The sequence below is a fragment of the Sorex fumeus genome, unplaced genomic scaffold, assembly GCF_029834395.1.
Source record: "Sorex fumeus unplaced genomic scaffold, SorFum_2.1 ptg000019l, whole genome shotgun sequence".
Classification (NCBI taxonomy): domain Eukaryota; kingdom Metazoa; phylum Chordata; class Mammalia; order Eulipotyphla; family Soricidae; genus Sorex; species Sorex fumeus.
The window spans coordinates 3,452,495-3,524,583 of NW_026606076.1; positions in this window are offsets into that span (position 1 = coordinate 3,452,495).

Below are 72,089 nucleotides of genomic sequence, written 5' to 3' on the forward strand. Positions count from 1 at the left end.
GTTTTTTTCCATATATAGTATTTCTACTTTCTGCGTGTATGCTACCACCAGCAGGTCAATCTATGCTGTAAGGCGAGTGCATCAGCTTCCTGATGGCACCATCAGACTTCCAGATACTCCGAAATTGATGCTGTGCCTTTGGCCAGACAACAAAAACTTTGGGCAAAGTCTTCCAAGAAAGTAAACGGCCAAAAGTTAGGTATGTGCGTGACACAGCAACAAACCATTTCCGGCTCAGCTATATAATTGGAGGCAAGGTCTCTGGTTCCTGATCAAACTGCTTAAAGGCTATGATCCCAGAGACTCAGAGACAAATCTCGGAACCCAGAAGCTTTTTGCAGAGATGCTCCCAGTTCACGCAATGAGCTACCAGTGACAGACCACCACAAGGGGGAAAGGGTGTGTATCTCCGCCTGATCCCACTTGGTGGCTCGGTGGCCACCATCTTCCAGAGGACATTGGACAGACAGGTTTGGGCCTGCAGTTACAAGACATGCAGGGCCTCATGGGATTGGGGTGGACTCTGCCCTTTCCTCCCCACCTCAATGTGACAGACCCCGAGTTGCTGCCCATGTACAAACTCTCTGGCTCTTGGTCACTCGGCCATGATCCCAGAGTCTCAGTAACAAATCTCGGAACCCAACGGCTTGCAGCAGAAATGTGTCTGGTTCCCACAGGAGGTTACTGAGGCTGGGTATTTCAGGTGGCAATAGGTTTCATGACTTACGGCTCAGTGGCCGCCATCTCTTATGGCTTCTGGACGATTAGGTTTGGGACTGCTTTGAGTAGACTTGCAGGGCCTAACTGCATGGTGGTGGAGCCGGCCCTTTTCTCCCCACCCCAACAAAACCCCGAGTTGTCTGGCACCTATGATTGACCTCTGTGGCTCATGATCAAGGTGCCTAATGGCTATTATCCCAGAGATTCAGAGAAAAATCTCAAAACCCAGCGCTTTTTAGCAGAAATGTGTCTGAACCCTGCAGTAGGTTACTGTCCCCGGTCCACCCCAGGAGGAATTGGTCCTATCCCAACAAATGCTCCCAATTGGCGACTCGGTGGCCTCCATCCTCCAAAGGCCTTTGGAAAGTCAGGTTTGGGCCCACACTCAGGAAGATACGTGGGGCCTCTCAGGATGGGGTGGAGCTGGCCAGTTCCTCCCCACCCCAACATGGGCGTATGTCATTCCCACGAACCGCCTCTCTGGCTCGTGGTAAAGCTGTTTAATGGCCATATTCCCAGAGACTCAGGAACAAATCTTGGAACCCAGCAGGTTTTGGCATAAATCCCTGCAGATTTAGTTATTAAAATTTCAGAATTCCAAAATCATATGTTATTTATAACCAGCAATCGAAAAAGAATTATCTGCTGTTGCGTTTTCGCCAGATCTGAGTGCTGGGGTAAAATCCCAAATAATAATGGTGGGTCTCGTGTCAAAATATTGAATGTAATCAAAGTAGAGAGAAGAATGTGGAAATTATCTGCCCCAAAGGTAGGGGGAGGCTGTGGAATGGCGGTATATTTGGGTTTTTAGTGGTGGGAAATGGGCACGGTTAAGGGACGGGTGTTTCATTGTATGACCGAGAATTAAACGTGGAAGCTTCGTAATTGCTCTCCCATTTTTTCCCATTTTCTCCCATTTATTTAGAAATGGCCAGAGCAATATTAGGGCAAGTAGGATGCTTGCCTTGCATGTGGCCAACCCAGGAGTCCTCCAATCCACAACCTCTTTGAGTTGCTCATTGGACATTGAGTATCCCCTTCTCATCCCTAGAACATGTGATGTGGAGGTGTGGCATGGGGTAGGGGTGTCTTCTCCCCGGAGCTGTTCGTTTCGGATAGATCCTGTGCTTTGCTTTCTTCATGTTGTTGTCATTCTTCCTTATCTCTCAGGTATTTCAAGTAGTCCTTGTGTTCCCGGCTGTATAACTAGCTTGACTGTACACCTAAAGGGTTGGGTGCCCTTTCTGGACTCAGCTCAGTCAATCTGACACCATGCATATCTTTGCCTTTGGATCATTGCCATGGTTTTATGAACATGGGAAGAAATTTAGTTTTGTTTTGGGGCCTGGGGATGCTCAGCAGTTATTCCTGGTTGTTCTCGTAAGGTGACTTTGACAGTGTTCAAGGATCAACCCCTGTCAGCCTCATGCAAGGCAAATGCCTACCTGCTGTACGCTTGTACCCACCAAAAATTGTTTTATTGTGTGTATGTTAAATTGTGACTGTGAGCCCATAATGAAACTAATTAGGACCAGAACAGCAATGCATCACGGAGGGTGCTCGCCTTACAGATGCCGCGTACCTTCGATGTCCACCATCCCCTATGGTATTACCAGCATCGCTGGATCTGATTAAAAACAAAACCCAAAAGGTTTTTGGGGGATTGCCAAGCTCCTCCCAGCAGCACTTCCTGTAAATTTTCCCTTTCTGTAGGCTTGCTTGGACTGTGAGGACTATGGAGATGTCCTCCACCTGTTTGGTCATTCGACTGCATTCCATTTAACATTGGACTAATTCTCATTGTACATTTTGTTTGATTTCAGAACTCAAATCACAGGTTCAGGTTGTGGCATTACAGCAATTTCTTTAGAGAACAGGGGTATTGCATACAAGTGTGCTGTAAGATTCTCTTTTTGAAACTATTATGCCATTGCAGTGCTCAGTGGACCGAGCATGCGACTTGAAAGGTGGGGTCCGGCTCCATCCTCACAACCACATCTATGGTCTCAGCATGACAGGAAAAATATCAGAGCCTAATACTGGGACTAGAGGGTCTTTAACCTCAGTGGGTGCTGAAATCTGGAAATGTATTTTATTGTATTGTTTTTTAAAAGTTTTCATTAAAGTGCCAGTATTTTTGAAGTTATTGATAGTTGTTTTAGGCGTACAATAACCGAACACCAGTCCCTGCATCAGCTTCCCCTCACCCGTGTTCCCGTATTCCCTCCCCACCCCAGTCCCCACTCTACCCCCGCCTGTCTTCTGGACAAGCACATGACTGGGTTTCATGATTACAGCTTAGATCTCTTGTTTTCAGTTCTGTTGCATCTGTGTTTTGGGTAAATGGCTACACCCCTCGCTCATGTCACTGGCATAAATGAATCCCTGATCCCTGTAAATGTCTGGTTCTCTTCCACCCCAAATTTCTTTCCTTCTTTGTTCATTTTCTCTCTAAACACTGGAATCAGGGATGATTGAAGCAGCCCCTTTACAGTACATTTCCTCATCCAGTGTTCGGTATTCCACAGATGAGTGAACATCATCCTGTTTTTGTTATTTTTCTGGCTAACTTCACTCAAGACGGTATCTTCAAGTTCTAACCGTGTTGCAGCATAAAAGCAGTAATTCTAAAACCTAAAAAAAATATATTCCTTGATCCCCCTTTATTCATCAATTTATTGGAGTGGGTGCCAGTAACATCTCCATGCATGCCTGCTGCGTGCTAGTGTAGCCCAATGGCATCTGTTCATTCTAGGAACATGCAGAGCCTCAAACCGATTATTCAGGGTCTTGACGAAGAAGTCTGACCATCTTGTAGGTGGGTGTCCACGCGATCTTTTGACGTCCCGTGGAATCCAGTCAGTAATGGGTCTAGGCCAGTGGTTGTCTGTAAACCTCATTACGTGTCCAGTCCATCTGATTTTTGATGCCTTGGCAGATGAGAGAGCGTCCCTGATTCTTGACCGTTGGCGGAGATCAGAACTCCGGATTCTATCTCTCATTTGAGTGATGCGTGATATTCCAAGCATAGCTCTTTTGATTCCTCTTTGAGAAACCCGAGTAGCATTCTCATCCTGTTTTTGTTCTGAGTCATATGTTAATGCAGGAAGAACAGTGGAATTGAAATAATGTGCTCATACCCGGAGGTTCTTTGTCCTCTTAGTTATTTCTTCAACACTCTTGAAGGCATTCCAAGCCGCTTTCTTCCTCCTGCACAACTCAGGTGCCAGGAAAGTCATCATGTTGATTTCACGAACTCGGTATATATAACTGTTGCATTTGGAGATGGTGGTTCCATTGAAAGCGAATGGAGCATCAGGAACGAGGCTGTTTCTCATAAACATTGTCTTCATAAGATTCAGCTGTAGTCCGACCTTTCTACTCTCACGGTCGAAGTAGGTCAGCATTTGTGTTTCTTGGCTGATGTTTGGTGTTATTAGAACGATGTCATCGGCAAAGTGGAGGTCGTGTAGTTGCCGACCATCTATCTTCCCTGCCATTCCTTCCCATCCATCAGGATGTCAGAGGGCAGTCATCTTGGTCTTGTAGTTGGTGAAGGACAGCCGGGCATTACGAATGCTTTTCCCGGCTTCTGCCACATCTACAATCATTGCTGTTCTCCTGTCTTTGAGGTCATCCTTGATGTCTTCTCTGCATTGCTTTGCCAGCTCGGACGTTCACTTGTGGTTGCCTGAAGCATGTACCAAGCCACGTTGGCGAATAATTGCAACATTGTTCGAAAAAACACTGTTTTTTTCGTAGTTATCTCTCTCAGCACCAAGAGTTCCAGCAGCAGGAATCCCTGAGCAATGCTGGTGTGACCCTCTCCCCACCTAAGTAAATAGAACAAGATAACAGAAAACTTCATTGATCCTCGCGAGCAATTTGCTTCATGTGAGATATTTTCAAAGGTCTGTCTCGGCTACGTGGGGATGCGTCATTGCCTTCGCACGTGTATCCCACTAAGCTATCCCACTAAGCTCCACACTAAGGTAGTACAAAACCCAGTCTCATTCCCCTTTTATTTTCCCTCTAAACTGGTGTTTCAATTTTCTGCAGAGGGAGTTATTTCCACTTACTGTGTCTGTTCTTTGAGTTGGAAAACAATTACTCAGCTGTGTGACCTGCTGTTGGTCAATTTTGCTTGTCCATCTTCCTGAAACGTCAGGTCGTTGCCTGGAAAATCCATCCACGTGTCAGAATTGCAACCGAGTCAGGTAAATGTTAGAAACCAACCTGCAGGTCTAGAATTTTTTTGACGAGAAGACTATCAGGCACAGCACAGTAATTGGAATCCTTCTCTGCTTTTCTTCGGGGAGCAACCGCCCAGGTGGAATTCTTCTGGTCATGCACACTGTGACAACATCTCGAGCGAGCAGTTATGCCTTCAGCCCCATGAGGATGCCAAGACAGGTGGGATGTCTTCTGTTGGGTACCAGTAGGAAGTGAGCATCTATGCTGCAAAGGAGCGCTCCCCTGGGACAAGCTACTCAGAGACTGTTCTGCTCAGTCCATGGACATAAACTGCCCCAGGGGAGAAGCCTCTGAACTGTGAGCGAGGAGCACTGTTTATAGTGAGTCCAGTTATGTACCAGTTATGTACTCCACAAATTATGAAGACTGGAATAGAACCCAGGTTACCCAAGTGAAAGAAAGCTCTCACACTCTTTGGCTCTCCATACAGCCTACGATCATGCTTGAGTGCTTCCTGAGTGCAGAGCCAGGAGAACCTCTGCGCCTTGCTGGATTTGTGGCCCCCAAACCATGAACAAACCAAATAAAACCAAAACAGCCTCAGTCCCTTATTGAAGGATTAGCTCACCCCAACGTGGGTGTTTCTGAGCTGTATCTTGCTGTATCCATGCTGCGTATTCCTTGTAGAAGAGTGTTGGGTACCCTCAGAATGAAGGGTGATTAGGTGTGGGTTGCCCATAGCAGGAAATATTTCTAAATGGTTTTGTCACAGACATAACAAAGTGGCTTCAGATGTTTTTTAGCTCGGAGTGTCACAGTCAGTGTCCACCCATTGTTCATCGATTTGCTCAAGTGGGTCCAATAACATTGTGAGACTTGTTACTGTGTTTGGCATATCGAATGCATCACGGGTAGCTTGCCAGGCTCTGCCGTGTGGGCAAGATACTCTTGTTAATTTGCCAAGAGGGTGGAGGAATTGAACGCAGGTGGACATGTCGGCCGCATGCAAGGCAAACGCCCTACCCGCTGTGCTATGGCTCCAGCCTTCCAGGTTTGCCTTGCTCTGTCCACGTCAGGGTTAATCCTCTGCACCCCTCTTGGTCGAGAGGCAAAGATGGAGCAGCCCACTCAACCCCCCAGGTGATTCAGCCATGTATCCCACAAGATCTGAAGGCGAGAATAGAATGCTGGTCACCCACGTGAGAGACTCGCACGCTCAAGGCTCTACGACCACTGCCCCTTTGAAGATCCATGCTTGATCTTTAATTACACCATACTTAACACAAAAACAAACCTAAAGGTGGAAAATTCTCAGAGAAATGGTCCTGGAGAGGGACGGAATCGCTCACAGATCCATCTCATGGCGTTTCAGCATAACTTCCGTGGTCCAAATTTTTCCACGTTTAAGATTTTCAGCCCTTCTCTTTGCTTAAATGTTAAGTATGGGGTCATTAAGGATCGAGAACGCACCTAGGGCCGCTGCAACGGGAGCAGAGCAGATAGGGCTTTTGCCTTGCATCCATAGGACCCGCGTATAGTCATAGATTCCTCCTATGGTTCTTTGGTCATTTCCATAGTGATTACTGAGTGCAGATGCAGGAGAAGGCCCTGAGTATATCCGGGTGTGTCCACAACCATAAAGGAACAAACAAGGAAGAAAAGTAAAACACAGAGCTTAAGTTCCTTGATGGTGAATTCCATCACCCCGACTTGAGGGTGTCAGAACTGTATATTCTTCATTTCCCCACAATGGTGTAGAAGACAGAGTACCCTCATAATGTGGGGTGATGGGATGTAGGTTGCCCATAACAGGAAACATTCAAAGGACTCGGTCACAGGCATCACAAGGTGCATTCAGAACCTTTCTTGTACAGAGAGAAAAGAACAATTAATGTGAGAAAATAACCTTGCCTTGCTCATTAAAGGCTCAGTTCAATCCTCTGTACCCCTCCAGGTTTAGAGACAAAGCTAGGGCTACCCACTCGACCCCCAAGGCGATTTAGCTATCCACCCCAAAAAGATCTGAAGGCTGGAATCAAGCCCAGACTACTCAAGTGAAAGACAAGCCACCACAGGCTTTCCTTCCTCCTGCTGCACCTGTGAAAGAGGCTTGCTTGATCCTTTATTACCCCATACTGAACACTGAAGCAAAGCCAAGGGTGGAAAGTTCTTAGAGAAACGAGCACGTTTCGTTACTTTATGTTCCACAGACGAAAGCGATCTTTCTATGTCTGTCCCTTTCTTTCAGAGTAACACCCAAGAATAGCCGAAACAAGTGCCAGGAGGTTTACTCCATCACATCGAGGCCAGCCGCACACGCTATGGAAAAAGGCAGCTTAGATAGAGAAGGGAGCACCAAATAAAGGGTGCTGGGAGGATTCTCCCAGGATGGGAGATGCATGCTGAAAGTTAACTATAGACCGAACATGATTGCCACTCAATGCTTAATTTGCAAACCACAGCCCCCCAAAGTAGAGAGAGAACAAAAAGGAATGCACTGCCACAGAGGCAGGGTGGGATGGGGAGGATGGGAAGGGGAGGGACTAACTGGGATCAGTGGTGGTGGAGAATGGGCACTGGTGGAGGGATGGGTACTCGATAATTGTATAACTGAAACCCAAGCACAAAAAATTGTAAGTCTACATCTGTACCTCATGGTGATTCACTAATAAAAAATAAAATAAATAAATATATAAATAAAAAAAGAAACGATCCCAGAGAGGGACAGAAACGCCCACAGCGCCATCCCGTGGTGTATCGCCAGAACTGCCGTGGCCCACCTTTCCCACACTTTAGATTTCCAGCCCTTTTCTTTGCTTCAATGTTAGGAATACGGTCATTAAGGATCAAGCAAGCCACTTGGGTCGCTGCAGCGGGAGAAGAGCGGTTAGTGCTCTTGACTTGCAGTCACCGGCCCTGGATCTTTCTCTGGCTCTCCATACAGCCCCACCATCATGCCGGATTCCTGAATGCAACATCAGGAGAACCTCTTCTGTTGCTGAATTTGTGTCCTCCAAACCATGAACAAACCTAATACAACCAAAACAGACCCAGTCCCTTATTGGGGGATTCCCTCACCCCATCGTGGGGGTTTCTGAGCTGTATCTTGCTGTATCCATGCTGTCTCTTCCTTGTAGTATAGGTTTGGGCTCCCTCAGAATGTGGGGTGCTGGGGTGTGGGTTGCCCATAACAGGAAATATTTCTCAATCGCTTGGTCACAGACATAACAAAGTGGCTTCAGAAGGTTTCTAGATCAGTGAAGAGAACAAAAATGAAAATAAATGACTTTGCCTTGGACTTTCCACGTCAGTTCAATACTCTGCAACCTTCATGGTCCAGAGACAAAGCGGGAGCAACGCACTCGACCCCCAAGAAGATTCTTTCTTTAGCTCTCCATACAGCCCCACCATCATGCCAGAGTGATTCCTGAGTGCAGAGCCAGGAGAACCTCTGAGCATTGCTGGTGTTGGGCCCCCAAACCATGAACAAACCCAATCAAACCAAAAAGCCTCAGTCCCGTGATGGCAGATTCCCCCACCCTAACTTGGTGGGTTTTGAGCTGTATCTTGCTGTATCCTTGATCCCTTTTTTTTGTAGAAGAGGGTTGGGGCATCCTCAGAAAGTGGGTTGATGGCACGTGTGGTTGACTATAACTGGAGACCTTTCCAAAGAGCTGGGCCACTGACAGAGCGAAGAGGGCTCATAACTTTTCTTGTTCAAAGTGAACAGAACAACAACAAAATAATATCACCCTGCTTGTAACCGACCAGGTTCAATACCAGGTACTCAATTTTTCCCAGAACCCTGTGGGCACACACCAAAACAGTCCCTCCCCCCGCCCCAAAAAAACCCTCGTAGCCAGAGCTACAGTGTTGCTGGTAGGATGTTTGCGTTGCATACAGCCAACCCATGTCCAATCTCGGGCATCCCATATGGTCCCCCAAGTACCACCAGGAGTGATTTCTGAGTGCAGATCCTGGAGTAACGCATGACCATTGCTGGGTATTACCCAAAAAGCAAAAAAAAATTCCTTGGAAGAAGTGATGTATTTAGAATTTCCAGGGAAGGAGATTGCCCATTCTTAGGCTCATTATTCCTGTGTAATTAAATATTTTCTTAACACACCCTAGCTCCTCTAATGACTGTTACCTTCACCCCAGATTTCTGGAGATGCTGGAGTTGAATCTGGCCTCTGCCACCCTCCTCCACGGAGAACAGAAGGCATGGGAATTCTCATGTGTGTAGGAACCTCAAAACTCAGGACGGAATATGGCACCCTCAGCAATGTGGGGTGCTGTGATATGTGGACGTGGGGTCTGGATAACTTTAGAACTGAGTTGGTTCAACATGTCGTACTGCGGGAAGGCAAGCCTCTCCTGTGTCACCCTATTCGCTCTCGGGTAGCTGGCTCTGGACCACTGCCCACTGGGTGTGCCTCCACACATAGAGTGAGTGGGCCGAGCCCCAGGAAGTAGGAACACCCGGACACAGATCCCCATTTATTCTCTGACCCAAGGCCCTGTCAGACACGGGCAGGGCCTGAAGATGCTGGACTCTCTCTTCCCCTCCAGCCCTTTGCGGTTGTAAGAGAGTCGAATCCACCAGAGGCGACCTTCTCTTGGCACACGGACCCCTTGAGAATGAAGCAGCAACATTGGGTTGCTACCCCATTGATGTCTTGGGTCATCCCCCAACCCCCACCCCACCCCACCTGGTCCACACCTCCTGATCTGACTATATAATTTGGGGGAGGCTTTCGGAAGCAGTGCTAGGGGGCCCCACATCCCTCTGGAGTCCGACTTTGGTTCCCACATTCGGGGACCCCCCCCACTTGCCCTGCTCCCGCAAATGTCTGGGAAAGCCAATGAGTGGTCTCCCTCCAACAGAAGGGAATCCAATCTAGGCTTTTACCTAGGTCAAAGTCCCGTTGCTAAGGAGGTTGCCTAGGCAGGTTGGGAGTGGTGATGATCTTTGAAATTCCTTTCCTGGCCTTTTTTTTCTGCAGGAGCTTCTCTGGTTCTGTTGCTGGCAATTTGTGAGGGCGTGATCAGGCCTTAATTCCTGTTGTTTGCAATGTTGACCTTCACAACTTCAAAGCTATTCCCAGGAAATTTACTGCCTTTGCCTTGGGAGGGTGTACCTTCTCTATCTGACTGCATGCCTACATCAATTCACTCCAAACCATTAGGTGGTGCTGGACGTTAGGACTTTAGGAGCCCTCAACCCTGGCCCCAGAGGAGTGACTCCTGAGTGCTATGGCTGGAATAAATAAGCCCTGAGCACTGCCGACTGTGTTTCCCTCCCCAAAGATGCAAATCCTAAGGCTCCCAGTGCTGCCCAGGTAGTTAATTACTCCCTGTGGTACCAGGGGACCATGTAATACTGGAGGTGAGCCCAGAAAAACCACCTACAGTCACAGAAAGTCTTGATCACAGGGATCACTGAAATTGCTCACATCTGTCATTCATAAACCTGATCCCCCTGACATAGCGCTTTCTGTTCAATACACAAAACAAGTACTTTTTTGTAGGGGTGGGGGTAAGGCACAACCAGAAATGCCCAGGAGTTACTTCTGGCTCCACAAGCAGGATCACTCCAGGTAGGCCTGGGAGGGAAAGGGATCATATCCCGTCATCCCCTGCAGGACAAACGCCCAGCAGTCCCTAAAATCTGAATTTCAATTTACCTTGAATGCATCATTCAATCACCCCCAGGCCTTGGGTGGGATACACAAGGCCTCCATTATCTCCAGGTTCCTCACGGCTTGCCCTTTGACCATTTTTTTAAATATTTGTGTCCCACCTGGGTGATGCTCAGGGGTTTCTCCTGAATATGTACTCAGGAATTACTCTGGGAGAGTCGTGCTTGGGGGATCCTACGGCAAACACTCGGCTTCAACCGTTTGATGTCTGAAATGTACACTCCTATTTCATTCTTTATGTTACAGTTCTCACGTTCAATTTAAACTGATAAATTCAGTACTATGAGAGAAAGGGAATTGCTGATGATTGCAATTCAGGAAAACACAAAGATCTTCCCATTCTGTACACCCTTAAGAGTCCTTGCCACTGTGTATTTTCATACGCCTACTAAGGCCTGAGTTCCTTATGAACCTGAATTAACCTCCTAAGTTACCTTTTATAGCAAACCATAATAATAATAGTAATGATTACTATTTCCTCTGCCAGTGTCCCAGCACTTGAACTTGATGTGTATGTTAACCTGTAAATAATGGGTTCTATTTTTCCTATTTTTTTCTTTTTCGGTCACACCTGGAGATGCACAGGGGTTACTCCTGGCTTTGCACTCAGGAATCACTCCTGGCTGTACTTGGTGTGTTAGGGTCCTAGCACAGGACTGACACACCTGTCAAGGAAAACTCTGAGAGACCAAATCCATGAAAAAGCAAGAGGTTTATTCGAGCATGCTCGGGCTCACAGCATGACTGCAAACCGTCAGTGACTGAGAGCCCTGAGCCTCTTCAAAGGGGGCTTTTTATAGGGCATCTTCCAGCGCATTTCAGAAAGCCCATGCACAAATCACCCAATACATTTGAATTATCACATTAGATGCTGCATGCAGGCAGCCAATCATTTTGCAACAAGCCATCAGCACCAGCCTCTCTCTTGTGTACCTGTTACCAGACCCTTCCAACGGGCAGTCAATTAGGCCTTTTTATTAGGCCTTCTCCGACCTTGTGGCCTTATCTGGTGAATTCCAGGTGCAAGGCGGAGATGGGGGTACTTGGTGCTGGGCCTTGTTAGGCAGATTCCAGGACAAGGAGATGCCTCATTAGGCCTTTTCCGGCCTTGTGGCCTTCTCTGATGAATTCCAGGTGCAGGGAGGAGATGGGTTTACTTGATGTTGGGCCTTGTTAGGCGGATTCCAGGACAAGGAGATGCCTCATTAGGCCTTCTCCGACCTTGTGGCCTTATCTGGTGAATTCCAGGTGCAGGGAGGAGATGGGTTTACTTGGTGTTGGGCCTTGTTAGGCGGATTCCAGGCCAAGGAGATGTCTCATTAGGCCTTCGCCGGCCTTGTGGCCTTATCTGGCGAATTCCAGGTGCAGGGAGGGGATGGGGTTACTTGGTGTTGCTAGCCTGCCGCAGCTGCAGGACGGGATATGGGCTGGGACTTGCTTTGCTAGGGCCCAATTGTCATGGGGCTATCTTTCTGGTGGACCATATGGGATGCTGGGAATCGAACCTGGGTCGGCCGCTTGCAAGGAAAATTCCCTACCCGCTGTTCTATTGCTCTAGCCCCTGTAAATAATGGGTTTTGATGATGGAATCCAGGTGAAAACATTAAATAGGAACTAAGGAAATGGTCACAAAAACCACCCCTTGATAAAAATCATCAGTGTCACTCTTTTGGTTTTCTTGTGTTTTTTGGTCAAACCCAGAGATGCACAGGGGTTACTCCTGGCTCTGCACTCAGGGATTACTCCTGGCTGATCCTGGGGGACCCTGTGGAATGCTGGAAATTGAACCCGGGTTGGCTGAATGCAATGAAAAACGCCTTACCCGCTGTGCTATCACTCCAGCCCAGTGTCTCATTTTTGCTTGGACTCTGGTTTGAGGCAGAGACCCCGGTTGGCGGGGTTTATGATAGAGATCAACCAGGATGTTGCAGTGAATCCTTTGGAATGGAAAAAGAGGCAAACCTCCACACTTCAGGCCTTCCTCTGTTATGTTTTGAAGCGTCAGAACTGTTTGCTCAGGCCATACTCTTTGCTCTGAGTTCATCCATTACTGAGAGGGAGGACATAGATATCCTTATGCGGATCTGGACTTTGAATCCCAATCAGTCTTGTGCAATCAAGTACCTTCCCACTGTATCAGCTCTACACTCCTTGTATTCAGATTTTCATTAGATTTCCCTAAGCATTGAGGATAAATATTTCTGAAAAGTTTAGGATAATGGCCCTGTCATTATTCTGTAATAGGGTGGATTAGAGATAGTTGAAATGGACTTGACTGTGCACAGAAAGATTTCTGATGGTTCTATGAAAGGATGGAACAGGCCCCTTGATCAAAATATTTTACAAATGGTGGGAACCTGACAGAATGCCCAAACTGCCATCTCAGCAGGCAATAATATCACCTGTGATGACTAACTATAAAGGGTGGTCACATTCCTGGATTTTACTCTTCTAATTTCAGTTATATTAGGAGAAAAGACGACAAAATGTTGCGTTTGCAAGTGGTAAAATCTCAACCCTACTAGCCACCAGAATGATTCTGACCGTTTTTGGTCTGTCCAAAAGACGAAGTCTACAAAATGATCTAGTATACTTTGGTGTCCATTAGTTCCTGTGTGCCTCCGTTCTTAGGGTAGGTCCATACATGGATTTATTTATTGAAATATGTTTTATGTAATTTATGCCATACTTGGAAGTTCTTAGGAGTCTGTGTTGTTTTGGATGCCAGGAATGGAACTCAGAAAAACCATGTTTAACATAAGCATTAAGCCACAGTACTAACCTCTTTCCCCATACTCTTGGTTGAAAATGTGTTTCTAGAGCTGCGTCCTGGGGTTTCCTTGTATATTCTTATATAGCATGTGTTCAAGGGGTAGAGTGTTCACTGTATAGTGCTCTCTGATGTTCTCCCCAGCCTTTGCTCCTGTCCAGTGCCACTCCAGATCTCTGGGTTGCTGCTAGGCCAGTTCCTCAGCATCTTCAGGGCTGGCTTCAGAGTCACTTCACCCATCTTGATTAATGACTTCCCCGAGAAAGTCACTGTCCCATGACGCATTCACAACTTACTTGAGTATTTTACTTTGAGTCAATCTGCCTTTGTTTTTATGATGGACATGTGTGTGGGAGCATTGGTTCCATGATTAACAAGTACAGGACCAAGGGACGCTGCCTTAATTCACTGCCCTTAACTCTATGAGCTGCCCCTCCAGCACTTACCTTTCCTCTCCTTTATCTGAGCTCATTTCTCTTGCACTGAATCACCTGGTCTGGCACTTGTCTGTCTGCACTTGGAACCTGGCACTTTAAGGCTCCTTGGTGAAATGGATGATGTCACAGATGGGAGTCTTCCATGTGCATCTTTGCTTCCTAATGATGTCCAGTGCATCAGGCCTCCTCCGGGCACACGTTTAAAGGACAAAGTGATACTTCAGTCGAAGGGTGGCACTGAAGGCCAATTAGTGGCGCGACATGTGTATCTCTCACCTCCAGTGCCTGTAATGTGACCAACGGGACCATGCCAGCTTTTGGGGCACTTTTCTGGTTGTCTTTAATACCCCCTCATCCATATCCAGTGGGGTCCTGGGGTCTGCCTTGCTCCAGAGGCTTTTGGAGGATATAGTGCTTTGCTAGGTGCTCTGAGGGATTTTAGCACGGCACAGGGGTCTCGGGTGTGAGTGCATTATCCTTGGGGGCATCTTTACTTCCAGCTCTGCGATGGGGCAGCATGGCCAGGATGCAGAGCTGAGCATGGGGGCTGTGGTTCTTGAGGATGCTGGGCCTGCCGATGGCAGAAGTCTTGACCATCTCAACCTTCTCAACCAGGGCTTGTACCAGGCCGTGTCCCGCAACTTTCGGTGTAGACATGTGTATGTAAAATTGCCAGATCACTTTGAGGGGCAGCTCCTCAGCCCCCAATGGTGAGAGACCTTGGTGAAGTCCGTCTTTTTCATTTGCACCTGCCAGAAAGAATCCTGGGGACCTATTTCTAGCATGTGGCTGAGGGTTGTAAATGAATAAATAAATGAACGTCGGGACTCAGAGAGATGGTCTTGGCGGCTGTTTGCAAAGTATTTTTGTGAATTTTATTTCCTTCGTAAATACGAAGGCTCTCTGCTCGACATGTTATTTGTTCAGCTCATCTCTCTCCCATCTATCCCAAACCTGGCGACCCCCTGATGTCTGGATCACCTGATCCTATCCCGGAAACGAGGAAAAATGAACCTTCCTGACCAGGCAAGTACCTGGTCAGGAATATTTGAAGCCTGGCCCTTTAAGGCTCTGGGGAAACGTGCTGGTGACGTCACAAAATCCCGACCTTTATCCGCCGGCCTTGGTGTTCAGGGCGGAAGTGCCAGCGGGTCTGCGGCTGTGGAAGGTGAGGAGCGGGTGAGGGGGCACCCAGAGGAGGCAGGGTGGTCTGGGAACGTCTGTTTCCCCGCTGGCCGCCGGATTGGTGAGTCTGAGCGTCCTGAACGTCCGCGGTCTCCGCCCTGTGGGCGGCGGGGTCGCTCCGTGGCGGTGGCCCGGGATGGCGGCCCCTCACCCAGGACGCACCGCGCGCTCCTGCCGAAAGCTTTATCTTGTTTATAAACCGATTTTGAGGGAAACAAGGTCGTTTTTACTGAGTAGAACTTATTTAGGAAGATGCATGAGGGGGGAACGCGGCCGCCCGGGTTCGATCCCGGCCCCCCACAGCGTCAGATCAGGGCCTGGAGTGAGCCCAGAGCCCGGAGTAACCCCTGGGCAAAGCCCCCCAGCCCCCCAAAAAAGTGGTGGGCAGAGGAAGCACGTGGTCAGGGAGAAAAACAAATTTGAAGCGCTAAGGTCGTTCCGAAAGTTCCAGAAACAAGGACAATAACCAAAGAACAAGAGAAAAATATTTTTTTTAATTTTTTATGTGTTTTAGACCCTTTCCCGGTGGCGCTCAGAACCCCCTCCCTGGGGATCCGAGGACCCTTTGGGGTGTCGGGATGCGGGGCGAGCGCCCTCCCTGCTGACCCATGGCTCGGGCCCCTCACAAAGCAGGAAGTGTCAGAACTAGAGGGAGCCTCAGTCTCCCCCAGATCTGATGTGGCGTGTGAGGGCAGCTCAGCGTTATCTTAGTTTTGGGGGGGCGACCAGCACCTGGTCAGTCACAGGGGTGGTGGGTGATCCCAGCAGTGTCCCCAGGACATCCCGTTCCTCGCCCCCTTTCGTTCCTTAGGTTGCTTGTGGAGAAGGGCTAAAGCATGGGATTCCCTCATCATAGGGACCTGGGGTCACATACTTTTTCCTCGTGGGGGGATGTTGAGCCCCACCTGGCAGTGTTCAGGGGTCACGCCTGGGGTTGCTCAGGGTACCCCATATCTGGGTCAGCAGCATGAAGGAAAAAACACCCTCCCCTCTGTCCTGTCATTCTTGGGGGGTGGCCGGGCTAGATGGGGGGAGGGGCTGGGAATATTCTTCATGTGCTTGGGGGTCAAAAGCATTTGGCAGAGCCTTTGATTTTCACTGGTTCTTGTGCATTCAGTGCGTTCTGGGAGTTCAGGGAGGTGGGGAGCTTCTCTTTCCTTTTGATTTATTTATTTTGCATTTTGGGTCACACCCAGCGAGGCATTATGGTTACTCCTGTCTCTAAATCCAGCAAGCACTCCTAGTGGTGCTTGGAACCATAGGGATGCCCAGAATTAAACCCAGGTTGGCCACCTTCAAAAGAAATGCTCATTTATCTATGCTGTCACTCGGGCCCCAAGGTGTGGAGCTTTAAGCCAATCAGGTTGCGGACTGGAGGGGTGGTGCTACAGTGGGCCTTGCAACCAGATATACAATCTTAGCAGAAATTAGCTTGGGCACTTCCAGAGTGTGCCCTAAACCCTATAATAATGCAATTGAGGATCACTATTGGCCACCACACCTTTATTAATTTAAATTAATTAATTATTCAGTCTGTAGGAAGTACAACTGCGAGACTCAGTTACTTCTCCTGCCTTTGCTCTCAGGGATCACTCCTGACTGGGCTCAGGGCACCGTATGGGATGCCAGGATTCAAACTTGGTTTGGCCGAGTGCAAGACAAGCACCTCACCTGCTATACTGTGTCTCCAATCTCTTTAGACATAAATTTCTTTTTTTCTTGGCTTTTTAGGGTCACATCCAGCGATGCTCAGGGTTTACTCAGGCTTGGCATTCAGGAATCACTCCTTGCAGTGCTGGGGCACCATATCGAATTTCAGGAATCGAACCCGGGTTGGCCTCATGGAAGGCAAACTTCCTACCGGCTGTACCATCATCCCGGCCCCAGAAATGTCTTCATTACTTAATTTATTTTGCCTTTTTTGGCCACAGCAGCACTCAGTGCTCAGGGGTTACTCTTGGTTCTGAGTTCATGTATTTTTAGAAATGCTGGATTGGGTGAGCCTATGTCCTGTTGCATATTGACCCTGGCTTAGCTGCTTGAAAGAAAAGCACCCTATCAACTTATTAGCTTTTCTAAGCCTATATGATTATATTTTCTCAGAAAAAAAGTATTTCTGCCTCACCTGTCCCGATTCCAAGCATCTCCACTGTCCATCTCTCCAAGACCAGGGGTGTGCCCTGCTTTTGAAGTGAGTACTTGCAGAAAGGGGTGTTCCAGGGACCAGCTGCAATAGATTCTAAATGCCTCACTCTTAGGGGCTGGTGCAGTAGTGCAGCCAGGGGGGTGTTTGTCTTTCTTGCGGTGACCAGAGTTATCCCTGCCACAACATCACTAAGTGATATTGTCCCCTGAGCATCACTAGGTATGACTCCAACCTCCCACTTCAGATTTTGTCTTGACACATGAGCATTCTTTGAGCATCTTTTTGGGGTTGGAGTGTTTCTCCTGTCTTTCCCTCCCCCCAATACATTTGCTACAAGCTTGGAGATAGTCAGAGACTCTCCCCCTCTTGTGTCTGTGTGTCTGAGATGCAGTGGGAGCCATGCCAAGTCCCCCAACGTTAAATCAGGTGCTCAACCCTCTGAGCTCCTCTCCTTGTGTGTATCTCAGTATTTGGGGAGCAGAGGAGATGAGATTTAGGGCCACACCTGGTAGTACTTGAGGTCTGTGCCCTGCTCTGTGCTCAGGGGACTAGTGGACAGTGGATACCAGGAAAGGCCCTCTGGACTTCCAGGTGGCTGGCATCTGCTTCAGTCTGGTGTTCTCTCTTCTGTTTATACCTTCATTGAACCCATACACGTGAAATTTTTTGAGCCCTTTCAACAGATGGCTGTTAGGGGAAAATGATGGAATTGGAGGCTCTGAGCAAAATTATGGACTTTAAAATCTCGTTTGGGCTAAATTTAATTTTTCTTGTCTTTTTTTTTCTTTTTTGTTTTTTGGAGAGGGCGGTAATGCTCAGGTGTTCTTTCTGGTTTGGCACTCAGGAATCACTCCTGGCAGTGCTTGGGGGACTATATGTGATGCCAGGGACCAAACATATGCCCTGACAACTGTACTATTACTCTGGCTCTAAGTATAATTTTTCATCCTCTTTTTCTTTTATAAAAATCACGTACCCATAGGAATAAAATCATTGTCTGAAAACCTGGCCTGTAAGCTCTGAGCACTTCTGGATGTGGTCCCAAAACAAAACAACAAACCCAGAGGTCTGACAATTCAGAATACATTACTAGATTTCACACCTCTTCTGTTGGCAGTTAACTCCTCATTGCCTTTATTTGGGCAGGAAGCGGATTGGCTATGCGGGATTTTGCCAAACCCAGCAGTGCTCCGGGATCACTCCTTGGCAATTCAGGTTGTGAAGTCCTTTGCATTCATGACAAGTGCCCTCCCACTCACTGTCAGCTCATATGGTCATACCTGTGGTTGCTGCCAAAAGGTACCAAACAGTACTCAGTATGGTGCCGGCGTATACAGGTCAGCCGTGTACAAGGCCAGTACCCTACCAGACTATAGTTCTGGCACCTAAATTTATGGATTTATTTTTGGTTGGCTTCACCCAATGGAGATTAGAGTTTACCCCGGCTCTGTTCTCATTGATAATGCTAGGTTTGGAGACCCTGTGAAGTGATAGGGATTGAACCCTGCTCAGCTACCTGCCAGAAAAGCAACTCTTGGTCTGTGCTGTCTCTGTAGCCATCATAAAAATGCTTCTGTGCTAAGTCGAGAAAGTTGTGTTCTTTTTTTCTGATTAACTACGCAATTCACTTTTTTTTTTTTGCTTTTTGGGTCACCCCGAGTGATGCACACGGGTTATTCTTGGCTCATGCATTCAGGAATTACTCCTGGCGGTTCTTGGGGGACCATTTGGGATGCTGGGAATAAAACCTGTGTTGGTCGTGTCCAAGGTAAACACCCTACCCGCTGTGCTATCACTCCAGCCCCCCAAAGTTCACTTTTTGTGTTTTTGTGTTCGGATCACAGCCAGAAGTGTTCTGAACTTACTCCTGACTCTGCACTCAGGAGTCAATCCAGGGGGGCTTGGGGCACCCTATGAGAAGTGGGGGTTTGAACCAGATTTACACGTTAACAGATGTTCCTGGTCTCTCCTGGCGGCTCTCTCCCACTGTCCACATTTGGTGCTCTCTAGTCACTTCTCCACCCTCGACAGCTGTTGCTTTGGACAGATGAAAGTAGAATGAGGACCAGACTGGTTGCTGATTAGTTGCCCTTTATTCAATCTCTTGTCTCTCCCAGCTCTATACAACCCTCTCTCTAACTCGCTTTCCAATGCTCTCTGTGACTCCTCTCCAATCTCCCCAGCCATTCTTACTCTCAGCTCTCAGCTCTCAGCCTTCTCTCTAAGTCGCAGCCGTGTCCTCTAACTCTGTGTCTCTTCTTCTCGCACTGTATAATTGTCATCCTGTTGTGCATCGATTGACTCAAGTAGGCCCCAGTAATGTCTCTTTCGTCCTGTCCCTGAGAGTTTAAGAAGTGCCACATTTGAGGCTCTTTCAGGTTCAGGAGAATGAGAATCATCATTTTTACTGGTTTTGGGCATAATTAATACACCATGGGGAGTTTGCCAGACTCTGTGGTGTGGGCAGGATTTCGTGTGGCTGCGCACTCCCCAGAGCACGGTGTTATAGTGTTTGGGTCTTCGCCATTGATGGGATTACATGGCACCAGGGACAGTTGGTGGGTGTAACGCCTACATACTGGAAGATGGGAGATCTGGGTGGAGGAGGCCCAGTCCTAATATGAGTAGCTTGAAGATCTTAGCCCCAGGTCCTGCACACCTGGGTTTCTCTGCCGGTTCCTTCATGCGTGAGGCTCGTGCAAGTTGTGGGGCTGTGGCTCAAACCAGAGGTCTTCAGCTACCGGGGCTCTACTCGGGGTGAGGAGAGAAACTCAACACACCCTCCTCCAAAGCGCCCCAGTAAGACAGCCAGACGCGGAGGCAGGAGACTGCGTGTTTTTGTTTCAGGAGCAGGGTTTTATAGTCTCTGGGTCTTGTCCATTGATGGGATTACACAGCACCGGGGGCAGCTGGTGGGTGTAATGCCTACATATTAGAAGATAGGGGATCTTGGTGGAGGAGGACCATCCCTTTTCTCATTGACCTTCATTCGCCATGTCTCCCTGAATGTGCTCTTTTTCTTCTTTCACCACGACCCCAATCCACGCCTTCCCTCGCGAAGCACAATGAAGAATGGTTTTCCAGACTTCCCAATCACCTGCAGCCCGCGAAGGAAAAGCAACCCTTAAGGTGTGTTACTCCTCTCCTTAGACCAGTAACTTAATTGACATGTTTAGTTTTATTTCCTAATGATTACCATTCTGTATGGACACAGTAATAGACACTTTTAGGCTTGCTGGTGACTCTCCTGGGGACTTCCCACCACATATTAGACTACAATGCTCAGGCCGGATCAATCACTCCTAATCCCAGGAACGTCCAAGTCTATTTATTTTTGACTCATGACAGAATTTGTCCATAACCAGGTTCTTATAGATAAGCATTATGGTACTTTGTCCAGGCCCATTTCGATGCCAGGGTAGCTAGCTCACCACTTGCCCTGGGTCCATCTAGTCCCTCATCGGACTCTTCTTTTGGGGATCGAGGAAGTAAGGGCAACTGAGGCTTCAGTCAAGAGAGCAGATGTCCAGGAGGTAATATTATCTGGAGACCATCAACTTTCAAGCTCAGGCTTGTCTTTGTAACTGTCCTCCTGTATCCATACAAAAAGCAATTGCTCTGAAATAGCTAACCATGCAAAAGACATTAAGGAGAATAGAAAGACAATATTTACAAGTCAAAGTGTGATCAGGAGACAAAGGTAATTGAAAGGTTATGGGCAATCAACAAACATAAGCTCGCACTGGCCAGGGAACAAGGGCAGACGATAATTATCCTACAATACCTGGTGATCCTCAGTGGTTTCTCCTGGATCTGCACTCAGGTATTATTTCTGATGGTGATCCGGGAGACTCTACAGGAACCTGTGGATCGAACCTAGGTTGGCCATGTGCAAGCAACACCCTACCCAGATCTACAGTTGCTCTAGTCTCAATTGGAGAGTTTACATGTAGGTAACTTTGCACAGAATGTCGTTTGAAAGGATGGAAGGGGCGCCTTGATGAAATCTTTTATAAGTGGGAATATGGGTCAGGTCCCAAGTTCCCCACATGCCAGCAGACCATTCCGTTTACCTGTGATTACTCACAAGGTTGGTCACATTCCTGGATCCCACCCATGTCACTTTACTAATATTAGAGGTAAAAAAGGAAACATTTATGATTGGATAGACCAAAATTCAATCCATTTATTAGTCAGTCGGTTCTCAAGGTCCATTTGTAATTCTGGACATTGTACCTAGATTGACTGCATACAACATACTGTACTAGCCTGATACTCTCAGTTTGAAATCATGTTTCTGAAACTGCCTCCTGGGGTTTTCTTTGTAGCTGAGAGTCCACTGCTCACCTGTTGTCAAGGGGTAGAGCAGTGGCCGGACCTTGTTCTCTGGAGTTCTTACCATCCATTACTCCTGTCTCATGTCTCCAGCTCTCTGGGTTTGTACTAGGCCAGTTCCTCTCTTAATCCCCAGGGTTGGCTTCAGAGTCATTGCTTTCATCCCCATCTGGATTTATTACTTCCCCAAGAATCTCATTGTTCCGTACCTTACCAGCTACCTACCTGCAGAGCTTGATTTTTTTCGACATGATAACTCTCATGGCATAGACTAATAATTGGAATCCTCTGTTCTACATGGATGTAGCCAGCCTTGGTGGAATGTCTCTTCCTGCACACTTTGATAAAGGCTTAAGTGAGCAATTTGGCCCTCATCCCCCCAGGCATGCCGAGACAGGTGGGATATCTTCTGAGGGTCATCAGAGGATCATTCTTCCCAGCATCACCCCGGTGGGACTATCTGAACATCCACAAAGGCGAGAAACCGTTTAAGTGTAAGGACTGGGGGAAGGGCTTCAATGGATCCTCATACCTTATAAACAGGAAATTTCATACTGGAGAGTATTTATGCATGTAAGCAATGTGTCGAAACCTTTCTCTGACTCATACATCTTAGCAACAAAGTAAAAGTAAAGGCCCTCCTGTTGAACATCAATTTGCTCGAGCGGGCCCAGTAACATCTCCATTGGAGACTTTGTTGTTACTGTGTTTGGCATATCGAATACGTCATGGAGAGCTTGCCAGGCTCTGCCATGCAGGCGAGATACTCTCGGTAGCTTGCTGGGCTCTCCAAGGGGGTCGGAGGAATCGAACTCGGGTCAGAGGAATCGATCTCGGGTCGGCCATGTTGGCTGCGTGCAAGGCAAACGCCCTACCGCTGTGCTATCGTTCAGCACATCTTAGTATGCACAGAAAAATTCACACGGGAAAGAAACCACATGCGTATATGGAGTGGAAAGTCTTTGCTTATTCCACAAGCCTTAGTACACAGAAAAACTCACACTGAAGAGATAATTTATACTTGTGAGCAATGTAGGAAGGCCTTTGCTTATTCCTGAAGTCTTAGTTTCATAATTTCTGTTTCGTAGAAAACCCTTATATATGTGAGGTAGGTGGAAAGGCCTTTCATTTCCTCTCAGGACTTTTTGAGCATGGGAAAGTTCATACAGGGGAATGAAACACTGTTCTTGTCACTACTGTGGGAGCGCCTTCACTTACTATTCAAACTTTTCTGTCCATAAGAAAACGTACATTGCAGTCAATCTCTCTCCCTCTCTCTAAATATATATATATGTGTAAACTCACACAAGAGGGGGCACGGCACCCACAGCGGCGGTGGCTCTATCTCTCCCGCCGCCCGCGTTCGGTAGTCTCACCCTTCTCCCACCCTGGAGAGGTCGATGGCGATGGTCAGGCGGAGGAAGGAACGAGGGTCAGGCTGGTAGGTATTAGTCGTAGTTTATTCTGATCCTCTCCTCATCTCTCCTTCTGTCTCTGCCCCCATTCTTCCTCCCCCAGCTACTTCATTCTCCTTCTCCATTCCCCTTCATCCTCCTTCTCTGGAGTCTGGGTTCTGATCCTCTCTGAACTCTCTTCTTCCTTCTGCCCCTCGCCCCACTCCTACAGTACAGTTAAATCCTCTCTCCATGAGGAATTGGGGGAACAAATACACATAGGTGCAGTCACAATCAATAGGGGTAGAGATCAACAGGGGTAGAAATCTTAGCCTCAGGGAAGACCGCTCCTAGGACAGATCCTTCCTCAGCAGGAGGACCCACCCTAGAGCATGATCCCATGGGCGTGCCTCTCCTCTCCTTGTCAGACAAGCATACAAGAATATAAATCATTTTGTATGGATACAGTAAGAGATATCTTAAACTTATAGAATTGCTCTCCTAGGGCCATCTCGATCTCAGACTACGGTGCTCGGGCCAGATAGTCTTTCCCACCCCTAGCAGGATCCTAGTCTTGTCGTCACCTTGGATCATGACAGCATTTGTCCATGATCAAACTCTTAGTTAAGAATCGTGGCACTTTGGCCTGGCCCATTTCGCTGCCAGGGTAGCTCACCGCTTGCCCTGGGTCCATTCAGTCCCTCGTCGGGACCCTGCTTTGGGGTGTTAGGAACTAAGGGCAACTGAGGCTAAGTCGAGAAAGCAGATGCCCGGGAGTGAATAATATTCAAGGCCAATCAAATCCTAAGTTACAAAGCATAATGTTAACGGTCTTCCTGTATCTATACAAAAAGGATATTGCCTTAAGGTAAACTATTCATAAGGCATAAGGAGAGGAGAAAGGCAATATTTCACTCATACATATAAAGTCATAGATTTCTGGGAAACTGATCTTACAAATTAACAAAGTCTGATTAAGGAGAAAGCTGATTAACTGGGTGGGAAGGGGAGAGCATAGGGAAGACTGTTTACATGTAAACACAATGGAAGTGGAAGTGCGTCTGGAGCACTGTGGTGGGTGTAACCAGATTGATGGGTGTAACCAGATGAATGGGTGTAACCAGATAAAACCTAAGCTTCTTGAAGGACAGAGCAATGTTACCCAACATATATATATATATATATATATATATATATATATATATATATATATGTTGGGAGTGTGGCAAGGCATTTGCGTATTTTGCAATCATTTTGAGGCACTGAAGTTTTCATACTGGAGACAAACCTTATGTTTGTAAAGACTTTGGCAAAGCCTTCACTTTCTCCTAACTCCTTATTAAACATAGGAAAATTCATACTTGAAGAAAACATATGTAGTGGTGTGGGAAGATTTTTACTCAATCCTCAAGCTTTGCTGTGTGAGAGAAATTTATCCTGGATTGAGGCTTTATATATGAAAGGACTGCAGGAAAATTTGATGCAATTGGCATAGCTTTCTAAACAGGAAAATTCACAATGGAGAGAAACCTCATAAGTGTAAGGAATGTGGAAAGTTGTTCAGTTTGTCTTCAGCCCTTAATGCACATGTGAATAGTCATTTTGCAGTGAAATATTATGTCTGTCAGGAGTGTGGGAAGGACTTTCCTGGATCCTTGGGCCTTATGCATAGGAGAATTAACAATGGAGAGAGCTATATATAAATATACATTTTATATATATGTAAGAATATAATTATTTATGTCAGAACATGGAAAGCACATTATTCGCACCTGCGACTTTAAAGAGAATCCTGGAGAAAATCCTGTCGGCAAGGAATATAGGAAGGCCTTCATGTTCCCTCAAGCTTTAGTAAATATAAAAGTTATGCTGGATCAATCACTTCCATAATAACAATGGCCGGCGTCAGAACAGGGCCCTGAGGTAAAACAATTTTAGTTTCAACAAGTGGGTGGGGGATTGATACAAAAGGACAGTAAGGAAGGAGATAATCCTGTTATGTGTGAAAGCTTCCTGTGATACTAGTACCATAAGTGAAAGGTACTTGCTGATTATCACCTGCACCATGGTTATGTCAATGTCCTGGCATGTGGACTTCCCAGGATGTTAACTGGTAAATAATGGTTCGTAGTGATAAAGCAAGGTGGAAGGAATTAAATAAGAAGTAAATAGGTACAGACATTGCATTTTTCTGGGTACTGTCAAGAGTCACCATGGTTTCATTCTTTGCTGTGACTCTGACTTGGCTCAGAGGCACTGCTTTGCAGAGGATCATGGCAGAGATCAACCAGGATGCTGTGGTGAGCCCTTTTGACGTTGGATAGACAGCCACACCTCCATTCTTCAGGCCCTTCTGTGTTATGTTCTGGGAGTCACATCCCGCTGTGCTGTCCGTAATTTGTGTCCAGGTCAGCCACATGCCAGGAAGCACTTCACTCGCTGTAGCATATCTGCACTCAATTGTATTCAGTTTTCCATTTGATTTACACAAACATTGAGGGTAAATGTTTTAAGACTTACACTTTGGAAGCCAGACACAGTAACAACAAAGTCTCTAATGGAGACGTTACTGGGCCCACTCGAGCAAATCGACGATCAATGGGAGGGCCTTACTTACTTACTTACTTTGGAAGCATTAAAATCCTAACAATCTCTTATACACCAAAATGGGACCATATAGAATCCAGATGATTGAACCTGAGTCAGCTGCGTACAAGGCAAACACCCTATCCACTGTGCTTTCGATGTAGCCAAGGAGCCTTACACATTTACCTGCATTTTCCTAGTTGTTCTCTGCGCAGCTGGTTTCTGGCCCCTTAAGGCTGCTTGCAGACATGGAAGTGATGTCACAGCAGGGCATTTAGGTGTTTGTGTGCAAGAGTCTGGATCAGGCCTTCATTTGTTACGCATGTGAAGGGAGAAGAGGCTGTCATGCGTGGAATGGGTCTATGAAGGCCATTTTCGTGGCAGGACACTAGCGGCCTTCAGTGAGTGCCCGGCCCCGCGCCTCCCAGTCTCATCACTGTGAGGGGCGGGGCCAAGCCAGCTCTAAGGACACTTTTTAAGCTCCTTTTCCTGAGGCGCGTCAGGATTTTTTTGGGGACTCAGAGCTTTGGTGAGTGCAGTGGGGGCTGTACCATGGCGCAGGGGTCGCTGTGTGAGTGCGTGGTTCTGGGGATCCCCTACTGCGACAGTCGCCTTCAGCTCCACCATGGGGCAGTGGTGGTTGTGTGCAGGGTGAGCACAGGGGCTGCAGAGCGTCGGGGCTGGGCCGTTCTGACACCCCCAGCATGGGATTGCTCTGGGCCTTGTCCTGGACGCTTTGGCCCGGACCTCACAGCTGTAGAACCTGCAGATTCTCTTAGAGCACCGGAGAGATAGCACAGTGGTTATGGGCGTTTGCTTTGCACCTGGCCCACCCAAGATCGACCTCCAAGCTCGACCAGGACAGGTGCCTGAGCGCAGAGTCAGAAGTTTCTCGTCCATATCGCCGGTGGTGCCTCCAAAACTATAAAAGGACTGTTCATTTTTGAGGGGCAGGGGGGAAACTCCCCAATGGCTAATGACACTGTAGCCCTCGGTCACTATTCATTAGTAGCCCTGATGTCCAGGGCCATCCCTTGGGCGTGGTTCTTGGGGTGGTTGCGGTTTGCAAATGAAAATTTACTTTGGGGCCATTTTTGGTTGTATTTTGGGCACATATGTGGAATCTCAGGGCTTATTTCAGGAGCAGCACTCTGGAATTTTTTTTAAGTTCTTTCTGGGTCATGTGAATGCCGAATATCGATCTGGATCAGCATGGGAAGCGCCCCTCTGAGGTTATTATCTCTGACTCCACATTGTTGTTTTGTCTAACGTAGAATCTCTTTATCCTAAAATCAACTTGAAAATTGCACCCTGACTCTTCATCACTCCCTGATCAGGCAAAACCCGGCTGTTACACTGAGTACTGAGAGTTGTGTTCAAATAATGTCTGGGCATGCGCTGCGTGCCTTTGGTGGCCATGATTGGTCTCCCCACCCTGGCCGGTGAAGGGTGACAGAGGATTGAAGAAGGAAACAGAGGCCAGGCTGTTGGTGACCCAAAGTGTTTTAGGCTTCATCTATGAATTGCCCCTTTTTCTCCTCCCAGAGAAGCTTATCATGTCCTTGTGAACATCCCTAATTTAAAGTTTATCTTTAACCTTTCCTTTATGTTTTACCTCGTGTTGTCTCAGTTCCCCAGGTCAGTCTTAATTACTTATAAACCATGACTTTCTGGTAATTCTCAACTTTGTATTTGTACTGGTTTTCAGTTGAAGGGCTGTGTATTTGTACCTGCTTTTCTATTTCCCCTATAGTTTATTTATATTTTTATTATACATAATGTTTTTTGGTTAAACAGAGTAAGACTATCAATGCTATGCTCCTAATATTTGGTAGTTGAATGAATCTGAAGTCATCTACCCAAGGGCATAATTGATTGGTGATTATTACTTTGCTCGGGCTTCATTTGCTGTAGTTTCTAACACCCAGGGCTGGAGCGATAGCACAGCGGGTAGGGCGTTCGCCTTACAAGTGGCCAACATGGCCGACCCGAGTTCGATTCCTCCGCCCCTCTCGGAGAGCCCGGCAAGCTACCGAGAGTATTCGATATGCCAGACACAGTAACAACAAAGTCTCCAATGGAGACGTTACTGGGCCCGCTCGAGCAAATCGACGATCAACCGGAGGGCCTTTACCTTTACCTTTACCTAACACCCCAACAGGGAGGTTCTGCCGTGGAACTTGTATGGACCCGGAGCAAATGGCAAAACTACCACAGCTTCGAAATGGCACATTCTAGAAAGCACGTGTTCATGGTCTTGATGCAAACTGTTACAACTCTAGAGACAGATCCCCATGGGGAAGGACAAGGTGAACTGGCCTGAAGACTTATTCTGGGATTTACAGTAAAAGCCTTGCTTGGTCTCAGAACCCAGAGTAGTAAGTGTTAAAAGCCTTATTTGCTCTGGGGGCTGGGGAGATAGCACAGTGGGTAGGGTGTTTGCCTTGCAGGCGGGTTCGATTCCCAGCATCCCATATGGTTCCCTGAGCAACGCCAGATGTAACTCCTGAGTGCAGAGCCAGGAGTAACCCCTTGTATCACCGGGTGTTACCCAAAAAAGCAACAAAAGACCTTATTTGCTGTCAAAGCCCAGAGAACTAAGTTTTGGAATCTTTGTCTCTTACTGTATTTATCCAAACTACAAGTTTTGATAACTTTTACAACTAGAGGAAAAGATAAAAGCAATGTAGAGTGTATCCCTGGGTGAATCTCCCCATGAGAATTTCCTCTCACAAATGTTTATCTGCGTAAATGATCAGTCACTCCTATGTTATGGTGCTTACCTGTCCCTTTTTGATGCCAGAGTATTTCACAGCTATCCTGGGTCCGTCAAGTCTCTTGCTTTTAGGGTGCTAAGAACAAAGGACAGCTGAGGCTTAAGTCTCATAAACATTACAATGCCCAGGAGTATATAGTATCTGCAGTCAATTAACTCTGAAGTTACAAAAGCATAATATTGCCTTCCTTTGTCTATACAAAGCTGAGCGCTGGGGGTATGGCCATCCCTATCCTCTCAGCACAATCCTCCCAACCTGGGACTGCACTGGTCTTTGTCCAGGATCAAAAAAGGATATTTGTCTAAAGTAAACTGTAGAGGATATAAAGGAAAGAGAAAGTCAAAATTTGACTTCCAAATACAAAATCCAGAGATCTCTGAAGAATCTGACTTTACAATTCACAGGTTGTGTTTCTGGGAAATGAGTAACTTATAGTGGAAGCAGAGTACAGGGAAGTTAAAGATGAATACTAAGGAAATGGGAGTGATTCAGGTGTATTGGGATGGGTGTTGCTCAGTAAGCCTAAGCTCCTTGTAGCAGAGGAGAAATGATGAACCAATGTTAAACCTAAATTGTTTAGAAGTAGAATCCAACCAGGGTAAAGGGTTTTGTTTTTTTAAGCAAGACAGTTTTGGTTTTCCAGGAGTCAGGACATTTGCTCAGGAATCCCACTGGGTGGGCTAGAAGCACATTTACTTACGGCCGGAGACATAGTAAAGTGAGTAAGGATGTAACCCTCCAAACAATCGACCCAGATTCTATCCCCTGCATCCCATATGGTCTGTATCAGAGTGATTCCTGCGTGTAGAGCTAGGAGTAAGCCCTGAATCTGCCGGTTGTGGCCCCGAAACAAAAATCACACAAAGCCACACTTATATATACACATATATATGCACAAACAATGCTGAAAGAACAGTAGGGATTCAGGAGAAACTGTGAGTTTCTGTAGCAAGAATAGAGCAAAAATCACGATCACAATCACGACCATCCTGTTTTTCATCGATTGCCTCGAGCAGGCCCCAGTAACATCTTCTTCGTCCTAGCCCTGAGATTTTTTAAAAAGTGCCATATTAAAAGCTCTTCCAGTGTTAGGAGACTGAGACTCATCATTGTTACTAGTATTTGGCATATTGGGTATGCCACGGGAAGTTTGCCAAACTCTGCCATGTGGGCAGGTTACATTCGGTAGCCTACCATTTTGTCCAAAGTAAGAATGAGATAATGAGATGTCGCATGACCGCAAATGCTGCCACGCACTTCTGGGAGCTGGATTTTATAGTAATAAATCATTTCGAACAAACTTAAAAAATAATATTTTTAAGAAATCCAGCATGGGGCCAGAGTGATAGTTCAGCAGGGAGGGCGTTTGCCTTGCATACAGCCGATCCGGGTTTGATCTCTGGGATCCCATAGGGTTCCCCGAGCACCGCCAGGAGTGATTCCTGAGTGCAGACCCAGGAGTAAGTCCTGGGAACCGTCGGGTGTGACTCAAAAACAAAATAAATAGCTGAATCTAAAAGATGGGGATGGAGGAACAGGGGAAGTTTGTTCGATTTTAGAGAACAGATTGCAGGGTAACTAGCGAATGGGAAAGTAAGCATCCCCAAGTCAGGAGAAGCTCTGGGACTTAACTGTAAGCATTAGGAGAGAGTCATCACTTATCTCTGGAATGTGACTGAAGGGTTGCAATTTCCTATCAGCCTGGGAGATTATGAAAACAAACAGCTAAAAACCAATAGGCGCCAGAGAGATAGTACAGTGGTTAAGGCGCTTGTCCTGCATGCGACCAACTGAGGTTTGATCCCCAACATCCCAGGAGGTCCCTGAGCACACCCAGGAGTGACTACTGAGCGCAGAGTTAGGAGTCAGCCCTGAGCACTTCTGGATGTAGCCAAAACAAACAAACCCACAAAAAAAAATGATGGAAGACCAGCAAAGGAATTAATTCACTTTGGGTTGCCCAAAGTCAGTGAACTCCAAGGAAAGATGGCACAACACAGGCTTCTCTTGGGGCTCAAGACCAGGCCACAGTCCAATGACACCAGAAATGAAAACATCACAGTTAATCAACAAGAGGGTTATTCTTCATGCAAACACACAGTGAAGCTAGGGGCCAGAGCGATAGTCCAGCCGGTAAGGGGTTTTCCCTGCACGCGGCCGACCCGGATTCAATCCCTGGCATCCCATAGTGTCTCTGACCACCGCCAGGAGTAATTCCTGAGTGCAGAGCCAGGAGTCAGCCCTGAGCATCGCTGGGTGTGACCTAAAAAAAAAAAGAAGAAACACAACTACAGCAAAAATACAGTGAAACTATTTCAAGTCGAGGAGGGTGCAGGGACTCAGCCAGCATCAGTAAAGCCACTGTCTCTCTGTGTGACACCATTTGCTTCTGATTCATCCCGAAGTAAAGATCATTAAGTCCAAGTACACGTTAGTAATTGGTACCTGAAAGGCACCTGGGCACCTCCTTTGTCAAGAAAAAAATCCCATTATCCACTTCAGCAAAAGGAGCTGAGAGGCCCCCATCTACCTCGATTTGCTGCCATACCTTTAAAAATGAAACAGTGGGACTGGAGCGATAGCACAGCGGGTGGGGCGTTTGCCTTGCACGCGGCCAACCCGGGTTCGATTCCCAGCATCCCATAGGGTCCCCTGAGCGCCGCCAGGAGTAACTCCTGAGTGCAGAGCCAGGAGGAACCCCTGAGCATCGCTGGGTGTGACCTAAAAAGCAAAAATAAATAAAACAAAAAAATAAAAACGAAACAGTCCTGCCATTCGGAAGGCGGCCCAGGAAAGAATGTGGAAGCAGAGATCGTGGTGCTGGAGCGATAGCACAGTGGGGAGGGCGTTTGCCCTACACGCACCCCAGGCCCTACCAGGAGTGATCCCTGAGTGCAGAGTCAGGAATAAATCCTGAACACAGCCAGGTGGGGCTCCCTTCCCCAGGTTTTGTTTGGCCTTTTCTTGGTCACATCCGGTGATGCTCAGGGGTTCCTCCTGGCTCTGCACTCAGGAATTACTCCTGGCAGTGCTCAGGGGTCCATATGGGATGCTCGGGGTCGAACTTGGGTTGATGGTGTGCAAGGCAAATGCCCTCCCTGCGCAGTTTGGCGGCCCCTATCTGCTGAGGTCAGTGCGATCTCTCTCTCTCTCTATGCTTTTTAGGTCACACCCGCGATGCACAGGGGTTACTCCTGGCGCTACACTCAGGAATCACTCCTGGCAGGGCTTGGGGGACCTTATGGGATGCTGGGGATTGGACTCGGGTCGGCCGCGTGCAAGGCAAACACCCTCCCTGCTGTGCTATCACTCCAGCCCTCTCTTTTGGTTTGTTTTTGAGCGATACCCAGCGATGCTCAGGGGTTACTCCTGGCTCTGCACTCAGGAATCACTCCTGATGGTGCTCAGGGGAACGTATGGGATGCTGGGAAATGAACCCAAGATCAAAAATAGGGGATTTTTTTTCTTCTTTGGATCACAGCTGGCGATGCACAGGGATCACTCCTGGCTTTGCACGCAGGAGTTACTCCTGGCAATGCTCAGGGGACCATATGGGATGCTGGGAATCGAACCCGGGTTCGTGGAGTGCAAGGCAAAAGCCCTACCCGCTGTGCTATCTCTCCAGCCCCAAGAATAGGGGATTTTTAAGGACCAGAAATTTGACTGTTTTATTGTTTCACTCTCGAATTTGTCTTTGTACATCATTTTCCCCCCCTTAGATAGACTTTGCTTTTTTTCTTGTTATATTTTTCACCACAGCCTACAGTGCTCAGTGTTTACTCTTGTCTCTGAGCTCAGGGATCATTTGAAAAGAGTCAGGGTAACATGTGTTTAGGTATAATTGGTTCAATTGGTGACAATGCAGGATCAGGATCAGGTTTGATGTTAGTTGACAATAAAGGATCTTCTCCTTACCCCCAGGCCCCCAGTGTGTGACGGACCAGTCCAGCATTTGCCTCTCCACTCCTTTATTCGAGTCCATCCCCCTTGAAGCACAGATTCACCTACGTGGCAGAAAGGTTCTCAGTGCCTAGACTCTGGCTCTTTAAGGCACCTTATGGAAACGGAAGTGATGTCATAAGTGTGTCGTGGTAATTTTTCCATCCCTGACACAGACACTGGGACTTTTGCTCACTTAGCAAAGGACAAGTAAATTTGTATCCCATCCTGTCAAGGGGACTCTGAAGGCGTATTTTGTGGCAGGATACGAGTAGCCTCCTGTGAGCACCCCACTCCTTCCCCTCTCCACACTGTTAGCGGAGGAGCTGAGTCAGATGGGGGGCATTTTTGTGCTGTTTTTTCAGTTGTTCCCTCACATCCAGGTGAATTCTGAGATGCCGTGGAGGCTGTGAAGGAATTCAGAGCTTTGGAGGTGCAGTGGGGGCTGTATCAGGGTGCAGAGGTCACAATTGTGAGTGCGTGATCCTGGGGGGCCTCTTCGCCACGATTGTCTCCAGCTCAGGATGGGGCAACAGTGGGTGAATGTGGGACTCAGCCAGGGGCTTGGCCGTCCCAACCCTCTCTACAGTCCCATGTTTGAACCATCAGCCCTAACCTCGCTTCTGTTGAATCTCCAGATTTGAGGTGCAGAGCTTCAGCCCCTCCACCTAATGGCAAGAGACCTGTTGCTGGTCATTTTCATTGTCTGCCGTGAGAGCCCGGGTCAGGCTGGGGATCGGGAAGCGTACTTGCTGGTGGCTGCGATTTGCCAATGAAAATGTATTTGGGGGGCTATTTTTGATTCTTTAGATTTGGGGGGAGGGCACATACACAGAGATGCTCATGACTTACTCGAGTCTCTAAGCTCAGGTATTATTCCTGGCTCTGCTGGGGTCCATATAGGATGCAGAGGATTGGTGGGTTCATCTAGTCAAGCACCGAACTCACATTATTGCCTTCTAACCACAATACCAGCGTATCTTTTTCTGGTTCATGAATTTCAGCTCCCTAACATCAAGCTGCAAAGCACCCCTGACTCTTCATCTCTCCCTGAGCAGACGACACCTGCATTTGTGGATAATACTGAGGTCCCCAGGACAGAGTGCCCAGGGACATATCCTTGTCCACCCTGCAAGAAAGTGTCGAAGGTTTGTTTACTCTAAATAACATGGTGGAGCCACATTCCAGGCTACGGTTCGCAGGGGGCAGCACTGCTGCCAGCCTATTTGGGAGATCCTGTGCTGAGAGTCGACCCCTGGCAGGGCCTATAGGGACTTTCCTGTGGGAGCCACGAAGGAATCCAGGGATTGGAGAAGGCTGTCTTTTCCTCCCCTGTAGCCTGGGCCCAGGTTCCTCTCCTGAAGTGCAGCACAGATGCCAACAAAATTTGCATCCCCAGTGGAAGCAGGAGCTTCTGCCATTGTCTCCCAGAGGTGGAATTGTGAGGCTGTGTGGGAGGGTGTGGCTGGTCTGAGCTCAGGAGTGGGAGGAGGTGCTCCTCTCTGGTGCTCACTGTTCTGACTTTCCAGGTCTTTGCACGGAGCCTCCTGCTGATCCTCAGAACAACAGTGACAGGAGAAGATGGTGATTCGGCTCCTGATAAACCGTCCCCAGGTAGGAGTAGAAGAATAGAATGACATGAAGTAGTTCCAAGAATGCCCAGGCTTCCTGGGCCACCTGTTTTGAGTTTCTTTTGGACGGATTCCAAGATGAGACTTCCGATCGGACCGTCCCATTCTGATGTTTGAAGCTGCTTTTGTGTATGTTTGTTTTGTTTTATTTGGCTTTGGGGCTGACCCAGTGGTGCATGAGGAGTACTCAAAGCTCAGTGCTCAATGTTCATTCCTGACAGGTCTAGGTGTCCAATGTGATGCTGGAGGTCCAAAGGTTTCATCTTGGGTTTTCTGTTTTATTTGGGGTGGCAGAGCAAGGATTCTTGCAATCATTCCTTGCGCTGCACTCTGGCATTGTCCCTGGCAGTGTTTGTGGGACCATATGGGATGTAGGGGATCGCCAGTCCTACATGCTGTCCCGGGAACAGCTATCCTGTCATGCCAACCTGCTGCTACGGTTTCTTTTGCATTGTTTTTGTCATGAGCTGTACTCTTGACTCTGGGCTCTGGATTCAAAACTTACTGGCCTCAGAGCACCCTGGGGTGTGCTGGCCCCGTTTGCGCCCTGGCAACTACAGTGACTTGGGCCCCCAGACTTGCTTTTCTCCTGTTTTTTTCCTTCCTGCATTGGAAAGACTACCTGCTCAGTTATATAATCTTACGTTCACATAATCTTGTGTTTGGATTTCTGGGCATGTGCCAATCCCAAGGAGAAAGAGCCAAGGATCTCTGAGGCCAGTGGCGATTTTGGGGTCCAGAAACTTCTCTACCTTCTTTGAGCGGGAATTGTGGTGGTCCTGAGCAGTGAGTTCCTACAGGCACATATGCCATGCACTGCTCTGAATAGTTGTCTATATGGACTGCCAAGTTCTCAATCCTACTGGTCATGAGTTCTGGGGGTGCAGCAGTGAGCATACAGTGGTTTTTGCTACACCCAGCGATAGACTTTTGGACCGTACAAGTCTGTGTTCAGGTGATCCTCTCTACAGTGCTCACTGTACCAGTGGTGCTCGAATTAGCCCTGGGGTTACCAGGAAAGTCAGATACATCCAAGAACCGTCTGTATAACGTCCTCCCACTTTAGCAGATTCAGCTGTTTTATGTGATTTCTGGGGTCCGTCAGTCATGTGTGTGCATGGAGGCTGGTTCATTCGGAGCGGAGAGGCCCAGCGACAAAATAGGACCCTGGGTCCTGGCATCACAGTAGTGGGAATGAGGCTAAGATAGACTCTGACTCCCACCCTCTCCGTGTGCTGACTCAGGACACAGTGACCTTCCATGACGTGGCTGTGAACTTCACCCCGGAGGAATGGTCATGCCTGGAGGCCTCTCAGCGGAAGCTCTACAGGGACGTGATGCTGGAGACCTACCAGCATCTGCAGGCTGTTGGTGAGAGCAGTGTGGAACCAACCATATCTGAACAGACCCTCGTGGGCTCCCTTGGGTTGGGGGCAGCTGTGTTTCCAACAGTATCTCTGTGACGGGCTGTGATGTTGGACAGCCGTGCAGTAGCTGTTCCCTCCCTCTTTTTTTTTTAGGGTTCACCTGTGGATACTCAGGGCTTACATTCAGCCTTGTCCTCAGGAATTACATTTGTGGGGTCGACAGATCCTATGGGGTGATTCATATCAACCCGTTTCAACTGTGTCCATGGAAAGATCCCTATCTGCCCAGTTATCGCTCAGTTCCCTTTAAATAGTTCATCCATTGGTGCATCACTTTACTTTGTGTACTACACGAACTTTTGTGTGTTTAATTGGTTTTGCTGTTGCCTGTAGTTGGGGGCACATTCCACAGTTCTCCTGGCTCTGTGATAAAGGATGACTCCTAAGAGTCTCAGGGGCCATGGGGTACCGTGGACTGAAACCTCTTGGCAACTTAAAATGTTGGTGCCTCACCCCCAGTACTTTTACACCAGTCACTCAAGTCAGATTGTTTTTGCATTTTCTTTTTTCCTTAGGTATTAGGTATTATTCCTGCCTGTGCATTCAGGATCCACACCTGGCCTTGCTCCAAGACTATATGGGCTGCCTGGGATCAAACTCACATGTGTGTGCAGTGCTTCTGTCCTATGTGCTGTACTATCTCTCCCACCACAGGGGATTTGATATCTCGTCTCTCAACTCATTAGATGCTGTCCTATTTCAGTCCTTGGATTTACTTCTAATGGTTCTTGTGAGACTTCAGCAGGACTTGGGATTTGCTCCTGGACTCTGCACTCAGGGAACAATCCTGGCTGCCATGAGGGACCCTAGATGATATAGGGTATCACAACTGGATTGGCCGTGAGAAACTCCTGCTGTGCTCTGTTTCTGATACATTTTTCAGCTTACAAAAATAAGGGTCTCTTGCAACACTTGGCCATTTCCAGATTTATTATGCACTTAGTTTAACTGAAATCCATGACGAGTTCATGAGGGTCTCAGGAAACTCCATATGCTGCTGTTCCTAGAGAGACAGTACAGGGAGGATAGTGATTTTCTTGCAAGCAGCGCACGTGGGTTAAATCCCCGGCTTCCCATGTCATTCCCGAGCTCCACCAGTGGTGATTTCTGAATAGAGAGTCAGTAGTCACCCCGGAGCATTGCCAAGGGAGACCCCAAAAAGACAAAAACCAACAACATACTGTGCTGATCAACCCAGTGTCGGCCATCCAGAAGGCCCGGTCTAGAGTATTAGTGGAATTTTCTTGCGTCTTACCTCTCGAATAACTAGAAATATATGGCATTTTTGAAATGGACATTCTGTTCATGCCTTTTAGACATTTGCCCAGTTATATCAGGAAAACATGGAGATTTACCTGTCACCTTTTCCATGTCATTTATCCATGCCTCTGTCTCTGTCGGGGCAGGGTACTCTGGGAGGAAGCCTGCGGTGATCTCCTGGCTGGAAGGAGGAGCCCTGAGGTCGGGGAAGAGAGGCGTGTGTGCGGGTGAGTATCTGAGGACCCTTCCTGACTCAGGCCCTGTGCAGTGTATGGTTGCCCTGAGCATGTATGAAACACGCAGCTGAGAACGGGACCTTGGTCTCCTGGATCCTTGGGTCTGTGCCGCACTCACGCTGCTCTTATTCCCCTGGACTGTCAGTCACAGAATGATCCTGTAATTTGCTTCCATGGCTTTCGAATGAGTATACCATAATAGAGCTAGTTTGGTTCTGAATGATAGTACAGCAGGGACTGCCTTGTAGTGCCCGAAAGTGACCTGTTCAATAATTTGTTCAATAACCTGGTTCCCCGAATATTACCAGGTCTGCTCAAAAACAAAACAGTGTAGAATTGCCAAAATCCTCACAGTTTTCTACTATCCAAATCTTTTCTTTAGTGTGGGACTCTTTGGGCTTTGAGAACCACAGAGATGTACTCTTAACTATATGGCATCTTTTTGCTACATTTTTGACAAGTGCTTGAATTGCATGTTTCGTTCAGTTTCAGAACTGAAACCGCGGCTTCAGAATTTGGCATTACAGCACTTGGATTTGGGAATGGGGTCAGCAAGTACGAGTGAGTTGGTAAGATTCGCTAATTGAGAATAAATATTATTATGCCAGCAGGAGTGGACCAAGTATGTGATTGTTAAGGTGGAAGGCTGAGAATGGCAGGGAGGAATTCCAAAGCCTGATGCTTGGAGTAGAGGACCCTTAGGTTTATTAGGTGCTGAAATAAACCATGCAGAAAAATACTGTGAGTTTTGATTAGCTTGACAGTGGTAGTTGTTTAGAAAGCTAATTTGTGCGCCCTAGAGATGGTGCAGTGAGAAATATACTTGCTTTGCACAGGGATGGACGGTCCTTACCCAGCACACCTTATAGACACCATAGACCCACAGAACTCATCCTAGTCACTGCATGGTGTGCCCCTCCACCCACACAACCCCCAATAAATAGAAACTACATAACAGAAAGAACAAAGAATGTCATTGATCCTGAAAGGCATCACTTGTGGTGAGAGCTTTGCAATGGCCACTTGGTCTGTCTCAGCTGTGTGACGATGCAGCGTTGTCTTCACCCCTGCATCACAGGTTCCACATTAAGCCTAAACAAAACCCACATGAGGTTGTATTTCATTTTCTCTTGAAATGGATGCGTCCATTTTCTATAGAAGGAATTGTTTCCAGTTGTATTCCTTCATTAATTTAAAGGGGAGGAAGTCACAGCATTTACTGACTCTGCATCCATCAATTTTGTGAGTCCAAATTACAGTAAAATGAAATTATTCTGTAGTAAGACAATTCATATGTCGGTAATTGCATTTGTGTGGTGCATGTGTGTGAAACCACATCTGAAGGGCTCAGTTTTTTGACAGGAAGTCTCAGTGAATAAGTCAATAATTAGAACCCTCTGTTGTTCTGCAGGAAAGCTGCCACCCAGAGTGGAATGTCTCTGATCCTGCACTGTATGACAATGTCTCGAGTGAGCAATCCTGCCCTCAGCACCATGAGGACTCTGAGACAGGCGGGATGTCTTCTGAGGGTGATCAGAATGGTCAGAGCTACCTCTATCAGAAGAAGTCCTCTCCTTTAAAAAGTTCCATGGAGTGTGTTATTCTCAGCTCACAGGCACAAACTCCCCCCGTGCGGCAGCTGCTAGGGAGAGGAGCACTGTTTATAGTGAGTTCCTCACAGCAACATACCCTCAACCACAGTCCCGGTGAGCAGAACCCATCTACGTGTAAGGAATGTGGGGGAGCCTCCCCATGTTCTCAGCACTGTGGTGTTCCCTTAGAAAACCACAGTGGACAGAATCCCCAGAAAAGTCAGTCCAAAGAACAAAGTGTGAGTCAAGGGTTACTCCATAATGACCATGTGATTATAAATTCAGGAGCGAAACCTTTTGAATGTGAAGCATGTGGGAAGGCCTTCGATCAAGCATCACATCTTATTATGCACTGGAGAATTCATACATGAGAGAAACCTCATCAATGTCAGACATGTGGGAAGGCCTTTATTCACATGTCCAGTCTTAATAGACATATGAAAACTCATAGTGGAGAGAAGCCTTATATATGTCAGGAGTGTGGTAGTGCCTTTACTCAATCCTCAGGCCTCGGTAAACATAGGAGAATTCACACTGGAGAGAAACCATATAAATGTAAGGAGTGTGGAAAGGCCTTTACTCAATCCTCAGGCCTCAGTAAACATAGGAGAATTCACACTGGAGAGAAACCACATATATGTAAGGAATGTGGGAAGGCCTTTATTGAAGCCTCAAGCCTTAGTATACATAGGAGAATTCACACTGGAGAGAAACCGTATAAATGTAAGGAGTGTGGAAAGGCCTTTACTCAATCCTCAGGCCTCAGTACACATAGGAGAATTCACACTGGAGAGAAACCACATATATGTAAGGAATGTGGGAAGGCCTTTATTGAAGCCTCAAGCCTTAGAATACATAGGAGAATTCACACTGGAGAGAAACCGTATATATGTAAGGAATGTGGGAAGGCCTTTGCTACAGCCTCAAGACTTAGTAAACATAGGAAAATTCACACTGGAGTGAAACCGTATATATGTAAGGAATGTGGAAAGGCCTTTGCTGTAGCCTCAAGGCTTAGTGTACATAGGAAAATTCACACTGGAGTGAAATCATACATATGTAAGGAATGTGGAAAGGCCTTTGCTAGAGCCTCAAAACTTACTATACATAGTAGAATTCACACTGGAGAGAAACCGTATATATGTCAGGAATGTGGGAAGGCCTTTGCTACATCTTCAAGACTTAGTAAACATAGGAATATTCACACTGGAGACAGACCATATGTATGTAAGGAATGTGGCAAGGCCTTTGCTGTAGCCTCAAATCTTAGTGAACATAGGAAAATTCACACTGGGGAGAAACCATATATATGTCAGGAATGTGGGAAGGCCTTTGCTAGAGCCTCAAATCTTACTGTACATAGGAGAATTCACACTGGAGAGAAACCGTATTTATGTAAGGAATGTGGAAAGGCCTTTGCTGGAGCCTCAACACTTCGTGTACATAGGAGAATTCACACTGGAGAGAAACCATATATATGTAAGGAATGTGGGAAGGCCTTTGCTGGAGCCTCAAGACTTAGTGCACATAGGAAAATTCATATCAGAGAGAAACCTCATCAGTGTCAGACATGTGGGAAGGAATTCCCATGGTTCTCTTCCCTTACTCTACACATGAGAATTCACACTGTAGACAAGCCTTAGACATATCTGGAGTGTGGAATGGCCTTTACTTCATCTTAACAATTGACTGTACATAGAAGAATTGGTATAGTGGAGAGAAACCATATATATGTAAGGAATGTGGGAAGGCCTTTGCTACAGCCTCAAATATTAGTATACATAGGCAAATTCACACTTGAGAGAAACTGTATATGTAAGGAATGTGTAAAGGCCTATGTATGGCCTTAATACTTAATGTACATAGGAGATTACACACTGGAGAGAAACCATATACATGTAAGAAATTTGGAAAGGCCTTATGAAGCCTCAGATTTAGTGTACATAGGAGCATTCGTGCCAGAGAAAAACCTTATATATGCGAGGAATGTGGGAAGGCCTTCTGCCTTTCTGAATCCTTTCTAAGCAGAGAAAAATTCACAGTGGAGGGAAACCTTATCAGTGTCAGATGTGGGAAGGCCTTCATTTGGTGGTGTTGTCTTACTCATTATGTGAGAATTCATACTGGAGAAAAACTGCATATATGTCAGGAATGTGGGAAGGGCATCATGTACCCTTTGGACACTATGGTCAAGGGTGTTAAAAACGTGCAGTTAAGAGGGAAGTAAGCCTGCCTGCTCGGAACAGGCTTCTCCTTATGTCAATGAAAGGTACCTGCTGATTTTCACCCGGGCTGCACCTATGCCAGTTTTCTAGTGCTTGGAATTGCTTGTGTGTTAACTTGTAAATAATGGGTCCTGGTGATGAAAATAAGGAGGAAGGTGACTGAATAAACAGGTACAGAAGCATCACCCTGCTCAGAGCTGTTATGGCTCACTACTCTGTTATTGTTTGCTATGCTTCTGGCTTGGCTCAGAGGGGCTGGTTAGCGGGAGTTATGGGAGAAATCAACCAAGATGCAGCATTGAATACTTTGAAAATGGAAAAACAGGTAAACCTTCATTCTTCAGTCTTTCTTGTGTTAGGTTTTGGCATGCTTGAGCCCCCTGAAAATCCCGGTTTGGGAACATGAGCGGCAGTTCACGCCAGCTTGTAGGGCCCTTTCACACTTTTTTTACTTGTTCCGGACATGCAGGCTTTAGGGGATGTGGAGCTTTTAAGCGGTGCATTGGAGGCTGTTCTGTGGCTCAGGTGTCATGGGTGAGGGTGCGTTATCCTGAGGTCCCGTGCAGCCACGATTGCATCCAGGTCCAAGATGGTACTGGAGGGTGGTCACATGGATTTCAGGCCTTGGTGTGAGGAGCATGAAGAGAGTGGGGGTCTTGACCATCTCATTCCTCCCTACTCGAGACTCTGCAGGACTCTGTATGGAGGCTTTGGACTAGACATAACACTTATTGAAACTCCAGATATGTTCACGGGCAGCCCACAAAGGAAAGGGACACTTTTGCGGTTGGTCATTTTCATTGGCTTCTGTGCTGGGGTTTGGACAAGTGAGAGGTATTTGCCTCTGAAAATTTACTCTTTGGATTATTTTTTTTTCTTTTTGGGTCACACCCAGCATTGCACATGGGGTTACTCCTGGCTTATGCACTCAGGAATTACTCCTGGTAAAGCTCAGGGGACCATATTGTTGCTGGGATTCAAACCCGGGAAGGTCACTTGCAAGTCAAACAACTCACCCACTCTGCTATCACTTCAGCCCCTCTTTGGATTAATTTTAATACCTTTTTAATTCAGGGGAGTTGGAAGGGAGTCTTTGATGCTCAAGGTTACTTCTGGTTCTGCAGCTCAGGATTTATTCTGTGGTGTTTCTGGGTTCCTATGGGATGGGGACGTTTGACCTGGATCAGCAATGCACGCTCGAGCAATCGACGAAAAACGGGAGGGCCTTTACCTTTACCTTTATCTTTACCTTTACCATCAAGGCAATCATCCTACTTGCTTTACAGTGAGTCCAACCCCACTATTGGTGTTTTTTTCCATATATAGAATTTCTACTTTCTGCGTGTATGGTACCCCCAGCAGGTCAATCTGTGCCTGTAAGGTGAGTGCATGAGCTGCCTGATGGCAACGGCAGACTTCCAGATATTCCGAAATTGATGCTGTGCCTTTGGCCAGACAACAAAAACTTTGGGCAAAGTCTTCCAAGTAAGTAAACGGCCAAAAATTAGGTATGTGCGTGACACACCAACAAACCATTTCTGGCTCAGCTATATAATTGGAGGCCAGGTCTCTCTGGTTCCTGATCAAATTGCTTAAGGGCTATGATCCCAGGGACTCAGAGACAAATCTTGGAACCAGAAACTTTTTTGCAAAGATGCTCCTGGTTCCCGCAATGAGCTTCCAGTGACAGACCACCTCAAGGGGGAAAGGGTGTGTATCTCCGCCTGATCCCACTTGGTGGCTTGGTGGCCACCATCTTCCATAGGCCATTGGACAGACATATTTGGGCCTGCAGTGATAAGACATGCAGGGCCTCATGGGATTTGGGTGGACTCTGCCCTTTCCTCCCCACCTCAATGAGACCCCGAGTTGTAGCCCATGTACGGACTCTCTGACTCTTGATCACTCGGCCATGATCCCAGAGTCTCAGTAACAAATCTCAGAACCCAGTGGCTTGCAACAGAAATGTGTCTCTTCCCCACAGTAGGTTACCATAGCTGGGTATTTCAGGTGGCAATAGGTTTCGTGCCTGGCGGCTCATTGGCCGCCATCTCTTATGGCTTCTGGACGGTTAGGTTTGGGACTGCTGTGAGGAGACATGCAGGGCCTAACTGGATGGTGGTGGAGCCGCCCTTTTCTCCCCACCCTAACGAAAACCCGAGTTGTCTGGCACCTATGATTGACCTCTGTGGCTCGTGATCAAGGTGCCTAATTGCTATCATACCAGAGATTCAGAGACAAATCTTGAAACCCAGCGCCTTTTAGCAGAAATGCACCTGGACCCTGCAGTAGGTTACTGTCCGTGGTCCACCCCAGGGGGAATTGGTACTGTCCCCCAACTGCTCCCACTTGGTGGCTTGGTGGCCTCCATCCTCGAAAGGGATTTTGAAAGTCAGGTTTGGGCCCACAGTCAGGAAGATACATGGGGCCTCTCAGGATGGGGTGGAGCCGGCCAATTCCTCCCCACCCCAACATAAGCTTATGTCATTCCCACGAACTGCCTCTCTGGCTCTTGGTAAAGCTATTTAATGGCCATAGTCCCAGAGACTCAGGAACAAATCTCGGAGCCCAGCAGGTTTTGTCAGAAATCCCTCCAGATTTAGTTGTTAAAATTTCAGAATTCCAAAATCATATGTTATTTTTAACCAGCAATCGAAAAAGAATTGTCTACTGTTGCATTTTCGCCAGATCTGAGTGCTGGTGTAAAATCCCAAATAATAATGGTGGGTCTCGTGTCAAAATATTGAGTGTAATCAAGGTAGAGAGAAGATTGTGGAAATTATCTGCCCCACAGTTAGGGGGAGTCCTTGGGTATATATTTGGGTATATTTGGCAGTATATTTGGGTTTTTAATGGTGGGAAATGGGCACGGTGAAGGGACGGGTGTTTCATTGTATGACTGAGAATTAAACCTGAAAGCTTTGTAATTGCTCTCCCATTTTTCCCCTTTTCTCACATTTAGAAATCTCCAGAGTAATAGTAGGGCAAGTAGGATGCTTGCCTTGCATGTGGCCAACCCAGGAGTCCTCCAATCCAGAACATCTTTGAGTTGCTCATTGAACATTGAGTAACCCTTCACATCCCTAGAACATGTGATGTGGAAGTGTGGCATGGGGTAGGGGTGTCTTCTCCCCTGAGCTGTTCATTTCGGATAGATACTGTGTTTTGCTTTCTTGACTTTGTTGTCATTCTTCCTTATCTATCAGGTATGTCAAGTAGTCCTTGTGTTCCCGGCTGTATAACTAGCTTGACTGTACACCTAAAGGGTCGGGTGCCCTTTCTGGACTTCGCTCAGTCAATCTGACACCATGCATATCTTTGCCTTTGGATCATTGCCATGGTTTTTTGAATATGGGAATAAATATAGTTTTCTTTTGTTTTGGGGCCTGGGCATGCTCAGCAGATATTCCTGGTGGTTCTCGTGGGTTGCTTTTGACAGTGTTCAAGGATCACCCCCTGTCAGCCTCATGCAAGGCAAATGCCTACCTGCTATACGCTTGTACACACCAAAAATTGTTTTATTGTGTGTATGTTAAATTGTGACTGTGAGCCCATCGTGAAGCTAATTCGAATCAGAAGAGCAGTGCATCACGGAGGGTGCTCGCCTTACAGATGCCACCTACCTTCAATGTCCAGCATCCCCTATGGTATCCCAGACATCACTGGGTCTGATTAAAAACAAAACCCAAAAGGCTTTTTGGGGGATTGCCGAGCTCCTCCCAGCAACACTTCCCACAGACTTTCCCTTTCTGTAGGATTGCTTGGACTGTGAGAACTATGGAGATGTCCTCCACCTGTTTGGTCATTCAACTGCATTCCATTCAACATTGTACTAATTCTCATTGTGCATTTTGTTTGATTTCAGAACTCAAATCACAGGTTCAGGATGTGGCATTACAGCATTTCCTTTAGGGAACAGGGGTATTGCATACAAGTGTACTGTAAGATTCTATTGTTGAAACTAAATATTATGCCATTGGAGTGCCCAGTGTACCAAGCATGGGACTTGAAAGGTGGGGTGCGGCTCCATCCGCACAACCACATCTATGGTCTCAGCATCACAGGAAAAATATCGGAGCCTAATGCCTGGACTAGAGGGTCTTTAACCTCAGTGGGTGCTGAAATCTGAAAATTTATTTTATTGTATTGTTTTTTAAAGTTTTCATTAAAGTGCCAGTATTTTCAAAGTTATTGATAGTTGTGTTTAGGTGTACAATAATTGAACACCGATCCCTGCATCAGCTTCCCTCCACCCGTGTTCCCGTATTCCCTCCCCACCCCAGTCCCCACTCTACCCCCGCCTGTCATCTGGACAAGCACATGACTAGGTTTCAATGGTTACAGCTTGGATCTCTTGTTTTCAGTTCTGTTGCATCTGTGTTTTGGGCAAATGGCTACACCCCTCACTCATGTCACTGGCATAAATGAATCCCTGATCCCTGTAAACTTCTGGTTCTCTTCCGCCCCAAATTTCTTTCCTTCTTTGTTAAGCTTTTCTCTAAACACTGGAATCAGGGATGATTGAAGCAGACCCTTTACAGTACATTTCCACATTCAGTGTTCGCTATTCCACAGATGAGTGAACATCATCCTGTTTTTGTTATTTTTCTGGCTAACTTCACTCAAGACGGTATCTTCCAGTTCCAACCGTGTTGCTGCATAAAAACAGTAATTCTAAAACCTAACAAAATATCACTTGATCTCCCTTTATTCATCGATTTATTGGAGTGGGTGCCAGTAACATCTCCATGCATGCCTGCTGCGTGCTACTGTAGCCCAATTACATCTGCTCGTTCTAGGAACATGCAGAACCTCAAAACGATTATCCAGGGTCTTGAAGAAGAAGTCTGACTATCTTGTAGGTGGGTGTCCACGCGATCTTTTGACATCCCGTGGAATCCAATCAGTAATGCTCTAGGCCAGTGGTTGTCTGTAAACCTCATTACGTGTACAGCCCATCTGATTTTTGATGCCTTGGCAGATGAGACAGCGTCCCTGATTCTTGACCGTTGATGGAGATCAGAACTCTTGATTCTATCTCTCATTTGTGTGATGCGTGATATTCCAAGCATAGCTCTTTTGATTCCTCTTTGAGAGACCCGAGTAGCATTCTCATCCTGTTTGTGTAGGGCCCAGGTCTCTGCTTGATATGTTAATGCAGGAAGAACAGTGGAATTGAAGAGATGTGCTCGTAGCTGGAAGTTCTTTGTCCTCTTAGTTATTTATCCAATGCTCTTGAAGGCATTCCAAGCCGCTCTCTTCCTCCTGTGCAACTGAGGTGCCAGGACAGTCATCATGTTGATTTCTCGAACTAAGTATATATAACTGTTGCATTCTTAGATGGTGGTTCCATTGAGAGCGAATGGAGCGTCAGGAACGAGGTTGTTTCCCATATACATTGTCTTCGTAAGATTCAGCTGTAGTCCCACCTTTCCACACTCACGGTCGAAGTAGGTCAGCATTTGTGTCGCTTGGCTGATGTTTGGTGTCATTAGAATGATGTCATCAGCAAAGCGGAGGTGGTGTAGTTGCCGACCATCTATCTTCACTCCCATTCCTTCCCATTCCAGTTGTCGCATGATGTTCTCAAGGGTGACACTGAAGAGTTTTGGTGAAATGGTATCACCGTGCCAAACCCCTCTCTTGACATGGATGATTATTTCTTTGTAGAATGGTGAGATCCTGGTAGTGAATCCGTAATAGAGCTCACGGAGGATCCTGATGTATTGAGTTTGTACATCCTGATTGGATTCAGCTTCTATGACCTCTTCCCTCTCAACAGAATCAAAGGCCTTCTTTAAATCAATGAACATTAGACAGAGTGGCATCTTGAACTCCTGAGAATCCTCAGTGAGCTTAGTAATCGTGTGGATATGGTAGATGGTACTGCATTTTTTTCGGAACCCGGCTTGTTCATATGGTTGTTCTTCATCTTCACTTAATCACTTAATCACTTAACTTCCCGTTAGTCGTCAATTTGCTTGAGCGGGCGCCAGTAACGTCTCCATTTGTCCCTGTCACGTGCTAGTGTAGCCCAATGGCATCTGTCCGCTCTGGGAACATGAAGAGCCTCAAACCGATCGTTCATTATCTTGACGAAGAGTCTGACCATCTGGTAGGAGGGCAGCTACGCGGTCTTTTGACATCCTGTGGAATCCAGTCTGTAACAGCTCTAGTCCAGCGGTCGTCTTTAAATCTCATTACGTGACCAGCCCATCTGATTTTTGACACCTTGGCAAATGAGACAGCGTCCCTGATTCTTGATTGTTGATGGATGTCTGAACTCCGGAGTTTTTCTCTCATTTGATTGAATCGTGATATTCCAAGCATAGCTCTTTCTATTCTTCTTTGGGAGACCTGAATAGCGTTCTCATCCTGTTTGCGTAGGGCCCAGGTCTCTGAGGCATATGTTAATGCAGGAAGAACAGTGGAATCAAAGAGATGTGCCCGGAGCCGGAGGTTCTTCGTCCTCTTAGCTATTTCTTCAACGTTCTTGAAGGTGTTCCGAGCTGCTCTCTTCCTCCTGCGAGGCTCGGGTGCCAGGTCGTTTGTCATGTTGACTTCTCGACCTAGGTACACATAGCTGTTCCATTCGGAGATGGTCATACTTTTGATTGCGAATGGGGCATCAGGAACGAGGCTGTTTCTCATAAACATTGTCTTCGTAAGATTCAGCTGTAGTCCTACCTTTCCACACTCACGGTCAAAGTCGGCCAGCATTTGTTCCGCTTGGCTGATGTTTGGTGTTATTAAAACAATGTCATCGGCAAAGCAGAGGTGGTGCAATTACCGACCATTTATCTTCACTCCCATTTCTTCCCATTCCAGTCGTTGCATGATGTTCTCGAGGGTGGCACTGAAGAGTTTCAGTGAAATGGTATCACCCTGCCGAACCCCTCTCTTGACATCAACAATCACTTCTTTGTAGAATGGTGAGATCCTGGTAGTGAATCTGCAATACAGCTCACGGAGGATCTTGATGTATTGGCCTTGAATGCCCTGATTGGCTAGGGCTTCAATGACTGCTTCTGTCTGAACAGAATCAAAGGCCTTCTTTAAATCAATGAACGTTAAACAGAGGAGCATATTGAACTCCCGAGAAACCTCAATGAGTTTGGTTATTGTGTGGATATGGTCGATTGTGCTGAATCCTTTGTGGAACCCGGCTTGCTCGCATGGTTTCCCTTCATCTAGTGTTCTGCCAATCCTATTTAGTATGACTCGAGTGAACAACTTGTAGATGACAGACAATAGGAAGATCGGGCGGCTCTCTCTCACTGTCCACATTTGGTGCTCTCGAGCCACTTCTCCACCCGGAACAGCTGTTGCTTTGGACTGATGAAAGTAGAATGAGGACCAGGCTGGTTGCTGATTATTCAGTCTCTTGTCTCTCCCAGCTCTATCCAACCCTCTCTCTAACTCGCTCTCCAACGCTCTCTGTGACTCCTCTCCAATCTCCCCAGCCACTCTTACTCTCAGCTCTCAGCTCTCAGCCTTCTCTCTAAGTCGCATCTGTGTCCTCTAACTCTGTGTCTCTTCTTCTCGCACTGTATCATTGTCATCCTGTTGTTCATCGATTGACTCAAGCAGGCCCCAGCAATGTCTCCTTTGTCCTACCCCTGAGAGTTTAAGAAGTGCCACATTTGAGGCTCGCTCAGGTTCAGGAGAATGAGAACCATCATTTTACTGGTTTTTGGAATATTGAATACACCATGGGGAGTTTGCCAGACTCTCCGTTGTGGGCAGGATATTTCTGGTAGCCTGCCAGTTTTTCTAGAGTAAGTCTAGATAATAAGATTTCATGTGGCCGTGCACTTCCCAGAGCACGGTGTTATAGACTTTGGGTCTTGGCCATTGATGGGATTACACGGCACCAGGGACAGTTGGTGGGTGTAACACCTACATACTGGAAGATGGGAGATCTGGGTGGAGGAGGCCCAGTCCCAATACGAGCAGCTTGGAGATCTAAGCCCCAGGTCCTGCACACCTGGGTTTCTCTGCCGGTTCCTTCATACGTGTGGCTCGTGGGGACTTGTGGGACTGTGGCTCAAACCAGAGGTCTACAGCTGCCGGGGCTGTGCTCGGGATTGGGAGGGAAACTCAACACACCCTCCTCCAAAGCACCCCAATAAGACAGCCAGACACGGAGGCAGGAGACTGCGTGTTTTCTTTCAGTAACAAGGTTTTATAGTCTCTGTGTCTTGGCCATTGATGGGATTACACAGCGCCAGGGGCAGTTGGTGGGTGTAAAGCCTACATACTGGAAGATAGGGAATCTGGGTGGAGGAGGACCATCCCTTTTCTCAGTGTCCTTCATTCCCCCTGTCTCCCTGAAGCTGCTCTTTTCCTTCTCTTACCACGACCCCGATCCCCGCCTCCCCACGGGAAGCGCAATGAAAAATGGTTTTCCAGACTTCCACATCACCTGCAGCCCACGAAGGAAAATCAGCCTTCAAGGTGTGTTACTCCTCTTCTTAGACCAGAACCTTAATAGACATATTTAGTTTTACTTCCTAATGATTATCATTCTGTATGGACACAGTAATATATACTTTTAGGGTTGTGGGTGACACTCCTGGGGACTTCTCACCACAGATTCAGACTACAGTGCTTAGGCCGATCAATCACTCCTAATCCCAGCAGCATCCAAGTCCAGTTATTACTTTTTTATTCATGACAGAATTTGTCCATAACCAGGCTCTTATAGATAAGCATTATGTTACTTTGGCCAGGCCCATTTCGATGCCAGGGTAGCTAGCTCACCACTTGCCCTGGGTCCATCTAGTCCCTCATCGGACCCTTCTTTTGGGGATCGAGAAGGTAAGGGCAACTGAGGCTTCAGTCAAGAGAGTAGATGTCCAGGATGTATTATTATCTGGAGACCATCAACTCTCAAGTTCAGGCTTGTCTTTGTAACTGTCCTCCTGTATCCATACAAAAAGCAATTGCTCTGAAATAGCAAACCATGCAAAAGACATTAAGGAGAAGAGAAAGACAATATTTATAAGTCAAAGTCTGATCAGGAGACAAAGGTAATTGAAAGGTTATGGGCAGTCAACAAACATAAGCTCACACTGGCCAGGGAGCAAGGGCAGACGACAATTATCCTACAATACCTGGTGATCCTCAGTGGTTTCTCCTGGCTCTGCACTCAGGTATTATTTCTGATGGTGCTCCGGGAGACTCTACAGTTTCCTGGGGATTGAACCAGGTTGACCATATGCAAGCAACACCCTACCCAGATCTACAGTTGCTCTGGTCTCAGTTGGAGAGATTAGATGCACGTAATTGTGCACAGAATGTCGTTTGAAAGGATGGAAGGGGCGCCTTGATGAAATCTTTTATAAGTGGGAATATGGGTCAGCTCCCAAGCTCCCCACATCCCAGAAGACCATTCTGTTTACCTGTGATTACTCACAAGGTTGGTCACAATCCTGGATCCCACCCATGTCACTTTTCTTATATTAGAGGTAAAAAAGGAAACATTTATGATTGGATAGAGCAAAATTCCATCCATCTATGAATCATATGGTGCTCAGGGGACCATTTGGAATTCGGGAAATTGTACCTAGATTGACTGCATACAACTTACTGTACTAGCCTGATACTCTCAGTTTGAAATCATGTTTCTGAAACTGCCTTCTGGGGTTTTCTTTGTAGCTGAGAGTCCACTGCTCGCGTGTTGTCAAGGGGTAGAGCATTGGCCGGACCTTGTTCTTTGATGTTCTTACCAGCCTTTGCTCCTGTTCCATGTCTCCAGCTCTCTGGGTTTCTACTAGGCCAGTTCCTCTCTGAATCCCCATGGCTGACTTCAGAGTCACCACTTTCAACCCCATCTGGATTTATTACTTCCCCAAGAATATCATTGTTCCATACCTTACCAGCTACCTACCTGCAGAGCTTGATTTCTTTTGACATGATAACTCTCATGGCATAGACTAATAATTGGAATCCTCTGTTCTACATGGATGCAGCCAGCCCTGGTGGAATGTCTCTTCCTGCACACTTTGATAAAGGCTCAAGTGAGCAATTTGGCCCTCATCCCCCAGGGATGCCAAGACAGGTCGGATGTCTTCTGAGGGTGATCAGAAGATAACTCTTCCCATGTCCTCAGCACCATCACTTTCCCATAGAAGCCAATAATGGACAGAATCCTCAGAAATGTAAGCACTGAGGACAAACTTTTGAGTCCAGCATGACCCCGGTGGTACTATGTGAACATCCACACAGGAGAGAAACTGTTTATTTGTAAGGACTGTGGGAAGGCCTTCAATGGATCCTCATACCTTATACACAGGAGATTTCATACTGGAGAGTCTGTATGCATGTAAGCAATGTGTCAAAGCCTTTCTCTGACTCATACATCTTAGTAAAAAAGTAAAAGTAAAGGCCCTGCCGTTGATCATCGATTTGCTCGAGCGGGCCCAGTAATGTTTCCATTGGAGACTTTGTTGTTACTGTGTTTGGCATATCGAATACGTCACGGGGAGCTTGCCAGGCTCTGCCGTGCGGGCGAGATACTCTAGGTAGCTTGCCGGGCTCTCCAAGAGGGGCGGAGAATAGATCTCAGGTCGGTCATGTTGGCTGCGTGCAAGGCAAACGCCCTACCGCTGTGCGATCACTCAACACATCTTAGTATGCACAGAAAAAGTAACACTGGGAAGAAACCACAATCATATACGGAGTGGAAAGTCTTTGTTTATTCCACAAGCCTTAGTACACAGAAAAACTCACACTGGAGAGATAACTTGTGAGCAATGTAGGAAGGCCTTTGCTTATTCCTGAAGTCTTAGTTTCATAATTTCTGTTTTTTAGAAAACCCTTATATATGTGAGGTAATTGGAAAGGCCTTTCATTTCCTCTCAGGTCTTTCTGAGCATGGGAAAGTTCATACAGGGGAATGAAACACTATTCGTGTCACTACTGTGGGAGGGTTTTCACTTACTATTCAAACTTTTCTGTCCATAAGAAAATGCACATTGCACATTGCAGTGAATCTCTCTCTCTCTCTCTCTCTCTCTCTCTCTCTATATATATATATATATATATATATATATATATATATGGAGTGTGGCAAGGCATTTGCGTATTTTGCAATCCTTTTGAGGCACTGAAATTTTCATCATTTCACTTAATCACTTAATCCCTGTTATTCATCGATTTATTCGAGTGGGTGCCAGTAACATCTCCATTCATCCCGGTTGCGTGCTAGCGTAGCCCAATGGTATCTGTTCGTTCTAGGAACATGCAGAGCCTCAAACCAATCATTTAGGGTCTTGACGAAGAAGTCTGACCATCTTATAGGTGGGCGTCCACGTGATCTTTTGATGTCCCGTGGAATCCAATCAGTAATGGCTGTAGTCCAGCGGTTGTCTGTAAACCTCATTACATGTCCAGCCCATCTGATTTTTGATCTCTTGGCAAATGAGACAGCATCCCTGATTCTTGAGCGTTGACGAAGATCATAACTCCGGATTCTATCTCTCATTCGAGTGAATCGTGATATTCCAAGCATAGTTCTTTTGATTCCTCTTTGAGAGACCCGAACAGCGTTCTCATCCCGTTTTCGTAGGGTCCAGGTCTCTGAGGCATATGTTAATGCAGGAAGAATAGTGGAATCAAAGAGATGTGCTCGTAGCTGGAGGTTCTTTGTCCTTTTAGTTATTTCTTCAATGCTCTTGAAGGCATTCCAAGTTGCTCTCTTCCTCCTGCGCAACTCAGGTGCCAGGTCATTCATCATGTTGATTTCTCGACCTAGGTATATATAACTGTTGCATTCGGAGATGGTGGTTCCGTTGAGAGCGAATGGAGCATCAGGAACAAGGCTGTTTCTCATAAACATTGTCTTCGCAAGATTCAGCTGTAGTCCGACATTTCCACATTCACGGTCAAAGTCGTTCAGCATTTGTGCCGCTTGGCTGATGTTTGGTGTTATTAGAACGATGTCATCAGCAAAGCGGAGGTGGTGTAGTTGCCGACCATCTATCTTCACTCCCATGCTTTCCCATTCCAGTCGTCGCATGATGTTCTCGAGGGTGGCACTGAAGAGTTTTGGTGAAATGGTATCACCCTGCCGAACCCCTCTCTTGATATGGATGATTACTTCTTTGTAGAATGGTGAGATCTTGGTAGTGAATCCGCAATAGAGCTCACGAAGGATCCTGATGTATTGAGTTTCTACGCCCTGATTGGCTAGGGCTTCCATGACTGCTTCCGTCTCAACAGAATAAAAGGCCTTCTTTAAATCAATGAATGTTAGAGCGGCATCTTGAACTCCCGAGAAACCTCAATGAGCTTAGTGATCGTGTGGATATGGTCGATGGTACTAAATCCTTTTCGGAATCCAGCTTGTTCACATGGTTGTCCTTCATCTAGTGTTCTGCTAATCCTATTCAGGATGACTCGAGTGAATAGTTTGTAGATGACAGACAATAGGCAGATTGGGCGATAGTTGCCATTGTCGTGGATGTCTCCTTTCTTGTATAGTAGTACAGTCCTGCTGGTTTTCCATTGGGATGGAACCTTGCATTCAAACAGGTAGCGTGTGAAGAGCTGAGCCAATGTATTGATGAGTACTGATGGTAAGTTCTTCAGGTGTTCGGGTCTGATCTTGTCTGGGCCAGGTGCTCTTTGTTTCTTTACCGACGAGATGGCATGTTGGATTTCGGAAGGGAGAACATTGGGAACGACATATCCATCATGTGGTATGTGGTATGTGGGCAAGTGGACGTGGCTATTAAAGAGATCTGAGTAGAAGTCATGAATAATCTTCTCCATTGCCCTTCTGGAAGATGTGATAGATCCATCATGATGTCGGAGGGCAGTCATCTTGGTTTTGTAGTTGGTGAAGGACAGGCGGATATTATGAATGCTTTTCCCAGCTTCTGCCGCATCTACCAGTACTGCTGCTCTCCTGTTTTTAAGGTCATTCTTCATGGCTTCTCTGCACTGTTTTGCCAATTCGGATGTTCGCTTGTAGTTGCCTGAGGCATGTGCCAAGCCACGTTGGCGAATAAGTTCAAGAGTTTTCGAAGAAAGGTGGTTTTTCGTGGTTATCTCTCTCTTGGCATTCCTTGCACAATCATGGAGGTGCTGAATCATTCGATCATATTCCTCATCAATGTTGTCAATGACGGCATCTTCCCATGTTGCCGCAACAGAGCCAAAGAGCTCCCAGTTGGTGGTTGTTCTGGGAGTCCTCTTCTTAAACCTTGCATTCTTTTCTCCTCATTCTGTGAGGTAGAATTTTGCACGAAGAAGACGGTGGTCTGATCCCATTTGGAATTTTGGGACAACAGCAACATCGGTTAGGCAAAACCACCGATTGAATATGATGTGGTCTATTTTATTGTGGAACCGTCCATAGGGAGACACCTATGTCCAACGTTTAGATTCAGCCTTTTGGAACTGTGATTTACCATGGAAGGTTTTGGTTGACATGAGGAACTCAGACAGTCTGTCACCCTGTTCGTTCCATTCCAGGCCATGGGTCCAGATGTGGAGTTCATCGACTGATCTTCTTGGTCCTATCTTGACACTAAAATCACCGACAATGATCTTGTAGAAGGTGTGATCTTCTTTATAGAACTTCTCCAGCTCCATGTAGAATTTCTCAGTTTCTCTTTCACCATAACTTGATGTTGGTGCATAGACAACAAAGATAGAAACTGCCCGGTAGTGAGCCACATTTATTCAAGTGTAATCGTCCGATTCGTGTTGTTAGGCATTCGAATGAATCAGTGCTCGTGACTAAGTTTGTGTTGACAAGGATACCGACACCACCGACGCCTCTTTTATCACATGTTCCAAGGAACAGTTCTTCTCCAGTGTCGAAAATGGCATGATGGGATTGATGTCTTCTCGTTTCGGTCAGACCAATGATGTCGTACTTGATCTTTTGCGCTTGTGCCATAAGGTCTTCAATGGATGCAGCAGATGCCAGCGTACTAGCATTAAAAGTACAGACTAAAAAATAATTTAAAAAAAAAGTACAGACAATCATTTTTGTTTTTCTTCGTTTTGGCAGCCTATTTCTGCCTTGGTATTTTATCACAACAAGCTCCCAGGAGAGCACAAGGCAGAGTCTCCTACCCTGTGCCTGACTATCCTTGCCAGGGTCCAACAGCTGAAGACCTCGAGGCCCCAGCCAAGGCCTTACTGGGGCCACTCTCCACACACTTGGATAAGCCTCAGGCATAACAGAACTGGCAGAGGAACCCAGGTGTGTGGGACCCGGGGCTGAGATCTCCAAGCCTGCACGGTTTGGAACTTGACCTGTCAGTAGCTAGACAGTTACACCCTCCAACTGCCGTGTAACCCCAACAACGGCCAGGATCCAGAGATTATCACAACAAGCTCCCGGGAGCGCACGGCCGCATTTATTTACTTTTCTCTAAGTTTTCAGGGTACCTTAAATATCCAACCAGCACAGCAGAGCCTGGCAAGCTATCCGTGGTCAATGCCAAATAGACCAAATTGATATGCCAAATCCAGTAATAAATGGATCTCATTTCCCTAACCCTGAATATGCAGAGTCGAGAAGGATATGGAAGGAGAGGCTGAAATTTTCATACTGGAGACAAACCTTATGTTTGTAAAGACTTTGGCAAACCCTTCACTTCCTCCTAACTCCTTATTAAACATAGGAAAATTCATACTCGAAGAAAACATATGTAGTGGTGTGGGAAGATTTTTACTCAATCCTCAAGTTTTGCTGTGTGAGAGAAATTTATCCTGGATTGAGGCCTTATATATGAAAGGACTACAGGAAAATTTTGATGCAATTGTCATAGCTTTCTGAACAGGAAAATTCACAGTGGAGAGAAACCTCATAAGTTTCAGGAATGTGGAAAGGTCTTCAGTTTGTCTTCAGCCCTTACTGGGCATGTGAAAAGTTATTTTGCAGTGAAACCTTATATCTGTCAGGAGTGTGGGAAGGAATTTCCTGGATCCTCGGGCCTTATGCATAGGAGAATTCACACTGGAGAGAAGCTATATATAAATATACATATTTATATATATGTAAGAATATATATATATATATATATATTTATGTAAGAACGTGGAAAGCGCATTATTCGCACCTGCGACTTTAAAGAGAATCCTGAAGAAAATCATGTAGGTAAGGAATATGAAGGCCTTCATGTTCCCAAAAGCTTTAGTAAATATAAAAGTTGTGCTGGATCAATTACTTCCATAATAACAATGGCCGGCGTCAGAACAGGGCCCTTAGGTAAAACAATTTTAGTTTCAACAAGTGGGTGTTGGATTGATAAAAAAAGGACAGTAAGGAAGGAAATAATCCTGTTACGTGTGAAAGCTTCCTGTGATACTAGTACCACAACTGAAAGGTACTTGCTGATTATCACCTGCACCATGGTTATGACAATGTCCTGGCATGTGGACTTCCCAGTATGTTAACTGGTAAATAATGGTTCGTAGTGATAAAGCAAGGTGGAAGGAATTAAATAAGAAGTAAATAGGTACAAACATTGCATTTTGCTGGGTATTGTCAAGACTCACCATGGTTTCATTCTTTGCTGTGACTTTGACTTGGCTCAGAGGCCCTGGTTTGCAGAGGATCATGGCAGAGATCAACCAGGATGCTGTGGTGAGCCCTTTTGACATTGTATAGACAGCCAAACCTCCATTCTTCAGGCCCTTCTGTGTTCTATTCTGTTCGTCACATCCCGCTGTGCTGTCCATAATTTGTGTCCAGGTCAGCCACATGCAAGGAAGCACTTCACACGCTGTAGCATATCTGCACTCATTGTATTCAGCTTTCCATTGGATTTACACAAACATTGAGGGTAAATGTTTTGAGACTTACACTTTGGAAGCAGTAAAATCCTAACAATCTATTATATACCAAAATGGGACCATATAGATCCAGATGATTGAACCTGGGTCAGCTGCGTACCCTGTCCACTGTGCTTTTGCTCCAGCCAACCATCCTCACACATTTACCTGCATTTTCCTAGTTGTTCTCTGCGCGGCTGGTGTCTGGTCATTTAAGGCTGCTTGCAGAAGCGGAAGTGACGTCACAGCAGGGCATTTACATGTTTGCATGCAAGCCGCTGAATTGGGCATCCATTTGTTATGTAGGTGAGGGGCGAAGTGGCTGTCCAGCGTGGAAGGGGTCTGTGAAGGCCGGTTTCATGGCAGGACACTAGCGGCCTCCCGTGAGCGTCGCGCCCGCGCCTCCCCCTGTCTGTACTGAGGGTCAGGGCCAGGCCACCTTGGAGGCGCTTTCGTGCTCCTTTTTCAATCATTTTCCAGATCCAGGCGGTTCCTGTGGCGCGGCAGGGTTTGGTGGGGACACGGAGCTTTGTTGAGTGCAGTGGGGGCTGTGCTGGGGCACAGGGGTCGCGGATGTGAGTGCGTGGTTCTGGGGATCCCCTGCAGCTCCGTCGTGGTGCGGTGGCGGGTGGCCCTGGCCGAGTGGGTGGGGCGGGGGGCTGGGCCGTCCTGACCCTCCCAGCTCGGGATTACGCTGGGCCCCGTCCTGGACGCTTTGGCGGGGAGCTCCCTGCTGCAAAAGCTGCAGATTCTCTTAGAGGACCGGAGAGATAGCACAGTGGGTATGACGTGTGCTTTGCATTTGGCCCACCCAAGATTGTCCTCCAAGCGCGACCAGGACGGGTGCCACAGCGCAGAGTCAAGTTCCTCGTCCATATCTCCTGTGGTGCATCCAAAACTATAAAAGAACTGTTCATTTTTGAGGCGCAGGGGGGCAGCTCCCTAATGCAAATGACACTGTAGCCCTCGGTCCCTATTCATTAGTAGCCTTGATTTCCAGACCATCCCTTGGGCGTGGTTCTAGGAGTCGTTGCGGTTTGCAAATGAAAATTTACTTTGGGGCTATTTTTGCCTGTATTTTGGGCACATATGTGGAATCTCAGGGCTTACTTCAGGAGCAGCACTCTGGAATTTCTTTTTAAGTTTTTTATGGGTCATGTGAAATGCCGAATATCTATCGGGGTCAGCATGGGAAGCGCCCCTCCCAGCTTACTATCTCTGACTCCACATTGTTGTTTATTCTAACGTAAAATTTCTGTATCCTAAAATCAACTTGAAAATTGCACCCGACTCTTCATCTCTCCCTGATCAGGCAAAACTCGGATATTACACTGAGTACTGAGAGTTGAGTTCAAATGTCTGCACATGTGCTGCGTGCCTTTGGTGGCTATGATTGGTCTCCCCACCCTGGCCGGTGAAGGGTGACAGAGGATCGAAGAAGAAAACAGGGGCCAGGCTGTTGGTGATCTGCTGGATATTAACCCAAAGTGTTTTAGGCTTCATCTATATTTACCCCTTTTCCTCCTCCCAGAGAAGCTTTTCATGTCCTTGCTAACATCCCTAATTTAGTTAAAGATTATCTTAAACATTTCCTTTGTATTTTCCCTCACGTTGTCTCAGTTCCCCAAGTCAGTCTTGATTACTTATAAGCCAAAACTTTCTGGTAATTCTCAACTTTGTATTTGTACTGCTTTGTAGTTGAAGTGCTGTGTATTTGTACCTGTTTTTCAATTTCCTCTGTAGCTTTTTTTATGTTTTTACTATACAGAATGTTCTTTGGTTATACAGAGAAAGGCCATCAATGCTATACTCCTAATATTTGGGAGTTGATGGACTCTGAAGTATATCTACTCCTGGGCATAATTGCTTGGTCATAATTATTTGACTCAGGCTACATTCGCTGTAGTTCCTAATGCCCCAAAAGGGAATTCCTGCCGTCGGACTTGGATGGATCCATGGCAAGTGGCAAAACTACCCTGGCTTCAAAATGAACATTCTAGAAAGCAGAAAGCAGAAATGCATGGTGTTGATGCAAACTGTTACAATGCTAGAGACAGGATCCCCATGGGATAGGACAAGGTGAACTGGCCCGAACACTTAGTCTGGGATTTACAGTAAAAGCCTTTCTTGGTCTCAGAGCCCAGAGAAGTAAGTGTTAAAAGCCTTATTTGCTCTGGGGACTGGAGAGATAGCACAGCGGGTTGGGTGTTTGCCTTGCAGGCAGGTTCCCATCATCCCATATGGTTCCCTGAGCAACGCCAGGAGTAACTCCTGAGTGCAGAGCCAGGAGTAACCCCTCTGCATCGCCAGGTGTGACCCAAAAAGCAAAAAAAAAAATCCTTATTTGCTGTCAAAGCCCAAAGAACTAAGTGTTGGGATCTTTGCCTCTTACTGTGTTTATCCAAACAGCTACAAGTTTTGATAACTTAGACAACTAGAGGAAAAGATAAAAGCAACATAGATTTCTCTGGGAGACAGAGTGTATTGTATCCTTGGGTGAATCTCCCCATGAGAATTTCATCTGCCAAATTTTTATCTGCGTAAATGGTCAGTCACTCCTATGCTATGGTGCTTACCTGTTCCTTTTTGATTCCAGAGTATCTCACAGCTCTCCTGGGTCCATCCAGTCTCTTGCTTTTAGGGTGCTAAGAACAAAGGGCAGCTGAGGCTTAAGTCTCATAAACATGACAATGCCCAAGAGTATATACTATCTGCAGTCAATTAACTCTGAAGTTACAAAAGCATAATATTGCCTTCCTTTGTCTATACAAAGCTGAGGGCTGGGGGCATGGCCATCCCAATCCTCCCAGCCCAATCCTCCCAACCTGGGACTGCACTGGTCCTTGTCCAGGAGCAAAAAGGGATATTTGTCTAAAGTAAACTGCAGAGGATATAAAGGAAAGAGAAAGTCGACATTTCACTTCCAAATACAAAATCCAGAGATCTCTGAAGAATCTGACTTTACAATTCACAGGTTGTGGTTCTGGGAAATGGGTGATTAACGCATAGGGGAAGCAGAGCACAGGGAAGTTAAAGATGAATACTAAGGAAATGGGAGTGATTCAGGTGTATTGGGATGGGTGTTACTCAGTAAGCCTAAGCTCCTTGTAGCAGAGGAGAAATGATGAACCAATGTTAAACCTAAATTATTTAGAACTAGAATCCAACCAGGGTAAAGGGTTTTGTTTTTTTAAGCAAGAAAGTTTTAGTTTTCCAGGAGTCAGGACATTTGCTCAGGAATCCCACTGGGTGTGCTAGGAGCACATTTCCTTAGGGCCGGAGCCATAGTACAGTGAGTAAGGACGTAACCATCCAAGCAGTCGACCCAGGTTCTATCCGCTGCATCCCATATGGTCTGTACCAAAGTGATTCCTGCTTTTAGAGCTAGGAGTAAGCCCTGAATCGCCGGTTGTGGCCCCGAAACAAAAATCACACAAAGTCACTTTTATATTTACACATATATATGCACAAACAATGGGGGAATAAATAATAGGGATTCAGGAGAAACTGTGAGTTTCTGTAGCAGGGATAGATCAAAAATAGGGGATTTTTTTTCTTTTTTGGATCACACCTGGCGATGCACAGAGATTACTGGTTTTGCACTCAGGAGTTACTCCTGGAAATGATCAGGGGACAATATGGGATGCTGGGAATCGAACCCGGGTTGGCTGCTTGCAAGGCGTATGCCCTACCCGCTGTGCTATTGCTCCAGCCCTAAGAATAGTGGATTTTTAAGGACCAGAAATTTGACTCTTTTAATGTTTCATTCTCGAATTTGTCTTTGTACATCATTTCCCCCCCTCTTCGGTTGAATTTGCCTTTTTTTCTTGTTATATTTTTCACCACAGCCTACAGTGCTCAGTGTTTACTCTTGTCTCTGAGCTCAGGGATAATTTGACAAGAGTCAGGGTAACATTCTTTGTTTAGATATCATTGGTTCGATGTTGGTTCGATGCAGGATCAGGGGACATCTCCTTGCCCCCAGGCCCCCAATGTGTGACCGACCAGTCCTGCATTTGCCTCTCCACTCCTTTATTCGAGTCTATCCCCCTTGCAGCACAGATTCACCTGGGTGGCAAAAAGGTTCTCAGTGCCTACACTCTGGCTCTTTAAGGTACCTAATGGAAACGGAAGTGATGTCATAAGTGACATCATAAATGTCATGGTTCATTTTCCATCCCTGACTCAGACACTGGGGCTGTTTCTCAGTTGGCAAAGGACAAGTAAGTGTGTGCCCCATCCTGGAAGGGGGTCTCTGAAGAAGGATTTAGTTGCAGGATTCAAGCAACCTCCTGTGAGCACCCCGTGCCTTCCCGTTTCCACACTCTGAGCCGAGGGGCCGAGCCAACTTGGGGGCAATTTTGCTCTGGATTTTCACTTGTTCGCCAACATCAAGGTGGATCGTGAGGAGTGATGGAGGTTTTAGGGGGAGGCAGAGCTTTGGGGGTGCAGTGGGGTCTGTCTTAGGGTTCAGGAGTGACAGTTGTGAGTTCGTGATGCTGGGGGGCCGCTTTGGCCACGATCATCTCCAGCTCAGGATGGGGCAACAGTGGGTGAATGTGGGACTCAGCCAGGGGCTTGGCCGTCCCAACACTCCCAGCAGTCCCATGTTTGAACAATCAGCCCTAACCTCGCTTCTGTAGAATCTCCAGATTTGAGGGGCAGAGCTTCAGCCCCTCCACCTAATGGCACGAGACCTGTTGCTGGTCATTTTCATTGTCTGCCGTGAGAGCCCGGGTCAGGCGGGGGTGGGGGAAGGGGACTTGCAGGTGGCTGCGATTTGCCAATGAAAATATATTTGGGGAGCTATTTTTGGTTCTTTAGATTTTGGGGTGGGGAGAGGGCACATACACAGAGATGCTCATGACTTACTCGAGTCTCTAAGCTCAGGTATTATCCCTGGCTCTGCTAGGGGCCATATGGGATGCAGAGGATTGATGGGTTCATCTAGTCAAGCACCCAACTCACATTATTGCCTTCTAACCACAATACTGGTGTATGTTTTTCTGGTTCATGAATTTCAGCTCCCTCACATCAAGGTGCAAAGCACCCCTGACTCCTCATCTCTCCCTGAGCAGACGACACCTGCATTTGTGGATAATACTGAGGTCCCCAGGACAGAGTGCCCAGGTGCATATACTTGTCCACCCTGCAAGAGAGTGTTGAAGGTTTGTCCACTCTAAGTCACATGGTGGAACCACATTCCAGCCTATGGTTCCCACGGGGCAGCACTGCTGCCAGCCTATTTGGGAGCTCCTGGGCTGAGTCGGCCCCTGGCAGGGCCTACAGGGACTTTCCTCTGGGAGCCAGAGAGGAATCGGGGATTAGAGAAGGCTGTCTTTTCCTCCCCTGTAGCCTGGGCCCAGGTTCCTCTCCTGAAGTGCAGCACAGATGCCAATAAAATTTGCATCCCCAGTAGAGACAGGAGCTTCTGCCATTGTCTCCCAGAGGTGGAATTGTGAGGCTGTGCGGGAGGGTGTGGCTGGTCTGAGCTCAGGAGTGGGAGGAGGTGCTCCTCTCTGGTGCTCACTGTTCTGACTTTCCAGGTCTTTGCACGGAGCTTCCTGCTGATCCTCAGAACAACAGTGACAGGAGAAGATGGTGACTCAGCTTCTGGTAAACCATCCCCAGGTAGGAGTAGACGGATAGAATGACGTGAGGTAGTACCAGGAGTGCCCAGGCTTCCTGGGCCACCTGTTTTAGTTTCTTTTGGACAGATTCCAAGATGAGACTTCCGATTGGACCGTCCCATTCTGCTGTTTGAAGCTGCTTTTGTGTATGTTTTGTTTTATTTGGCTTTGGGGCTGACCCAGTGGTGCATGAGGAGTACTCAAAGCTCAGTGCTCAATGCTCTTTCCTGACAGGTCTAGGCGACCAATGGGATGCTGGAGGTCCAAAGGTTTCATCTTGGGTTTTCTGTTTTATTAGGGGTGGCAGAGCAATGATGCTCGCAATCATTCCTTATGCTGCACTCTGGCATTGCCCCTGGCAGTGCTAGTGGGACCATATGGGATGTCGGGGATCGTCAGTCCTACATGCTGTCCCAGGAACAGCTGTCCTGATACGCCGAACTGCTGCTTCGGTTTCTTTTGCATTAATTTGTCATCAGCTGTCCTCTTGACTATGGGCTCTGGATTGAAAACTTACTGGCCTCAGAGCACCCTGGGGTGTGCTGGCCCTGTTTTCGCCCTGGCAACTACTGTGAGATGGGCCCCGAGACTTGATTTTCTCCTGTTTTGTCCTTCCTGCGTTGAAGAGACTACCTGCTCAGTCATATAGTCTTACGTTCACATAATCTTGTGTGTGGATTTCTGGGCATGCGCCAATCCCAAGGAGAAAGAGACAAGGATCTCTGAGGCCAGTAGAGATGTTGGGGTCCAGAAACTTCTACCTTCTTTGAGCGGGATTTGGAGTTGTCCTGAGCAGTGAGTTCCTAAAGGCGCACATGCCATGCACCGCTCTGAGTAGTCGTCTATATGGACTGCCATGTTCTCAATCCTACTGGTCATGAGCTCTGGGGGTGCAGCGGTGAGTGTGCAGTGGTTTTTGCTACACTCAGCGATAGTCTTTTGGATCGTACAAGTCTGTGTTCAAGTGATCCTCTCTACAGTGCTCACTGGACCAGTGGTGCTCGAATTGGCCCTGGGGTTACCAGGAAAGTCAGATACATCCAAGAACCTTCTGAATAACGTCCTCCCACTTTAGCAGATCCAGCTGCCTTATGTGATTTCTGGGGTCCGTCAGTCATGCGTGTGCATGAAGGCTGGTTCATTAGGAGCGAAGAGGACCAGCGACAATATAGGACCCTGGGTCCTGGCCTCACAGTATTGGCAATGAGGCTAAGATAGACTCTGACTCCCACCCTCTCCGTATGCTGACTCAGCACGCAGTGACCTTCAATGACGTGGCTGTGAACGTCACCCTGGAGGAATGGTCATGCCTGGAGGCCTCTCAGCAGAAGCTCTACAGGGATGTGATGCTGGAGACCTACCAGCATGTGCAGGATGTCGGTGAGAGCAGTGTGGAGACAACCGTGTCTGAACAGACCGTGTGGGCTCCCTGGGGTTGGGAGGCAGCTGTGTTTCCAACAGTATCTCTGTGACGGGCTTGGATGTTGGACAGATGTGCAGTAGCTCTTCCCTCCCTCGTTTTTTTTAGGGTTCACCTGTGGATACTCAGGGCTTACTCTCAGCCTTTTCCTCAGGAATTACTCTAGTGGGGTCACCAGATATTATGGAGTGATTCATATCAACCCGTTTCGACTGTGTCCATGGGAAGATCCCTATCTGCCCAGTTATCACTCAGGTCCATATAAATAGTTCCATCCATTGGTGCATCAATTTACTTTGTGTACTACACGAACTTTTGTGTGTTTAATTGGTTTTGCTGTTGCCTTTGTTTGGGGGCACAGTCCACAGTTCTCCTGGCTCTGTGCTAAAGGATGACTCCTACGAATGCTCAGGGGCCATGGGGTTCCATGGACTGAAACCTCTTGGCAACTTAAAATGTTGGTGCCTCACCCCCCAGTACTTTTGCACCAGTTACTCAAGTCAGACGGTTTTTGCATTTTCTTTTTTCCTTAGAGATTCTGGATTATTCATGCCAGTGTATTTAGGATCCACACCTGGCCTTGCTCCAAGACCATATGGGCTGCCAGGGATCAAACCCACATGTGTGTGCAGCGGTTCTGTCCTATGTGCTGTACTATCTCTCTCCCACCACAGGGGATTTGATATCTTGTCTCTCAACTCATTAGACGCTGCCCTATATCAGTGCTTGGATTTACTTCTAATGGTTCTTGTGAGACTTCAGCAGGACTTAGGGTTTGCTCCTGGACCCTGCACTCAGAGATCTCTCCTGGCTGGCATGAGGGACCCTGGGTGATATCGGGTATCACAACTGGATTGGCCGTGAGAAACTCCTGATGTGCTCTCTTTCTGGATACATTTTTCAGCTTAAAACAAATAAGGGTCTCTTGCCACACTTGGCCATTTCCAGATTTATTATGCACTTAGTTTTACTGAAATCCATAACGATTACATGAGGGGCTCAGGAAACTCCATATGCTGCTGGGCCTAGAGAGACAATACAGGGAGGAAAGTGATTTTCTTGCAAGCAGTGCATGTGGGTTAAATCCCCGGCATGCCATGTCATCAGCGAGCTCCACCAGTGGTGATTTCTGAATAGAGAGTCAGGAGTCACCCCGGAGCATTGCCAGGGGAGACCCCAAACAAGACAAAAACAAACAACATAATGTGCTGATCAACTCCCTGTCAGCCATACACAATGCCAGGTCTAGAGTATTTGTAGTATTTTCTTGGGTCTTACCTCTCGAATAACTACAAGTATGTGGCATTTTGGAAATGGACATTCTGTTCATGCCTTTCAGATATTTGCCCAGTTATATCAGGAAAACATGGGGATTTTCCTGTCACCTTTTCCATGTCATTTATCCATGCCTCTGTCTCTGTCGGAGCAGGGCACTCTGTGAGGAAGCCCGCGGTGATCTCCTGGCTGGAAGGAGGAGCCCTGAGGTCGGGGAGGAGAGACGTGTGTGCGGGTGAGTGTCTGAGGACCCTTCCTGGCTCAGGCCCTGTGCAGTGTATGGGTGCCCTGAGCATGTATGAAACATGCTGCTGAGACCGGGGCCTTGGTCTCCTGGATCCTTGGGTCTGTGCCGCACTCACGCTGTTCTTCCTTCCCCTGGACTTTCAGTCACAGAATGATCCTGTAATTTGCTTCCATGGCTTTCGAATAAGTAAGACCATAACAGAGCTAGTTTGGATCTTAACGATAGTACAGCAGGGAGTGCCTTGCAGTGCCCGATGGTGACCTGTTCAATAATTTGTTCAATAACCTGGTCCCCCGAACATTACCAGGTCTGCTCAAAAACAAAAACAAAACCTAGTGTAGAATTGCCAAGATCCTCACAGTTTTCGACTATCCAAATCTTTTCTTTAGTGTGGGACTCTTTGTACTTTGAGAACCACAGAGATGTACTCTTAACTACATGGCATCATTTTGCTACATTTTTGGACAAGTGCTTGAAGTGCATGTTTTGTTCAGTTCCAGAACTGAAACTGCGACTTCAGGATTTGGCATTACAGCACTTTGATTTGGGAATATGGTCAGCAAGTACGAGTGAGTTGGTAAGATTCGCTAATTGAGAATAAATATTATTATGCCAGCAGAAATGGACCAAGTATGTGATTGTTGAGGTGGAAGGCTAAGAATGGCAGGGAGGAATTCCAAAGCCTGATGCTTGGAGTAGAGGACCCTTAGCTTTATTAGGTGCTGAAATCAACCATGCAGAAAAATACTGTGAGTTTTGATTTGCTTGACAGTGGTAGTTGTTTAGAAAGCTAATTTGTGCGCCCTAGAGATGGTGCAGTGAGAAATATACTTGCTTTGCTCAGGGATGGATGGTCTTTACCCAGCACGCCTTCTAGACACCATAGACCCACAGAACTGATCCTAGTCACTGCATGGTGTGCCCCTCCACCCACCCAACCCCCAATAAATAGAAACTACAAAACAGAAAGAACAAAGAACGTCATTGATCCTGAAAGGCATCACTTGTGGTGAGAGCTTTGCAATGGCCACGTGGTCTGTCTCATCTGTGTGACGATGCAGCGTTGTCTTCACTCCTGCATCACAGGTTCCACACTAAGCTTTAGCAAAACCCACATGAGGTTGTATTTCATTTTCTCTGGAAATGGATGTGTCTGTTTTCTATAGAAGGAATTGTTTCCAGTTGTATTCCTTCATTAATTTAAAGGGGGGGAAGTCACAACATTTACTGACTCTGCATCCATCAATTTTGTGCGTCCAACTTACAGTAACATGAAGTTATTCTATAGTAAGACAATTCATATGTCGGTACTTGCATTTGCGTGGTGCATATGTGTGAAACCACAGCTGAAGGGCTCAGTTTTTTGACAGAAAGACTCAGTGAATAAGTCAATAATTAGTATCCTCTGTTGTTCTCCAGGAAAGCTGCCACCCCGAGTGGAATGTCTCTGATCCTGCACTGTATGACAACGTCTTGAGTGAGCAATCCTGCCCTCAGCCCCCTGAGGACTCCGAGACAGGCGGGATGTTTTCTGAGGGTGATCAGAATGCTGAGAGCTACCTCACTCAGAAGAAGCCCTCTCCTGGAAATAGTTCCTTGGAGTGTGTTATTCTCAGTTCACAGGCACAAAATCCCCCAGTGTGGCAGCTGCTAGGGAGAGGAGCACTGTTTATAGTGAGTCTCTCACAGCAACATACCGTCAATTACAGTCACCGTGAGCAGAAGCCATCTACGTGTAAGGAATGTGGGGGAGCCTCCCCATGTTCTCAGCACTGTGGTGTTCCCTTAGAAAACCGCAGTGGACAGAATCCCCAGAAAAGTCAGTGCCAAGAACAAAGTGTGAGTCAATGGTTACTCCATCATGACCATATGATTATAAATTCAGGAGCGAAACCTTTTGCATGTGAAGCATGTGGGAAGGCCTTCGATCAATCATCACATCTTATTATGCATAGGAGAATTCATACAGGAGAGAAACCTCATGAATGTCAGACATGTGGGAAGGCCTTTATTCACATGTCTAATCTTAAGAGACATATGAAAACTCATAGTGGAGAGAAGCCTTATGTATGTCAGGAGTGTGGTAATGCCTTTACTCAATCCTCAGGCCTGAGTACACATAGGAGAATTCACACTGGAGAGAAACCGTATAAATGTAAGGAGTGTGGAAAGGCCTTTACTCATTCCTCAAGCCTCAGTACACATAGGAGAATTCACACTGGAGAGAAACCGCATATATGTAAGGAATGTGGGAAGGCCTTTGTTACAGCCTCAAAACTTACTGTACATAGGAGAATTCACACTGGAGAAAAACCGTATATATGTAAGGAATGTGTGAAGGCCTTTGCTGTAGCCTCAAGGCTTAGTGTACATAGGAAAATTCACACTGGACTGAAACCATATATATGTAAGGAATGTGGAAAGGCCTTTGCTGTAGTCTCAAGGCTTAGTGTACATAGGAGAATTCACACTGGAGAGAAACCGTATATATGTAAGGAATGTGGGAAGGCCTTTGCTACAGCCTCAAGACTTAGTAAACATAGGAATATTCACACTGGAGAAAGACCATATATATGTAAGGAATGTGGAAAGGCCTATGCTTGGGCCTCAGCATTTAGTGAACATAGGAAAATTCACACTGGAGAGAAACCATGTATATGTAAGGAATGTGGGAAGGTCTTTGCTGCAGCCTCAACACTTAGGAAACATAGGAATTTTCACACTGGAGAAAGACCATATATATGTAAGGAATGTGGAAAGGCCTATGCTTGGGCCTCAGCATTTAGTGAACATAGGAAAATTCACACTGGAGAGAAACTGTATATATGTAAGGAATGTGGGAAGGCCTTTGCTGTAGCCTCAAGACTTAGTGTACATAGGAGAATTCACACTGGTGAGAGACCGTATATATGTACGGAATGTGGGAAGGCCTTTGCTGTAGCCTCTACTCTTAGGGAACATAGGAATATTCACACTGGGGAGAAACCATATATATGTAAGGAATGTGGGAAGGCCTTTGCTAGACCCTCAAAACTTACTGTACATAGGAGAATTCACACTGGAGAGAAACCATATATATGTACAGAATGTGGGAAGACCTTTGCTGGAGCATCAAGACTTACTGCTCATATGAAAATTCATCTCAGAGAGAAACCTCCTCAGTGTCAGACATGTGGGAAGGAATTCTCACGGTTCTCTTCCCTTACTCTACACATGAGAATTCACACTGTAGAGAAGCCTTAGACGTGTCTGGAGTGTGGAATGGCCTTTACTTCATCTTAACAATTGACTGTACATAGGAGAATTCGTACAGTGGAGAGAAACCATATATATGTAACGAATGTGGGAAAGCCTTTGCTACAGCCTCAAATATTAGTATACATAGGAAAATTCACACTGGAGAGAAACTGTATATGTAAGGAATGTGGGAAGGCCTCTGTATGGCCTCAATACTTAATGTACATAGGAGAATACACACTGGAGAGGAACCATATACTTGTAATAAATGTAGAAAGGCCTTATGAGAAGCCTCAGATTTAGTGTACATAGGAGGATTCGTGCCAGAGAAAAACCTTATATATGCGAGGAATGTGGGAAGGGCTTCTGCCATTCTGAATCCTTTCTAAGCAGAGGAAAATTCACAGTTGAGGGAAAGCTTATCATTGTCGGACTTGTGGGGAGGCCTTCATTTGGTGCTATTCTCTAACCCATTATGTGAGAATCCATTCTGGAGACAAACTGCATATATGTCAGGGGTGTGGGAAGGGCTTCATGTACCCCTCACACCTTAATAAACATAAAAGTTTATGCTGAATGATTTTATCCCTTAATACCAGTCTCTAAGGACAGCACAGGACTAGTCAGTCAAGCAAGTTTCCTTTGGACACGATGGTCAAGTGTGTTAAAAAAGTGCCGGCCCTTTTCTCCCCACCCCAACGAAACCCTGAGTTGTCTGGCACCTATGATCGACCTCTCTGGCTCGTGATCAAGGTGCCTAATGGCTATGATCAGAGATTCAGAGAAAAATCTCGAAACCCAGCGCCTTTTAGCAGAAATGCATCTGGACCCTGCAGTAGGTTACTGTCCCCGGTCCACCCCAGGGAGAATTGGTGCTGTCCCCACAACTGCTCCCACTTGGTGGATCGGTGGCCTCCATACTCCAAGGCCTTTGGAAAGTCAGGTTTGGGCCCACACTGAGGAAGATACGTGGGGCCTCTCAGGATGGGGTGGAGCTGGCCAATTCCTCCCCTCCCCAAGATGAGCCTATGTTATTGCCACAAACCGCCTCTCTGGCTCGTGGTAAAGCTGATTAATGGCCATAGTCCCAGAGACTCAGGAACAAATCTCGGAACCCAGCAGGTTTTGGCAGAAAGCCCTCCAGATTTAGTTGTTTAAATTTCAGAATTCCAAAATCATATGTTATTTTTAACCAGGAATCGAAAAAGAATTGTCTACTGTTGTGTTTTCGCCACATCTGAGTGCTGGGGTAAAATCTCAAATAATAATGGTGGGCCTCGTGTCAAATATTGAATGTAATCAAAGTAGAGAGAAGAATATGGAAATTATCTGCCCCACAGGTGGGGGAGACTGTGGAATGGCGGTATACTTGGGGTTTTAGTGGTGGGAAATGGGCACGGTGAAGGGATGGGTGTTTCATTGAATGACCGAGAATTAAACCTGAAAGCTTTGTAATTGCTCTTCCATTTTTCCTGTTTTCTCCCATTTATTTAGAAATGGCCAGAGCAATAGTAGAGCAAGTAGGATGCTTGCCTTGCATGTGGCCAACCCAGGAATCCTCCAATCCACAACATCTTTGAGTTGCTCATTGGACATTGAGTATCCCCTTCTCATCCCTAGAACATGCGATGTGGAGGTGTGGCATGGGGTAGGGGTGTCTTCTCCCCGGAGCTGTTCATTTCCGATAGATCCTGTGCTTTGCTTTCTTGACGTTGTTGTCATTTTTCCTTATCTGTCAGATATTTCAAATAGTCCTTGTGTTTGCGGCTGTATAACTAGCTTAACTGTACACCTAAAGGGTCGGGTGCCCTTTCTGGACTTCTCTGAGTCAATCTGACACCATGCATATCTTTGCCTTTGGATCATTGCCATGGTTTTTTGAATATGGGAAGAAATTTAGTTTTCTTTTGTTTTGGGGCCTGGGGATGCTCAGCAGTTATTCCTGGTGGTTCTCGTAAGTTGCTTTTGACAGTGTTCAAGGATCAACACCTGTCAGCCTCATGCAAGGCAAATGCCTACCTGCTGTACGCTTGTATGCACCAAAAATTGTTTTATTGTGTGTATGTTAAATTGTGACTGTGAGCCCATCGTGAAGCTAATTCGAACCACAACAGCAGTGCATCACGGAGGGTGCTCGCCTTACAGATGCCGCCTACCTTTGATGTCCAGCATCCCCTATGGTAGCCCAAGCATCACTGGGTCTGATTAAAAACAAAACCCAAAAGGATGTTTTGGGTGATTGCCGAGCTCCTCCCAGCAACACTTCCTGTAGATTTTCCATTTCTGTAGGCTTGCTTGGACTGTTAGAAATATGGAGATGTCCTCCACGTGCTTGGTCATTCAACTGCATTCCATTCAACATTGGACTAATTCTCATTGTGCATTTTGTTTGATTTCAGAACTCAAATCACAGGTTCAGGATGTGGCATTACAGCAATTTCTTTAGAGAACAGGGGTATTGCATACAAGTGTGCTGTAAGATTCTCTTGTTGAAACTATTACGCCATTGCAGTGCTCAGTGGACCGAGCATACAACTTGAAAGGTGGGGTCCGGCTCCATCCTCACAACCACATCTATGGTCTCAGCATCACAGGAAAACTATCGGAGCCTAATGCTGGGACTAGAGGGTCTTTACCCTCAGTGGGTGCTGAAATCTGGAAATGTATTTTATTGTATTGATTTTTAAAGTTTTCATTAAAGTGCCAGGATTTTCAAAGTTATTGATAGTTGTCTTTAGGCATACAGTAATTGAACACAGATCCCTGCATCAGCTTCCCTCCACCCGTGTTCCCGTATTCCCTCCCCACCCCCAACTCTACCCCTGCCTGTCAATGGACAAGCACATGACTAGTTTTCAGTGGTTACAACTTAGATCTCTTGTTTTCAGTTCTGTTGCATCTGTGTTTTGGGTAAATGGCTACACCCCTCACTCATGTCACTGGCATAAATGAATTCCTGATCCCTGTAAACTTCTGTTTCTCTTCCGCCCCAAATTTCTTTCCTTCTTTGTCCGGCTTCTCTCTAAACACTGGAATCAGGGATGATTAAAGCAGTCCCTTTACAGTATTTCCACATCCACTGTTCGGTATTCCACAGATGAGTGAACATCATTCTGTTTTTGTTTCTTTTTCGGGCTAACTTCACTCAAGATGGTATCTTCCAGTTCCAACCATGTTGCTGCATAAAAGCAGTAATTTTAAAACCTAAAAAATATATCACTTGATCACTTGATCCCCCTTTATTCATCTATTTATTCTGGTGCGTGCCAGTAACGTCTCCATGCATGCCTGTTGCGTGCTACTGTAGCCCAATGGCATCTGTTCGTTCTAGGAACATGCAGAGCCTCAAACCGATCATTCAGGGTCTTGACGAAGAAGTCTGACCATCTTGTAGGTGGGCGTCCATGCAATCTTTTGACGTCCCGTAGAATCCAGTCAGTAATACTCTAGGCCAGTGGTTGTCTGTAAACCTCATTATGTTTCCAGCCCATCTGATTTTTGATTCCTTGGCAGATGAAATAGCGTCCCTGATTCTTGACCGTGGACGGAGATCAGAACTCCGGATTCTATCTCTCATTTGAGTGATGCATGATATTCCAAGCATAGCTCTTTTGCTTTCTCTCTGAGAGACCCGAGTAGCGTTCTCATCCTGTTTTTGTAGGGCCCCGGTCTCTGAGTGATATGTTAATGAATGAAGAACAGTGGAATTGAAGAGATGTGCTCGTAGCTGGAGGTTCTTTGTCCTCTTAGTTATTTCTTCAACACTTTTGAAGGCATTCCAAGCCGCTCTCTTCCTCCTGCGCAACTCAGGTGCCAGGTCATTCTTCATGTTGATTTCTCGAACTAGGTATATATAACTGTTGCGTTCAGAGATGGTGGTTCCATTGAAAGCGAATGGAGCGTCAGGAACGAGGCTGTTTCTCATA